Below are 70,873 nucleotides of genomic sequence, written 5' to 3'. Positions count from 1 at the left end.
AGAGTTTCCGTTGAAGAAGAAATGAAACACCTTGGCTTCTCACTGTTGCGATTTAGAAGAGAGTAAGAGAATGGAGATAACAGAGAGGTGGAGAGAGAAACCGAGGATGGAGAGAAAGTGAGGGCCAAAGAAGAGGGAGAGACAGAATCCGAAGGTGAGACCCAGAGAAGAAACAAGGAGGGAGGTGGAGATGGAGAGAGGAAAGATGGAGGAAAGCATCAGGGAGAGGGGGAAAGAGAGTGAAGGAAAAGAGAGAGGGAGAGGCACTGGGGGAAGTCCCAGAGCAGTTGAGCTGCTGCCTGGGAAAGTTTGGGGAAGGGTCTAGCAAGAGACATGTGGCTGCTAAAGCACCTGGATGCTGTAAGCAAATGGGCAGAGGCCAGGAAGGGGATAGACTCACCCTCCCGTCCTCTCTCATCCATCCAGGGCTGGGTGGCCAGGTCAGTGCTCTCGGCCCCCCTGACTCCTCTGAAGCTTGCAAATCTTGCTGTGTGCCAGGCCCGGTCTGGCCCTGCCAGGGACACCTATCCCATCCTACAGCCAAGCTTGGCTTCGGGAAGGGTATCAAGGAAAGGGGGTTTCCAAGAGCTATGGAGGGCTGGCCAAGCTCACCAGAGACAACCTGAGGGAAGAAAGCAGGCAGGGAAAAGGATGTGCAACTGCAAGGATGAAGGAGATGGGGCAGGCAGACAGACGGACAGACTGACAAGCAGGCAGACCCCATATGAAGAAGATTCCAAAGTTCCTCTGTGTCATCCATGCCCTGTGCCTCCATCCAGAGGGTTGAGGAAAAGCCGCCCCTGCCTTCGGCCTCCCTCTCGTCTCCTCTCAAACCTGAAGCTGTCAGCTTGAGAAAACCCAGTGGCTCCGCCTAAACCCTCTCAGGTTTTTTCCCCCCTTATAAGAATCATTAGGACGTTAAGAGCCCCAGGCCAAAAGGGATGCTGCTGGGGAGCTGGGAGCAGCGCAGCCTGCATGCGCTTCTCCAGCTGGAGAGTTAGAAGCTGGACAGACCACCTCCAGCCCTCTCCCAGCGGCAGCGGCAGCCCAAGCTCCTCCCCAGCACACGGACACGCTCCGAACCCCACTCCAGCTGCCGGCGACTGTGCCTTTAAATTGCTGCTTTCGGAGGGTGCATCCAGGGGGAGGTGGGAGGGAGGGAAACATCTTCCTACCAGTCTCCCTCCTCCTTCCCCTCCAAGACTCTCCAGGGTTTGGAGAGTGATTGCTGCCCAAAGAGAATCTCCTTCAGCTCCCTGGCAGGCGGGCTGAGGCCCTCCGGAACCCCAGGCGAGCCAGAGCAGGAGCCCGAAGGGTTATCTGTGTCAGGATCATTTCCAGGGGGCCAGTTCTGGCCCCTGACTGGTAACGACAGGGCAGAGGAGAAGAGAGCAGAAGAAGAAAGAGAGCGCACAACTCCTAGCCCAGCCCCACGGGCTCCTTGTGAACAGACCAAGTTGGAGGAAGGCTCTGTACTTTCTGCAGCGTTCCCCCTGCTGGGCTATCCCTCTCACCTTGGCAGCCAGACTGAGAAAGGGCTCCAGGGTCCCTGCGGAATGACAACTCTCGTTCCTGCAACCTTCTCCTTCCTTCTCCTCTGGACCCTGCCAGGGCAGGTCCTCCTCAGGTGAGCTGCGTTGGGGTGAGAAGGAAGTGCATGCAAACCCTGGCTGGGGGCAGCAGGGGCTTCTGGAACAGTTTCCTCTAAGTTTACAAAAAGCCCACAGTCTGGAGGGCTCCAGGGAAGGACACGCCCTCCCTTAACGGGGCCCCAGGAGCCTTTCACGAGGCATGCTGAAGCCCCAGAGCTGGTGGGAAGCCTTCTGCATGGGGGAGAGCTTCCTGGGCCTCGGTAGGGGCTAGGTAGCCGAGTCCCAGAATGGAGGCCATCTGTCCTGCCATCCTGTCCTGTCTTCCTACCAGCATGGTCACACACTGCTCAGATTCCTAAAAATGACACCAACATCTGTCAGCTGCCCACCAAAGAGGCTTCAGGTAGCAGGGGTTTGCCCTGAACCATATCAGAATGAAGCTGGGCTGAGCAAACCTTGGCCCTCTGCAGTCACCCAGCCTGTGCACACATGGCAGCTTCCTGTCCCGAAGGGGCACTCAGTAGCTGTCATTTCCTGGGTTTCTGAGGGCAAGACAAGCTTTGGGCTCCCTGTAAATGTCCCCCTCCCCGTTCCCACTTTCTCATGAGACCAGGAGCCAGTCGAGGCGGACCGGGTGAGTTGAGGAGGAAAGATGACTGTGGCTTGGGCTGACCTGGTCCTAAGAAGAGTGCCTCCCAAGGTGGAGGGGCCGAGTGCCACTGCAATAGACCTCCTCCTCTTACCTCAAGGAGTACACCAGGACTGCTTGTCTCTGAGGCGCCTCCCACCTCACAGCTTGCAGACACCCTGGCTGGGAGGAAGGTAGGGATGCAATATGTGTGGGGCAGCAAACTCCCTAAGAGTGAAAAGTAGCCCAAAGTAGAATGGCAGCTCAGCTGGAGTTGGTAGGAGGACGCAGGCAGGAGGGGGAATGCGGGGGGTGGGGGCACTCATTGGCCCTCCTGGAGGGGAGACTGCCTCAAGGCCCAAGCTTTGGTGGCAGCATTCCCACTTGAGCAACTAGGGCAAGACAGGACCTTAGGAAGTCTTGAGTCCGACTCCTTCACTGTATCTATGGAAACTGAGTCCTAGAGATGGGGGGTGACCTGTCCAAAGTCACTCGGGCACCCAGTAGCAGAATCAGAGTTCTCTCCCACCCCACCCCCAGGGCCATGCATGAGCCAGATTTTTCAGCTCCAGAACCTCCTGGGTCCTGCCAGAATTTGGGACTTTCCAGGAATGAAAGGGAGGAAAAAGTGGCTGCACACAGTGACTCTGCTCTCAGGCCCATAGACAAGGCAGCCCCAGAAAAGAAGGTCTATGACAGGAGTTGGGGCCCAAGACAGCTGAGCCCACAGCCTGTCACAGGGTCCTGGGGCTGGAACAACCGGGAGAGGTGACCTGAGAGTGGGGTTGAACATGGTGGCAAGGGTCTAGCTGCCCCATGAACAGGGCCATGTGGCTTCCCAGCAGGCACGTGGCAGGCAGCCAGGAGCAGCACCTGGCCAGCAAGGACACCCTGTGGTGAGGCCACAGACTTCTGCTGGTCAGCACCACTACCAGCCTCCTCGGATTTTCAGAACCTGCTTAAGCCACCTGCTCTGGCAGCCCCTGCTTGGGGCCACAGTGGCCTCTGTTCCCAAGGTAAGGGCTTCCTCCTGTTCAGAGGATTCAAGGAGGCAGGATTCTAGGAGGTCAGGATGTGGCTTCCACCCACCTTCCCTCCACTCTGATTCCTTGGTAGCCTACCCTGGGCTGCTTGCGTCATGGCGCTGTGGTAGATGGACTTAGTTTTGAAGTCAGTGGCTCTGGGTTAGAATCTTGACTTTGCCATTTACTAGCCGTATGATCACGAATAAGTTGCTTTCCTTGCTGATCTTCAGTCTCCTCATCTATATAAGAGGGATAATAATAACCCTTATCTGGGAGGACCGATATGAGAACTAAACGAGATAAGGTAAGTAAAGTGTGTAGCATGGTGCCTCAGCTACTATTATTTAATGACTCATAGTGCATAGGATCTATATGGCCTAGCATGGTACATAGATGTACCGGTAAACAGGGACCTGTTGGCTCAAAGAGGGCTGGACCCAGAAGGACAGCAGTCACCCTGCTTCCCAGCCCCAGAGTTTGGTAACAGCAGTGGCAGTGGGGGAGCTAGCTCTAGTGGCTAGCACACTGGCGATGGCAGGATGGAGTAGGAGGACCGGGCCCAGCCAGCAGTCCAGCCTGCGCCCAGCCTTGAGCCCTATGCCGCCCTTCAAGGCTGAGCTCCTGGTCCCAAGTCTAGTTGTTGGCTGGTAAGCAGATAAGCAAGCATGTGGAAGGGGTTTTGCTGCTCTTAGAAGGAAACTTGTCAGGGGAGAAGAGGCCAGCCTCTAGATTAGGCCAAAGCACACTGGTCGCTTCCTCAAAATCAAGCTGCTAGAGGGAAAAGATGGAAGTTGACCTTCTCAGCATGGCCATCCTACTTGGGAGTCCTTCTCATGCTCCTAGAGCCCTGCTTCTTCACCTGTTTTGTTGCCAAAGCGAGTTTACAATCCTGCTACTGCCCCAACAGTGAACTGAGGTCCTGCTCAAAACATAGTTTCCTGCTGGAGCAAACACCAGAAGCCAAGGCTCCCTCTCTAGAAGCTGGGTCCCCAGCTCCTGAGCAGTTCTGCATGAAGGCCAAGCAACTGAAACCAACTCTCAGAGATGCAGATTGTCCTTGAGTCCTTCCCATCCTTGGTTAAGCCAAAACATTGAAACAGCCACATTATTTGCAGGGAGTTGTCATTCTTCTTTGAGTGCTTTTAAAGCACCTTCAGAAAGAGAATACTGGATGAGGCCTCAGCCCCTTGGGTTTTAGCCCTGATCCTGTCACTCACCAGCCTTGAGACTTTGGGAAGGTCACTCCTCTTTTGGATTGTTTGTTTATTAGATTTCACATATCAGTGAGATCACACGGTATTTGTCTGTCTTTGTCTGACTTATTGCACGTAGCATAATGCCCTCAAGATCCATGTCATTGCAAATGCCAGGATTTCCTTCTTTTCCTGGCTGAATAGTATTCCAATGTGTATATGTATGTGTGTGTATCTGTATCTATATTATATCTCACATTTTCTTTATCCATTTATCCATTGAAGGACACTTAGATTGTTTTCTTATCTTGGCTATTGTAAATAATGTTGCAATAAGCATGGGGGTGCATATATCTTTTCAAATTAGTGTTTTAATTTTCCTTGGATATATTCCCAGAAGTGGAATTGCTGGATTATATGGTAGTTCTAGTTTTATTTTTTTGAGGAAACTCCATACTATTTTCTAGAGTGGCTGTTCCAATTTATAATCCCACAAGTCACTTTTCTCATCTGTCTTTGCCCCCATCACGCTGAGAATTTTGAGGGTAAAAAAGATCTCATATATGTGAAAGCACATTTTTAGGACTAACAACTGAGCTGCAGTGTTGGCTTATGGCTGTTTCTGTTTTCCTAGTTTTGCAAATGGGTACCCAGAGATCCATCTTCTCCTATCTTCCTGCCTGATGGGGAGACCAGCCAGAGGTGTGTGGGGACAGGAAAGGAGAGGGTCTGTGATAAATGTAGAATACAACTGGCTTCAGACTTCTTTATCTCTCCTGTCCAGGGTGGCCTTGGCAATAGAGGAAGTCAAATCTGGGACCAAGGGGTCCCAGCCCATGTCCCCCTCTGATTTCCTGGATAAGCTTATGGGGCGAACATCTGGGTATGATGCTAGGATTCGACCCAATTTTAAAGGTAAGAAGCATTCATCCTACAAAAACCCTTTCTTCCCCACTCCTTTTGGGAAGTTAGCTTTGGCAATTTGGGAATTGCCTACCCCATTGACAGGAGGCTGGAGGTACAAGGCTAACTCTTACAGTTCAGAAGGAGCTTCCCCTCCCTATTGCTTATGGGTCTATGTAGCTGGCACTGCCTTCTAGCAGTGCCCTGGCCTCAAGCTCAGGGAGGAAGTCCTGGAAACTGCGCCCAGCCTCCTGGAATTCCCTGCCAATATGGTTGTATTTTGCCACCCCTAGGCCCACCTGTGAACGTGACTTGCAACATCTTCATCAACAGTTTTGGCTCTGTCACTGAGACTACTATGGTAAGGAGTCTCCCTGTTCCCTGCTTCCATTCTAGTATGAATGAGAGAAGCCCACCAGATATTGAGCCTTTCCTCCCTCTGCTGTCCTCTCCCTGTCTTGTGGTCATGGCTAAAGCCATAGGGTGTCTGAAGTTGGTCACTGGGAGATATCTTTCCCCAGCCTGGGTTTCAGTGGCCAAAGGCAGACTAGCCTAAGGAACAAATGGTCAAGCATGGGAGGTAGCTTGATACAGAGCACAGACTTTGGAACCAGACAAACCTGTGTTCAAATCCTGACTCTACCATCTAATAGCTACATGACAGGTTATTTAAATATCTCCTTGTTTCCATTTCCACATCTATAAAGTGGGAATCATAACAGTACCCTCCTCACAGTGTTGGTGTGAGATTTAAATGAGACGATGCATATAAAGAAAGCACTTAGCAGAGCGCCCAGCTAATAGTAAGTGGTTAATAAATGTTTTTTCCCTTCCCATCTTTGCCATATCAGCCCAAAGCAGGCTCCTTCTCCAGTGGAAAATGCCCAATGCCCCTGAGATGTGCTCCCAGCATTTCCTCCTCATGGCCCTCCTGCCCATGTAAGCTTGCTGGGCCCCTGGAATAGCATTGCCTCTGATGGGCCCATCTGTGCACCCTCTCAGGACTATCGGGTGAATGTCTTCTTGCGGCAACAGTGGAATGACCCGCGCCTAGCTTACCGAGAATATCCTGATGACTCTTTGGACCTTGATCCCTCTATGCTGGATTCTATCTGGAAGCCAGACCTGTTCTTTGCCAATGAGAAAGGGGCCAACTTCCATGAGGTGACCACAGACAACAAGTTACTGCGCATCTTCAAGAACGGGAATGTGCTCTACAGCATCAGGTGCACCTGGTGAACAGCCAGGAGACTTTGGGTCAAGGGGAAGAAGCCAGAATGGAGGCTGAGGGGTGGGAAGAGGGTCCTCTGTGCTGTTCCAGGGCCCAGTAAGTTGATGTCACTTCTTTCTACTGTCCCTGCCAGGCTGACCCTCATTTTGTCCTGCCCAATGGACCTCAAGAAATTCCCCATGGACATCCAGACATGCACCATGCAGCTGGAGAGCTGTAAGTGTCTTTAGAGAGTCACAGAACAAGGCCTGGAATACCAGGTAGTTAACCCCCTCCCATGATATTCCAAATGAGAAAAAGGCAACCCAGAGTGGGGACTTACCCAAGCACACACAATCAGTTGTTGGCACAGATGAGACTAAGAGCCAGGACTCACTAACACCCAACCCAGTGTTTTTCCTTCCTCACACTATTTACTGGTTTGGCTCTTCCACAGGGCTGGGGAATGGGAAGGCACCAGCTTTACATACAAATGTGCTTGTGTTGGTTTTGGTGGGGGGAGCATTTGAAGAACACCTCCTCTGCCCAAAGATATTCCTCTCACAGAGCCTGAGGTAATTCTACCTTTACTCCACCTGAGTTAAGACATTCAAGATACCTATAAAAATGCCAGAGTTGGCAGAGGGAGTACTCTTGAACGCTGATTCTGCATGAACACAGATAACTTTTGTAGAGAAGTGGGAGAAGACCGTTCTAGCATAGGACAGTGCCCAGGGTGGCAAGGTCAGCCAAGGGCTAACTATCTGTGAGCAACTTGGCATGTTCAGATATTAACTCTCAATCTGCCCCAGTTCAGAGCCCTGGCTAGGAGTTTGCGGTGTGTACATTGTCCCATGTATGACTGACAGGGTATAAATAGCTCTTTTCTCCCTGGGGTGAGGTGGCAGAAGCCCTAGCTCTGAGGTTGGCTCAGCTCAAGACATGTGGCCAGTACACATGCTTATTCCCCTGGGTTTCCATGTGGCCAGTACACATGCTTATTCCTCTGTGACAGGGGTGCCAGCTTATAGGGGCTACCCCAATTGCAGAAAAGTCAAAGGACAACAAGGCTGGACCATCACCTATGTGTACTCCTTTGCCATCTCCTGGGCAAGGTGAGACTGTGAGATCAATACACACCAAGTTAATCCTCAGAGAAGAAGGTTTGTCAGGCTGTTTCCAGCATATAATAACGGTGATGGATAGAATGTGTCCTATGTGGTCAGCTCTTTAGAGTTCATAAACCACTTTCACATCCAGGTTCTTATTACCCCCTCACAACAACTCTGAAAAGTAGGTGGAGCATTTTACAGAAAGGGAAATTACTTGCCCAAAGTCACATAGCTACTTTGAGTCAAGGTCTTACATTGGACACCTGTGAGCCTCAGTGATTCTTCTCCCATTTGTACTTGACATGTGTGAATATGGTCATATATATGGCAGGAGTTTTCACAAACTGCTAACTATCTGTGAGCAACTTGTCATGTTCAGATGTTAACTCTCAATCTGCCCCAGTTCAGAGCCCTGGCTAGGAGTTTGTTGTGTGTACATTGTCCCATGCATGACTGGCAGAGTATAAATAGCTCTTTTCTCCCTGGGGTGAGGTGGCAGAAGCCCTAGCTCTGAGGCTGGCTCAACTCAAGACATGTGGCCAGTACACATGTTTACTCCCCTGGGTTTAAGATATGGCAGGAGGTTCCCAGCTGGGTTCCTTGATATCATTCCACCCCTTTTGACCTGCTTTCTAGGTCTGCCAGAATAATTTCTCTCTGTGCCTTTCTAAAGCTTGAGAACTAGGTAGAAGAGGAGTTTGGAATCTTTCTGATTTACCTAGTGAGGATGGGTCCATGAGACAATTGACCAAGTACCCTCTTCAGAAAGGTTTCCCTTTCCAAGATGAACACGAAGCTCCTAAAACCCAGGCCTTACCTCCTCATCTGTTCTTTCCTGCTAGTTCTAACTCTCTCCCTACCCTCACCCAGCACCACACTCTGCAGCCCTCTGCCATCTCTGTCACTTTTAGTTGGCTACACCATGAATGACCTCGTGTTTGAGTGGCTGGAAGATGCTCCTGCTGTCCAAGTGGCTGAGGGGCTGACTCTGCCCCAGTTTATCTTGCGAGATGAGAAGGATCTAGGCTACTGTACCAAGCACTACAACACAGGTAAAAACCAGGATCTTTACTGACTGAGAGTCACAGAAGGACCTCCAGATGGGAGGGAAGGGGGCAAGGCAGCCAGCTTTTATTGAAAGTCCAATCTGTACCAGATGTGCTGTTTCATATGCCTTATCTCATTATGGTAAGAAATCATCAGCCCCATTTTAAACCATTTGTCCAAGTCACACACCTAGAAAATGGCTGACTTAGAATTCAAATCCAGATCTAACTCCAAAGCCCATATTTTTGTCCCTGTCACATGCTGCAGAGGAGATGTGCCTGTGCCAGTGAGTGGCAGGAGTGTCCCACCTGTTCTGGGGCCAACTTTGTGTGGAAGGTGGGGAATCTACATCTGGGAGCAGCCAATGACTGCGCTGAACCAGAAAGCACTAGACTTTAGGGAACTGGCAGGCTTACCATCCACACCTCATCCCACAGCCACCACTGCCCAACTCTTGAACTGACTTATTTTCCCAGGTGTAAAATGTGGGCCCGGAAGTGGAGAAAGGTTGCTTTTCCAGCCTGAGCATCTGCTCCCTGCAGCTTCCCTAAGAGCTACTTGTTCCTTAGTTCCCCTGGCAATTTAGATACAAAGTGCTATGACCCTGATATAGAGGCCAGAGGCTAAAGAGGAGAGATCCTGGATACCTCCTATGGTGGGTTGACATGCTTTGGGTGCCACCCTGTGAATATGTGTGTTTGTGTATGTAGGGTGTGCAAAATAGGGAGAGGAACAAGCCATTGAATTTAGAAAACGCTAGTGGGAGTGGAAATTGGTAGAACCTTTACTGGGGAGAAAACTGGCAATTTGTATATAGGTCAGTGGTTTTCAAACTCTGGTGTGCATTATATTTCCCTGGAGAGCCTGTTAAAATGTTGATTCCTGGACACTGCCTCTCAGAGATTCTGATTATGTGCACTTGGAGTGATGCCCAGAAATCTGCATTTGAACAAGCATCCTGAGGATTCAGTTGCAGATGGTCCAGGGGGCATACTCTGAGAAACTGTAAAAGCTAAAATTTTTTTCCCCTACATGTTGATCCAGGAATCCCACTCCTTGGAATTTATTATAAGGAAATATTCCAAATATCACTGGGTCAGTGCTTATACTAGCAAAAACTTGGCACTCTTCTAGATATCCACCAATAGGACAGAGGTTAAATAAATTACACAGTGTGTCTGTTTGGTGGAATATTATCCAGATGTTAAAAAGGATGCCTGCAAGTTGCTTATATCAACATGGAAAGTACAAGTGGAAAAGGCTAAGATTCAAAGTTGTATACACAGGATCATTATATTGTGGTAAAAGAAACAAACCAAAAGCATGTGTTTAAAAATCCTGGGAAGAAATAGCACTAAATGTTTCTTTCTTTTTTTTTTTTTTTAAAGATTTTATTTATTTATTTGACAGAGAGAGACACAGTGAGAGCAGGAACACAAGCAGGGGGAGTGGAAGAGGGAGAAGCAGGCCTCCCGCCGAGCAGGGAGCCCGATGTGGGACTCGATCCCAGGACCCTGGGATCATGACCTGAGCCGAAGGCAGACGCTTAACGACTGAGCCACCCAGGCGCCCCAGCACTAAATGTTTCTAACGTAGAGTGATACAATGGATAAAACCAAGAACTTTCGAGTCAGAGCTGAGTTTGAATTATGGCTCCACTATCTACTAGTTGGGTGCCCTTGAGAAACATCTAAGTTAATCTCTTTGAGCCTCAGTATCCCTATGTAAAATGGGAAATAATAATTTTACCTGCCCCAAATAGTTGCTATGGAATTTAAATGAGATAAACTATATAAAGTCAGGGCACTTAGTAGGGGCTTGATAAATGTGAGCTTACAAATATTACTGAGCTTATAAATATTATTATTTTTCTCTACTTCTCACTTTTTTCCTGTACTAAACAAGTGTTAATTTTGCAATTAAAATAAAACCACCACTACCAAAAATAGATATAGATAGATAGATAGAAAGATGATAGATAGATAGATAGATAGATGATAGATAGATAGATAGAAAATGAGGGAAGGAAGGAAGCAAAGAAAATATGGATACCTAGCAAAGTTATGTCATAACAAGAAGCCTGGGGTGAGGTGGACTCAGGGAACGGTAGGAGATCACAGCATCACACAGTATGTCAAAGCCATAATCAATCATTGATGAAATTACTAGCCTTGAGGAATCAGGTCTGATAAGAGCAAGCCTAGTCCAGAATAAAATAGCAATATACACATCCTCTGCTTTTTGCTTTGGTTATCCTATACCTCTGCCATGCAGAGAAGCTCTGAGCTAGGTTTTCTTAGCCTGAGGGCATGGGAAGCTGGGCAAAATGAAGATGGCTGGCAGAGTAGACAGAGCACAGGTACATGTGCTTTGGACCAATGTACTTTTTGTTGGTGGGATAGAATGCTGCTGCCTGATGTTCTCTGGGTACCCACTGCCCACTGTCCAGAGCTGGTCTCTGTTGGACACTGTTTCCAGATATTTCCTATCCAGCTCTTATCACTTGCTTGAGACACAGGCAATGTTTATTTCAGTGAATCATTGTTGCTAGAGAGCTTCTGGGGTACCAGCAAGCTCAAGCAAGGCTGCTGAGATTTGGGCAGAGTCTAAACTCATTGCTTTGTTAATAATGATGATAGTGCCAACTACCTATAGCTCAACTCCCCAGATACATTATTTAATTTAATTCCTACATGATGGAATTGATATTGTTGTTACTCCATTTTACAGACAAGGAAACTGAAGCTCAAATAGCTTGGGTGTTTTGCCTGAGGTCACACAGCTAGTGAATGGAAGGTTCGGGATTCAAACCCAGGCAGTCTGGCTCTGGAACCCTTCTGTTCTTAATCCTCTTGCCGTGTGGTCAAGTGGAAGGCTCTCTGCTGGAAACTAGTGCTTAGAGCAAGAGGTCAAGTCTGATGGCTGCTCTGAGAACTTCCTCAGAACATGCATCTGGTGCTCCGTGGGGCCATCTTGAAAAGCTCATTTATTTGCCCAGTTGATGTGCCCATAGGGATGCCCTAGTCCTGCCCCTCAGGCTCAGCTCCAGGCTGGGGACCTGAGGCCTGATACATCACCTCTTTCCTTGCAGGGAAATTCACCTGCATTGAGGTAAAGTTTCACCTGGAGCGGCAGATGGGCTACTATCTGATTCAGATGTACATCCCCAGCCTACTCATCGTCATCCTGTCCTGGGTCTCCTTCTGGATCAACATGGATGCTGCCCCTGCCCGTGTGGGCCTAGGCATCACCACTGTGCTCACCATGACCACTCAGAGCTCTGGCTCCCGGGCCTCTTTGCCTAAGGTGAAGAAAGATGCAAGGGAACTTGCTTGCCATAGAGCTCCCCATTTCCCTTTCATCCCCTGTTCTCTTCTGCTCACTATTTGCCTTAGATTTAAGGTAGACGAGAGCCATTGAGCAAGAACAGGTGGCCAGAGTTTTCTCTTCCCCTACAACATACGGCTAATGATATTGCTAAAGATGTGGAAGCTGGGGTTGTGGGTATTGTCTGGCTAGGAAATGAGTAGAGACAGTGCCTGACTTACTCTGAATTTCATCAGGAAATACTAGCATGTCCAAAATCAAAAGACCCTTAGCAAGTAGAGAGTCCCACTCCCTCATGGTACAGATGAGGTAAATACAGCCCAGAGAGATAGAACGACCTTTTCAAGGTCATGCCCCATAAGAAAAAAATATATATATAAGGATTTTAAACCAACATCTGTCTCTTACTATGTCAGAAGCTGGACATGATTACAAAGACCTCTAGAGATAATGTCCATTCTTTTAGGGTGGGGAAATTTTGAGGTAGCAAATAGCAGTTAAAGTCAGTGGACTCTGAACATCTGTGGCCACAGAGAGATTTGTGCTTATGAGACTGGGCCCAGGTTCTTCCTGCTTTGTGCCTTCATGTAGGAAATTTAGAGGTCACGTCAATGTCCTTACACTCAGCAAGGCTCTGAGAAATCAGGGAGTAAGCTTATTCATTCATTCAATAAATATTTATTGAGCATGTACTATGTACCAGGCACTGTTCTAGGCCATGGAGAAATAATGGGAAGCAAAAGCAACATAGTTCCTTGTGGATCTTACTGTGAACATATGCCCTCTCATTTTGATTTGATGGGAACCAGGTCCTGTGATCTCCCATCTCCCAGTGCTTATTCCTAAGAAGATATTTACAGGGGACTTAAACAGGGGGTAATCTGGGCATCCATGGTGAATTTACAAATTTGCCATGGGGGTGGTGTAGTGGTTAAGAGTAGGAGATTGGAGTCAAGCAGATTTTGGTTTAAGTCCCAGCCTCAACATTTACCAATGGCAATCTTAAGTAAATTCCTTAACGTCTCAGTCTTTTTACCTGTGACATGGGAATAAGAATATTATCTCTTCCATAGGGTTATTGCAAGAAATAAATAAGATATTGTATTAACACAGACAGCAGTGTTTAGCACCTAATAACCACTCAATAAATGTTCGTTATTGTTATAATTGTTAGGTGTTTGGGTGAAAAGAATGGAGTGGTGGACCTAGGGCTAGAGCAGCCAGTGAAGTTCCCAATTATTTTTGAGTTGCTGGGAAAATTTTGAGGTAATCCGAAGCCTCTAGTAATAAACGATGACAAAGCTCAAATTAGGATCAGGTGTCTCAGGGGAAGTAGTCAGAAAGTATTTCTTATAAATGTGTTTCCTAAATGGACAGGGTTATTGAAGAGGCTCTGAAAGACAGACGGGGCTTAGGCAAGGGACCAAAGGACCAGGAGGGGCTGTGATGGCCGTGGTGCTGTGGTAGTAGCCTTGTAGGAAGACTAGAGGCAGAAAAGTAGTTCAGATCTTAGAAATGTGTCCTAGTTTATTGCAGCTGCCACGCAAGAAGGAGATTCTTCTCTAACCCGGGGAGGTTGCAATTAGTGCCTTATTCTTGCCAAGAGAACTTCCTTTTCCAGTCCCCTCCTGTGAACAAGCACAGTCTGTCTGCTCCTAGGACTCACTTAGTTTCCTCATTCGGAAAAAAATGGACTTTGTTGGAGGGTTGTTTGTTTGCAGTATTTGGTGCCTTCTCATCAGATTTTGATGACCTTTTTGTGGCCTCATTGGCCAGTAAGCAAAATATGTAGGCATTCACCCCAAACTAAATAGACTCGTTGGCCAGCCCACAAAGCAAGGGACTGAGTAAGTCAGGGAGCTTCTGCTCCCTTGAGTTTGTACATTAGATTTAGTGGGAGCCCTAAGGAAAGAGATGGGACAAATTCAGAGGCTTCTGAAAGGCACAGCAATTTCACTCCCCATACAACTCCATTATTGACACACTCATTACTAATAAGATTTTATTTCTACTGCTTAAGGTGTCCTTTTCTTTTGATGGTCCAAAGCCCTTTGTGGACCTCCCTTGTCATTACCTCATTATAGATTTTCATAGCACTTACTCGACACAGTGAGACTGGGAGATGAATGAAATAGGTTGCCCTCTTAATAGGTGGCAAAGTGGAAACACCAAGGGATACTTAATCAGGGGTGCCTAGCAACCCACCACTACCACCTTAGCGGAACTGCCTTAAAGGAGATAGAGCAGGTTTTCTCATCCTTAGCACTATTGCCATTTTAGACCTTATAATTGTTGTGTGTATGTGTGTGTGTGTGTGTGTGTGTGTGTGTGTGTGTGTCAGGGGGGAGTCCTGTGCATTATAGGATGTTTAGCATTGTCCCTGGCCTCCACCCACTAGATGCCAGTAGTAACCCTTCCCAAAATTGTGCAACCAAAGATGTTTCCAAACATTGCCAAATGCCACTCAGGTGAGGAGGCGGGGTAGGGGGGCATCGCAGGTTAAGAACCACTAAGGTGGAAGTGTTATCCAGTGAGACCTGCTCCTTACCTGGAGCCTGGAGCACCCTCACTGCCCAACATAGCTGGTGAAAGAGGTTGTCTGTCATGAAACCTACTTCTACTGGGGAGCCCTATGAGGTGGGCTCAGCAGCCCAAAACTATATAGGGAGTCCATCTGGCTGAGGAGGTGAAAGGACTTCATAAATCTAAGTTCTGTACCCCTCCCAGCCCCATCCAGCTGAAGCCCCATTCTAGGAGAGGTAGGTGTTCAATCTTCATGAGGGAAATGGGAGAGAAAAGTATTTAAAGGCTTCCAAGGCAGGTAGTGGGAGGAGAGCCCTAAGAACCAGATAGGTAGATGCTAACAGTGCCTTGAAATTAGAGAAGTGTCCATAGCCGGGGGTTGGATGGCACTCCCTTGGGCCACTGAGTTCAATTCTTCAGCAGGGCCTCTCATAAAGATCAGCAGGAAAAGCCACAGTCAAGAGAATAATGGGGGTGGAGGAGGGAAAGGAAGGAATTCCTAGTCTGATACTGAGACTGCAGCCTAGGTGAATGGCAGTGCCACTAAATTGAAAGCCCAGAACCCCCAAATCCTAGTACCACCTCCTCACTGGGTAATCTCGGCTAAGACTTTTCCTCTGTAGGCTTCAAGTGTCCTCACATGTTTCACATGGGAATAACAAACCCTGCCCAATTTCCATCAGAGCTGTGAGGACCCTAGGAGATAACAGAAGGCAAACAAACGCAGTGTTCATGTTCGTTGCTGTTTATTGAAAGAAGAGAATCAGAAGAAGAAAAGAATGAAAAGAATAATAAGAAGCAGAAGCAGGAACAGAAGTATGAAAAGAACAAAGAAAGAAAGGAAAAGAAGTATAGGGAGGAAAGGCAGATAGAAGTGGAGGGTGGAGAGTGCAGAGAGGTGAAGGATGATGGGTAGCCCAATCTCTTTGACATGGGCCTTCAGGCAACGGGACATATCGTGGAAAGCTTCTTTGAACACCAGAAGAAATTCAGGATAAAACTGAAGAATAGCAGGCAGTTGGTATGGGCTGGCGAACCACTGGATGGGCCATGGAAGGGCTCCAAGAAGGTTGATTGCTCTGTTGGTGGATGTTGCAGGTGTCCTACGTGAAGGCAATCGACATCTGGATGGCTGTGTGCCTGCTCTTCGTGTTCGCTGCACTACTGGAGTACGCTGCTGTCAATTTTGTCTCTCGTCAGCATAAGGAATTCATACGACTTCGAAGAAGGCAGAGGCGCCAACGCATGGTAAATATAACTAGGAAGGGGCCCACTTCCTTTCTCCTTTGGACTCCTTCCTCCCTACTACTCCTCCCACAAACCAAGACTCCATATAGGGCTACAAGGACTAAAAAGGCAATCAGGAACCCTGGATTCTAGTCCTAGGTTGGTCATAGATAAACTAAGTACTTTAACCTCTTCGATTCCATTTCTTTATCTGTCCAATGGGACATTAATCCCTGTAGGGCAGTCTGGTAAAGTGATTAAGAGCATGGACAAACAGAGGCCCTGGCTGGCTCAGTCAGAAGAGTACTCGACTCTTGATCTCGGGGTCATGAGTTTGACCCCATGTTGGGTGTAGAGATTACTTAAAAATAAATAAATAGGGGCGCCTGGGTGGCTCAGTCGGTTAAGCGACTGCCTTCGGCTCAGGTCATGATCCTGGAGTCCCGGGATCGAGTCCCATGTGGGGCTCTCTGCTCGGCGGGGAGTCTGCTTCTCCCTCTGACCCTCCCCCCTCTCATTCTTTCTCTCTCTATCATTCTCTCTCTCTCAAAAATAAATAAAATTAAAAAAATAAATAAATAAATAAATAAATAAATAAATAAATAAATAAACTTTTAAAAAGAGAGAGAGCATGGGCACAGTGCCTGGCACATAGTAAGCACTGAAAAAAAGGTTAGCTCACGTTAGAGCCTTATCAAGTTAGTCAATATGAGATTATTTTGAGAATTAGTAATGGTTGTTCCTGGCTCTCCCCTTACCCAGGAGGAAGATACCCCAGGTTGCCATACATTGATTGGTGGTTAAGAATTCAAGAGTCAGGCACGGGGAACTTTCTAGGAGAGCATTATAAAAGGGTCCCTATAGTTAAGCTGGAATTGGAAAACCACTACTTGCCTCTTCTGGCTGTTGGATTTCTTCGCCTTGTTCTTCACTGGGCACGTCAGAGTTGTTGGGTGTATCAGAGTTGTTGGGTGTGAGTTGTTGTTCTCCCTCACTCTTGTTTGTTAACCCCATTTCTTCTACAGTAGAATGATCACCTGGGGAAATAGAGAGCTTGATGCCCTGAACAACAGGCAGTTCGCCCCTCCCCATTACCCAGACAATGCGTGCTAGGTATGTTGTCATGACAACAGAGGTGCCTGGGCCACTCACCTAGAAGCAAGTGCCCAATTATAAGCAAAGTCAAAAGCCTTTGCTGAGCTACATACTGGCCCCTTAATCATCAGACACAGTTCTGGTCTACCTTGAGCTCTGACTCCTTGTTTTCTGCCCAACCTGGAGGCTGTCAAGCCAGAGGAGATGCACTATGACTTCTGGGAGGTAGAGAAAATGATGATCTGACCCTGCTGGCTCCAGCCTACTGGGACCACTCTAGCACTAAGACTTTTCTCTCTTCCTAACACAAACCTCCCACCTCAGCTGCTCCTGGGGTGCCCCGACCATATGTCCACACTAAAAATATCTCTAAAACTACCTCTGGGAACTCATGTCCCTGGCTAAGATGCCTTTCTGGTGAGAGCAGGGCTCCTGTCTCATCTATTGGTTTGTCGGAATATATCAATTCTTGCCCGGACCTTAGTCAGGCTCTGTGAAACACGCCCTCTAGTGGATTGATCCACAATGGCATCTCCTTGAGTAGGACTCCTTCAAGAGCCTATTAAATAAAGGCTTTCTTATCCCATGCTGAGGGTTACAAAAAATATACACAGACTTGACAGAAGGGAAAGAAAAGAGAATGCTCCCTTTTCTAAGCTAACTCTCCACCCCCTCTTTAGCTGTGTTAAACCTGCCTGCAGGTACCAAAATCTTATCTTGATAGGGGTTTTGATCTTGATGCCTTCTCAATGCCTACCTTGAAAAAGAAGAGCAGGCTTCCAACCAGTCTCCAGTGTCCCTTTGCCAGCTAAATTGCCTGTGTGGGTGTTCCAGCAACAGCAGGCTGCTGCAGTTACTGTAGAGCTACTCCAGGTTGACACTAGTCTCACCCCCTCCCCGCACCTCTCCAACCCCCAACTGCCTACAGCTCATCCCCTCCTGGTCATATATAAATAAGCTGATCCTGATATCATAATGGAGTCTGTCATAAGCAGTGCTCAATTATTACAAAGTTGTAACAGCGGCCTAGGCCCTGCTTAGGCTCTTGGATCCTGCCAAAAAGTGGGCTGGGCTTATTATTAATGTAAATACAACCTGAAAATCAAAACCTGTGCCATTAGCCCATGTCCCTTTTCGAGTTTCTTTAAAGCCATTTCCATCCCGGTGGAACTGGAGCAGGAGTCCTGGAGGTCACTGAGCAAGCTGGAAAAGTTGATGCAGAGTTCATCTATTTCTAGAACCTCTCTCTGGGCCCTGCCATTCCAGCTAGAAAAGCAAGTCTTTTGTCTGAGAAGAGCCCTCTTAGGGAAGGGGAGAACATCCATATGATTTTCAGGGAGCCTTTAGCCAAGAGCAAATTAGGAGTATTTTAGGAGCCAGCCAGCTATTCACCCAGCTCCAGGTTTAATCATGTTCTTCTCTAATCTCTCCTCAACCACCCATCTCCACTGCATGGTGGTTTCCCTCCATGTCACTGTCTAAAGTAGTTTAATTTCTTTTCCATATATATCTGCTTTGTCTTCCCAGCTAGCCTATATGCTTCACAGGGAGGGGTCTCTCTTTTTTTTATAACCTCAGCAGGCCTTTGCACCAGGCTCTGAACATAGCAGCCATGTTACCTACTCCACCAATCTTTGCAGGCTCATTGGCGAAGGCTCTCTTTCAAGCTGGACAGAGAGGAAGCCTTGCCATTATCAACAGAATAACTTGAGAAATGGAAGAAATTTCAAAATACTGCCGAGTCCTCTCAGGGGTTTGGTCCCAGAACCCTGCTTGCCTCTCTCCATCCCCCCAGCACCCCCCATTCTTCAATCTGTTCTTTTCATTCACTTCAATACATATCACTGAATACCTATCACCCTTTCCCATCTCCACACCTTACCTCCCACACTGTGCATTCCTTCCCCAACTTGGCTTTGGACTATCTTTACTCTCTAGTTCCCCAGCCCTCCTCCCTATAGATAGCTGCAACAAAAATATTCTATTTCAACAGCCATGGAAGCCACAAAGTGGTGTTTAAGTCTCCATTGTCTCTCCCCAATAAACACACACACACACACACACACCTCAGAATTTGGCTTAAATAGATAATACTCATATCCAGAACCCCCACCCTTGGATTTCAGGCCACTTGTCTTTGCTCTCCCAACTGCAAATGGTACAATATGTTAAAATAAAAAAAAGCCAAGGGCAGCTTACTCTAGTGGTCACATTTTTTCTCCCATGTGAGATAGCTTTTTTTCAGCCTGGGAAATATTTCCAAATAATTCCCTTTAGATTTACTATGATTGGAGAAAAGGAAAAGTAATAATTCTATAGAAACAGAAACAGCAATTGGATTCAACTTTCTCTTTCAGAGCCTTTTGCAAACAAATATATTCCACACTTTTATCCTCTAGCTGAGGGCCTGAGGAGATCAGAATGAGCAGTGGGGAACTGGGGGTGTGAGGGACCCTGAAATGGAAAACAAAAGAGGAAATCATTTTATGTACTCCCTCATTTTTCTTTTTTTAAAGATTTTATTTATTTATTTGACAGAGAGAGAAAACACAAGCAGGGGGAATGGCAGAGGGAAAGGGAGAAGCAGGCTCCCCACTGAGCAGGGAGTCCGACAGGGCTCCATCCCAGGACCCTGAGATCATGACCTGAGCTGAAGGCAGACGCTTAACCGACTGAGCCACCCAGGTGCCCCTAATCCCTCATTTTTCAATTACTTGGAAGATATCTTGTTTACCTCTGGTTCTTCATTTCTAAAATGGGTCCAGCACAAACTATGTAGGAAAAGTGTGAAAATGAACTAGAAAAAACCAGGTGAGGTGAGCCAAGGCCTCTGGTGACAGATTATGGAAGTAATTTTGAGCAGAGAGCTAAGGCTACCCCAACCACAACTCAGGGTCAAAGCACAGCCACAGTAGTGAATTGTCTCTGATCTACACACATACAACTGTCTCCACAGAGATTGGCAAAATTAAAGATCGGGTAGCAAAGCTCTCTGGTTGGCTGACTTAGATTCTTTCCTATGCCAAAAGTGCCACTTTTTCTAGAGGCTAACGGGCATCAGGCCATTGTGCAGGGGTGGGGCAAGGAGTGATCGTTTTTCCTGCCAAGCACTTTGTAACTGAGTAAGACTCTCTTCTGAGTAGACTCTTCAGTTTGAGACCCTGAAAGGATGCTGGCTTCATGAGAACAAAGCCATTCCCTGTCCTATATTCTGAAGCATGTGGCTCATCAGTCCATTCATTCATTCAACTGATATCTACTGGGTGCCTACTAGATGCCAGGCACTGTGCTGGGGACATGGCAGTGAACAAGACCAATGCCCTTTCCCAGGTTTGTCCTATGAGCCCATAGGAAGCAGAGAAAGAGATGGGATCTGTTGGTGAATCTGTGGCCTGAGCTTGCCTGCCCCCTGATGCTTAGTGACAGGCTCAACCTTCTAGCGATGTAATAATCAAGGGCTACTGGGACCCACCAACATCAATATCTCACCTACGAAGTCACTTTTCAGTGTGTTACCATCGTTGCAGAGGTCCCATTATAAAGACCCTATGATGTCCTTCTAACTGCACAATGTGTGTAAAACCTACTTTATCCACATTTTATGTGTATCTATGGCATATCTATTCAATATACATGTACCATTCTGTTTTAGCGCTGAATATCCTGAGTCTCAGGAAGCACTCAGTCCTGGGCAAACCAAGAAGGTAGTTGGTATCATCCCACAAGGCGGCATTTCACTTCAGGTGATTTCTTAGCTAGCTGAAGCTTTTACTACTGTAAACATCAACACTTTCAAAAATTGTAACCATCTTTGAATGAAGTATTTTTAGGTTCTGGTATATATTTACCTGTCCTATGTCTAATTTCCAGGCTGTGAACCATCACTTCTGATGGCAATGTGTGCTTTAGAAGTAGACAAAATTAGGCGTGTCTGGTTTGTATATAAACTAAGAGTAAATAGGCTCTGAGTGGGGGCCTGAAGGCTCTCATATGAGTAAAGCTCTCTCTACTGATCACTCAGGGGCTTTGATCCTTTTTTTCCTCTCTTTATTTCTATGTCTCCCGTTCCCTCTATTTCTATCTCTGTCTCTGTCTTTCTGTCCTTACTTCCTGGCTCTCCAACTGTTATAGCTACTTAAGGTTGTCAGCTGACTATTGGATAAATGAACTTTGTGTAATCTGCTACATTTCTTAATGCTGATATAAAATTTACTTCCCCAGTGTGAATGTGTTCATTATAATGCATATATTGTACATAAATGCAATGTGTATTGGGTAATAAATGTTACCTTAGATGTACTGATCCCTTTGTCAAAATCTGCTAATTTGCAGAGAAGCACATGTATTTGCAGTAGATTAATCAGCTTTACCCTAATTTGGATGACCCACTAGGTTATTTAAAACTTCTGTAATTTTCAGCTTTGAGTTGAGATAAACAATTTTTTAAAAGATACTGTATACAAGGAGAATTAATTCTGCAGCTTTTGAAAGTCATTAAAGTCAAGTTCACCAAGTCTAAGTAACTAAGCTGTGCATTCTAAAGGTTTTATTGTTCTGTTTACTCTGTTGGTTACCAGTCAGAGATAACTTGAATTGAGATATCTTTCTGACAGTGGGTTGGCATTTAACTGGGTTTTAGATGGCTGTAAATGATGTTATGCATTTTAAAAAGGCAGCCCGGGGCTTATCTGCAAATGAAATCATAATATATACTATATGTACCATGTATAGCTGCTTAGCATACATCTATCGAATGAATAGTTTTGTGGCCATAAAAAAGCATGCAGTGGGCCTGTGTACCTAACCACCAGTCTGCATAGCATCACCTATGAGATATATGTGTGTGGCCTGGTCTCTATCCTTAGATAGAGCTATAACCTCAAATTCTGTCTTTTCTTCCATTTAATTTCAGGAGGAAGATATCATCCAAGAAAATCGCTTCTATTTCCATGGCTATGGCCTGGGCCACTGCCTGCAGGCAAGGGATGGAGGTCCATTGGAAGGTTCTGGCATTTATACCCCCCAACCTCCAGCCCCTCTTCTAAGGGAAGGAGAAACCATGCGGAAACTCTACGTGGACCAAGCCAAGAGGATTGACACCATCTCCCGGGCTGTCTTCCCTTTCACTTTCCTCATCTTCAACATCTTCTACTGGGTTGTCTATAAAGTGCTACGGTCAGAAGATATTCACCAGGCACTGTGAATAGGGTGAGGGCTAGGGAGTCCAGATGTTGGCTTCCTGCTTCCTCCTGGGTGGGCCTTCTCCCTCCATTAGATTCCATCAGGGGCTTGGACAATTCATTTCTGATCTCCCACTCAGAACCTCAGTGGCCAGTCCCAAAGCTATGTGGGTCTACACTGCATGGTGCCAATGGTGGCTGTACTTAGAAAGATGGCTCCTCTGCTCTAATCTGGTTTTTCTCCATGCTATCCCATTTCTCATGAGAGTAAGGTTTGGCCATGTTCCTGGGGCAAGGATGACCTTCTTCCCTTGCTGGAGCCTCTCTGTTTTCCAATTCTCCAGTGGAGAATATTCAGATCATTGCTACTATATTCTGCCATTTGTTATCTTAACCTGCACCATTCTTTGCCCTGCCACCGCCACCCAGAGCCTGGCTTTACTCTGCTCTCTGTCACTACTACCACAGGCTCAAATAGGGAGTCTTTCCCATCCACAAGTGCTGCCCTGTATGACCCAGTCAGTTTTCCTTGACTGTGGGAGGAAGGCAAGGTGACAGGTTCCCCACCTCTCAGCAAGGTTGGAACAGTCATGAGCTGCACTGAGGTAGGGCATTGCTATATGACTCAACAGAGAGGTCTTCAGATCTCATAGGATACTCAACACTGTCAGAATGGGGGCAGGAATCTTGGACTCTCAAAAAAGCCACCCTTCCACATCCATCTGAACTTCCAGGTCTCAGAAATATTTGTTTTTTTCCCTACCTAATATGGTGACAAAGTGTGTTTGGCTGCTGGGGAGTGTAAAAAGAGAAAAATGCTTACTCTTTAAGAAACTTCTCAACAATGCTATAAAACTTTCAAGAAAAGTGAGATCCAAGGTAGTAGGACCCAGGAGGAGTAAAATATAGAAACTATCCTCGGAGAATCTTTTGTTGGCTGGGCTTTCATTTGTTTTTTCTTTTTCTCCAAAGTCTCTTTATTTCCCAGGGCCCCTCATTTTTAACTTGCTCTGTAACCTTCTTTTAGTGAGCAAATAATAGTGCCATTCAACCTTGTCCAGGATAAAGTGGGCTTCAAGCTTCCCAGAAAGGAACTAGGCATATAGAGGACCCCTATCCTGGACAAACATTGGCTTGACCAACCTCAGGGTAGTAGTTGTAGAAGTTAAAGAGCCATAAGTTGGAGTTATTTCTTTACCCTTCTCTTGTTTCCCTTCTCATTCCACAGTGAAGAAGGGTGGCAGTCAGTTGAAGCTACCAGAAATGTCAGAATAGAGAGGGTGTGGAAGAGCCCATTTCAGGCCTAAAATACCACTGGGACATGGGGAAGCATGGGTCTGGTATGCTGAATCCTTTGAAGTGACCCAACTATGAAGAACTGAAAAAGGGAATATTAAAGTACAGGGCTAACAGCTGGAAGACAGGTGATCAAATTATCTCTTAAATATCTTGTCCTTTTCTCTGGACCTAGAATCATTAACTATGTGAGTTCAATCTCTCTCCCTCCCTCTCTCCCTCTCTCCCTCTGCTTCATTCCTCCCTCCCATTTCCTCCCTCTCATCCTCAAAATTGTGTTCTAAGTTGAAAGTAAATAAATCCAATGACCAAAGCAAATCCTGTAGTCAAAGCAAGCATTCACCTTTCTTTCCCCTTTGTCCTATTGAGCTTGTCTGCTCTTTCCTATTCACTAGATACTCCTCTTGTCTGTCTCTTGGCTTTGAGGAGAGAATTCTGGGCTGACCAGGGTAGCTGGACCAGGAGTTAACCTTACTGATGATATTAATTATAACTCTGGTGCCAATGAGATTCAAAACTAAAGGACTGGCTTAAGGGAGGAGATTAAATTAAGAGGGCAGAGAGTCCCTGTTTTCCCATTTCTGCCCAGGTAGTGCCAATCAATGAGAGGCTACAAGCAATACCCCTTTGAAAGGAGCAGAGAGTATCTCTTTGATACTCTCCATGGCAGGGCTGGAGTGTCAGGCTGCTGCAGCCCGAAGGCGGGGGTAGTGGGGGGTGGACTATGGAGATGAGCTTACTGCACAGAGCTCTACTTGTTATAGATCTTGTCCAGATGGGCCAAACTGCACAAATCTGCCCTGTTGGAAGTCTCAAGAACAATGCCCTGGAGACAGCTACAGCACGGAGCAATAGAGCCTGCCCAACTGGGACTCAGATCAGGGCATCAGCTGGTGCTGGGAGCCAAAGAAGCCAAAGTACCAACCAACATAATAGCCCAAAGGAGTCCACAAAGCTACTCAGAGGCAATGCCAGGTGGAAGGTACTGTCCCTTCCCATCAGAGCCCCCAAGGGGAGAAGGGAGACACATGGCATCAGAATCAGGTGCAAATGGCTTTCATTTTCCTCCCCCTTCCCACACATGCACCGGGGGAGATGGGAAAGCTGGGTCCCACTGGAAACATCTGACACCTAGCAATCCATTCAATCATGACATTCTTGAACTTGGACCCTTTTCACCACAGTGAGTTGGCAGGAGGTGATAGAAGAGACTCACCTGAAGGTCACTTCCATTTACCCTCACAGTACTTACCCCTCCAGAGACCTGGAGGAACTACTGGAACCTACTTTCTGACTGAGTCACATATAAAAGTGATTTTAAGTTTTAAAACAACATTTTTTTCTTTTTTCTTTTTTTTAAGTAGGCTTCCCACCTAACATGGGGCCTGAACTCATGACCCTGAGTTCAAAAATCATGCTCCACTGACTGAGCCAGCCAGGCACCCCAAAACAGCATATTTTCTAAAGGGGAAAAAAACTTCCTACATAAATAAAGTGTTTTGGGTGTTTTCACTAATTCATTGTTAATCTCTAATGTCAGTTAAATATTTTATGCATATATTTTTTCAGAGAAGAGACTTTATTCAGTTGTTATTATGGCTATCTGCACCTCCATCTTCCCTTCAGTTTGCTCTACCCTTTGGAAAACCAGTGTTTTGTCTTTCTCTTTCCCTCAATCCACTAGCAAGGCCTCTTGCTCTCCCAGAATTCACAGTCAAATCAAAAAGAGCTTTTCACGTGGAAGAAAGGTAGTGAATACAATTTATTCCTTTTACTTTCTCCCATAAGCCTTTCCCCCCATCTATCACCAAAGAACTGATACTCTTCTAGTTGAAATATTAAGTTGACTCTTGAAATTATATTCTCTTTTCACTGAGCCATGCAAATATCCCAACTTTGTCCAGAACCTATCACCTCCTGGGAATCTTTATATGTGTCCCCACTTTTCTTTCTTCAAACTCAACTTACTATTATCAACATTGTAATTATTATTATCTTATTTCTGGCTATCAAAATCTTAAATTCAAATCCACTATGTTGCGATTAAAGATCTTCCTAGGCTCCACTGCTGATGAAAGACAAATCAGCCAACCAGGGGAACTATCAAGGGATTAGGAACCCAGGTAGTATTATCACTTGCTGAATGGAAGAAATGTAGAATAAGGTCTTTGACAGCAGGGACTGCATTTTATACAGCTTTTTAGTTCACACAGCTCCTGATACATAGCATGCTCAATATGTATATATAGAATGAAAACATGACTTCTCACGCGGTTTATTAGAGACCACATTTCTATTCATTCCCTTTCCATTAACCTATTGATTACAGAAAAAATAGACCTGGAAGGGGACTTATCAAAACAGAGAGAATTCACACACACATGTGCATGCACACACACCCAAGCTGGTCCTTGGATATAACAGAACCAAAGTTAAGAAAACATCAAAACCTGGTAAATTGCATTGTTGAATAAAGAATGATAATGATCTGATTAAACATTAATACTATTCCAAATATGAAGACTAGTGTCAAGCTATGTTTCAAAAACCAACCAACAAATGAAAACTCTGGCAGTGACAAGTGAGTACGGAAGTGGGGATTTGGGCAGTACAACAATATGCCTCTCCTGATCCACATGCTGTTCCCACCAGAGAGCCAGTCATCCCTAAAGGGATGTTCTTCCCAGCCCTACACTGCTTGCTCTATTATACTTCACATCTAGGATAACATTTACAGTCTATAGACTTGGGCTAGTGGCATCAGAACAGCTTGTTAGCAAATCTTAGGCCAGGAGGAGGAAAGACACCTGAGCCAGGAGCTTTCTCATTCAGAGTATTCTCTGCACGGAAGGACAGAAGTATGGCTGCCGAAAAGGCCACCTGAAAAAGTCACATGAGAACTCAGCTGTTGCCACTCTGCCCAAGTAGTTGTGGTTTTTTTCAGTCTCTGCTTTCAGCATGAGGCTTTCTACAAATGCCCAGCCTGCATTATACTGTGTGGTACATTACAAGGAAGTACTTACTCTCACTATCAATTCCCTGGAATAAGGGCAATTCTTAGGACCACTTAAATTCAAGGAACATTTTGCCTTACAGATCTGGATCTAGAAAAATATGCACATATTCTCTATTTTAATAGCTTCCATTCATGACAGTGAAGTGATTAAAACCATGGTTTTGGTACCAGACAGAGCCTGGATTTGCAATACAGGTCCAATCCTCACTAGATACAGGGCTCTTGAGCAAATGACTTCACCTCCCTCAGCCTCAGTTTCCTCTTCTAGAAGGTCATTTGAAGGCTCTGAAAGATCCAGCACACAGTAACTATGTGGCCTTGAGCAAATCATTGAACATTCTGTTAATCAATGTCCACATCTGTTAAATGAAGGTGATTAATAGTATCTGCCTCATAGGGATGTTGTGGGAATAAAAATGAGATAACTCAGGCGAAGTGTTTAACTCAGTGCTTGGCACATAGTAAGCACTTAATAAAGATTAGCTATTATATGAGCAGGCCACATCATCATAGTTTCTCTTTTATACCTGTCAAATTCCTAGCATATGGACCAGATTGGAACTTCAGATTTCCATTTTGTGTGTCTCATTTTGCTGAGTCCACACTCACAAAAAGGGTCAAGTTAAAATCACCTCTCTTTTATATTTTCAATCTCTACTGTCACTGGGTTCTTCCTGCTAGCATATAACAGGCTTACAAATTATGTAACCATGACAAATTGCTTAATCTCTTTCTGAGCCTTAGCTTTTTCAAAGAGAGAGAAGAAGGAAGAGGAGGTGGAAGAAAAGAAGAAGGAGCAAAGGGGGAGAAAAGTAGGGATGAGAGGGGACGGGAGGGGAGGGGAGGGAGGGAAGAGAAAGAGGGAAAATCTCTCCCATTTAAAATGAAAAATAGGGGGGTGTCTGGCTGGCTCAGTCAGTTAAGCATCCAATTCTTGATTTTGACTCTGGTCCTGTTCTCAGGGTCAAGGGATTCAGCCCTGACTTGGGCTCCCCACTCAGCGAGAGTCTGCTTGAGATTCTCTCTCTCCCTCTGCCCTTCCCCCTGCTCTCTCTCTCTAAAAATAAATAAAAATAAAAAATCTTTTAAAAATATAATGAAATTAGAAATCGGGGCACCTGGGTGGCTCAGTCAGTTAAGCATCCGACTTTTTAAAAAATTTAATTATTTGAGGTGTGGGGGGTGGTGCACAACAGGGCAGAGGGAGAGATAAACACAAGCAGACTCTGTGTTGAGTTCAGAGCCCGACACAGGGCTCGATCTCACAACCCTGAGATCATGACCTGAGCCAAAACCAGGTGCCCCAAGCGTCTGACTCTCCATCTCAGCTCAGGTCTTGATCTCAATGTTCTGAGTTCAAGCCCCATGTTGGGCTCCACACTGGGCATGGCTCAGTCAGTAGAGCATCCAACTCTTGATTTCAGGGTTGTGGATTTGAACCTCACATTGGGTGTAGAGATTACTTAAAAACAAAATCTTTTTAAAAAATGAAAAATAAAATCAAAACCACCCTGAATTTTCCTATATCCATTGATCTATTGCTCTCTTTCCATTCATCACCAAGTTTCTTAAAAGGGTTATCCTTATTAGATGTTTCCACATGCTCATGACTACCATTTACTCCCTAACACACTGTAATCTATCCTCTGCTTCCTCCCCTTAACTCCCTCTGAAAATGCTTTTCCCACGTTCTTCACTCTGCCTTCTTAATTGCTCTGTCAAGTCAATACTTCTCTGTCCTAATGTTTCATGACTTCCTGTAAGATTTGTCAGAGCTGTCACGGCTTCTTTGAAATTCTCTTCTTCCTTGGCTTTCATTCTCCAGTTTCTTCTCTTGCTCCTCTGGCCATTGCTTCTTGGTGTTCCTTATTCTCCAGGATTTTATCTTTGACTTTCACCTCTCCTTGTTGCCCACTTACTGCTTGGCTGTTCTCAACTATTTCCATGGCTGTGATAACCTGTATGCAAATGATTCTTGAATTTCTGCCTTCAGTTCAGACTCTCCACCAATCTAGTCCTATTTTCCAATTCTCTATTTAATCTTTCTACTGGATATCCCACAAATACTTCAAATTCAACATGTCTACAGCCAAACAATTCACAATTTCCTTCAAACTTCCTCCTCGACTCCCTCTGCCAATTCTTCCAATCTTGATCAGTGGGACTACCCAGTCACCTAAGCCAGAAACCTGGGAGTTATCCTTGACAACCCCCTCTTCCATAGCCCTCAGATCAAATCAATCACCAAGTCCTGTTGAGTCTACCTTTCAAATATTTTGAAGTCTGTCCCTCCTTCTCTATTCTCCTGACTCATCTTGGTTCAACTCTTGATTCCAATATTACTTTGTATCCTTCACACTATTGCCAACTTGACCTTTCTAAAACATAAATCTATTTATGACACTTCCTTACTTTGAATCCATCAATAGCTCCCTATTGTCCTCAGGAAAAAAGTCCACATTCCTTAAATTGACCTCCAAGAGATTTTTTTGCTCTGGCCCCTGCCAGTTCCTCCAGCCTCTTCTCTCATCAATCCCCTTGCTCCCTAAATGCACCCTGCATTTGGCCATGCCAGTTCACCCACAATTATTTGAACTCAGTAATTCATCCTGTTTAATGTTCTGTGCCTTTGCTGTTCCCTAGGCTTTTAAATGCCCTCCTATGACCTCTTCCACCTGAGATCCCTACTCATCCATCAAGACTAACCAGATATCACATTTTCTGTGAAGCATCTCAAACCCTTGTCACCTCCACACCCAGACAAATTTGGGTTCTCCAATAACACTCTGTACATAGCTCTTTATTTATACTTGTAAGATTATATATTACTTGTCTGTTTCCCTCACACATATATATGAGTTTGAGGTCAAGGATTATCATGTATTTATTTTTGAATTGCCCACACCAAGCTCACAGCATGAAATGAATTAGTGTTTGCTAGATAATTTCTTTTAAGTAGTGAGCACTGTGGTTCTTCAAAAAAATTTTTTTCAAGCACCCAATTGCAGCATCAGTTCTCACCAACTATACTTACTTTGCACGGGTTGTCATGAGGGACTATACTATCAAGGTAACAAGCATGCTTGTAGTCTTTTTCTTTTCAAAGAAGTTAGGTGGTATGTCATTCTCAAAGTAAACCTTTGAGGTAAAATAACCATGTATCCATGCAAGAGATGAAGAAATGAGGCTCAGAGAGGCCAAGTGACTTACCCAAGTCTCACGATGAGTTAGTGACAGTGGCAAAACCAAAACACAGGTTTCCCATTTTTCAGTTCAATGCCCCATTTACTGGGCAAGGGATTTTCAAAGTCAGCTTCACGAAACCTTAGAACAGGCAGTCCCGGGGCACCTGGGTGGCTCAGTCAGTTAAGTGGCTGCCTTCGGCTCAGGTCATGATTTCAGGGTCCTGGGATCAAGCCCCCCATCGGGCTCTCTGTTCAGCAGGGAGTCTATTCTCCCTCTCACTCTCCCTCTGTGCTCTCTCTCTCAAAGAAATAAATAAAATCTTAAAAAAAAAAAAAAAGAACAGGCAGTCCCTCTTCTCCTCCCGCCACACACTATACACACATTTTAGTCAGACTAACTTTACTTTCGGCTGATATATTTAGTTCACCATAATATTTTGTTTGGGGTAGGGATAGGGGAAGCAAGAAGAGAGGTTACTCCTGCTTATAAAAATATGAGAAACAAAACTACGTCATCTACAACTTTCAGAGGTGATTCATTTAACAGGTCAAGAGGTGTTAGAACTGTGTTATTTGAATAATAGTATATAGGAAGACTTATTTTTTTGAGAATAGTCCAAAACGAAAGACAGTCATGACAAAGGAATCTAGCAATTGGGCATCTTTCTGATTCTATGCTGTCCTTCAAATTATCAACCCACAGAAGTCCTGAATCTTTATTAGCCTCCCTCCCCTTTCACTTACTGATAATGTTTTGCTGACTGATCATAGTCTTATCAGTCTTCAATTTAGCATTAATCCTAACTACTTCAGGCAGTGAGAATCATTATTATAAAGACAGCCCTGACCATCAGAAGGGCAAGAATGCTTGGGAACTTTGGTCACAGCAGCACATTTGCTATCTTGACTGCATTTACCACTATTCCCACACAGAGAAACAAACAATTGGCTCTTTTAGAAAACTAATCTCTCATGGGATTCCCCATAATGCATCTGGGTCAATGGATCACAATGTCTTGGAATCCCAGAACCTGGCACAACAGAGCTTGAAGGGCCTTCTCAGATCATTTAGTCTGGTCTGCTTACCAGACAACATGGGGACACTGAGGGCCCCCAGGCCCTAGGTGTAATTCCTTTTTTTTTCAACTTAATTAAGTTATAAAGGGAAAGAATGGAATAGAAAGTGAAGGACCGAAGAGTATCATATCATATCAGCTTCAGAGGCACATTTCTGAGACTGCTGTGACACATAGACTACAGACGATTTAAAGGCCAAAGGTAGGGCGCCTGGGTGGCTCAGTTGGTTAAGCGACTGCCTTCGGCTCAGGTCATGATCCTGGAGTCCCTGGATCGAGTCCCGCATCGGGCTCCCTGCTCGGCAGGGAGTCTGCTTCTCCCTCTGACCCTCCCGACCCTCCCCCCTCTCATGTGCTCTCTCTCTCAGTCTCTCTCTCTCAAATAAATAAATAAAATCTTTAAAAAAAAAATAAAAAATAAAGGCCAAAGGTAATCTGTAGCTGAGGAAATGGCCTTTGTGATGACCATTCAATCCTCAATCTCTGCCTTGTTAATCATGGGCTGATACCCATATTAGATATCCACAGTCCCCATAGAAAGAGGATAGCTCAAATCTTGGCACCTGTTAGGATATGACAGGTATAAAATTGTCATGCCAAGGGGTGCCTGGCTGGCTCAGTTGGTAGAGCATGTGACTCTTGATCTTAGGGTTCTAAGTTTGAGCCCCACATTGGGTGTAGATATTACCTAAAAATAAAATTATTTTTAAAAATGGTCATGCCAAGCTCCAAATTCTACAAACTCATTGTCTTCCAGGGTTCCCTTGTGAATTTATTTGTGAATCCCTTAGGCTTATACTTCTTTTAGCCTTTCCCTAGAAGAAACATAACCTGTTATGACCACTTGAGTGGCTTAAGCTTCAGGTTTGTCCTTTAAGGAAGGATACAATATGGTTTCAGAATACATTGTTATCCTTCTATGAAATATACTCTACTGATTTCTTCCTGCCCATCTCTTAGGATTTCAAATTCCAGATGTATGAACCCTCTTTACCCAAGGCCACCTAACAGAGAAGAGCAATGAATTATGGACATTTATCTCATTTATGTCTATCTGCTACTTCCGTATTCTCTCCCCCTGATAGCCTGGTGATGGATTCATATTCAGGGTAAAGGATTTAAGGGAGAAAGAGAGAGTCAAAACCAATGAATGTATTTTCAAAATGTTACTAATACCATTTTTTGATATTATCCCTCAACCAAGAGATAATCAGTTAGGACTACAACTACAAAACAGTTTCCATTTCTTCCCTTTACTCTTCCTTGGAGCAGGGCAGAGGTGCACTGCCTTTCCGACATCCCCATTTGCTATCTTCCTAACCATTTGGGAAATGAATCTAAGATGAAAAGCAGCCATCCCCTGGCATTCATATCTACCCCAGGGTGAGGATGGGTACTTTCTGATTATCTTTGGAAGGTTTCTTGGAGCCATATTTTTGTTTCAGATCCCCTCAGGGGACAGAACAACTCTTCAATTTTTATGGGAAAATCTAATTCTTTTTCCTGTCATTCCTTGAGTTCCTCCACTCTGGTTCACTCAAGGGGTACACCTTGGAGACCTGTTTGCTTTATTAGGCCCAGCCTCATAAGGTTAAGGAATGGCTATTCCCTGGATGCCCTTACAGACGTTCTCCACCCTGCCATTTAGTCTCCTCATGGAAGGGTAAAAGTCTAGTGTGGGTCGGCATAAGCATCCATTCTCTGAGTCTGACTCCTGGTTTTACAGAGGATCTAACCTGGAGATTCAGGCTCTTAATGCCCTGAAAAGTCTCCCTAATTGAGCCCAGGTAAGGCAAAATCCCTCACTAGAAATTTGAAGCTATGAAATGAGTGATCAGTATGAAGAGTGCACTCACTCAGTTGTGAACTCCATTAAGGTAGGAATATCTTCTTCTTCTGTAACTAAGAGCACAGTGCTTAAAACAATGGAGGTGGACAATAAATATCAGCTGAATGAACAAACGCAAGTGTTAAAGTAAGTGCTTTTGGTTCTAGTGCCAAATCTCTCTGGTTGGAATAATCAATGAGTAAGTTTTCTTGTGTTTTTGGAGGAGTAAGTGGTATCAGGAACAGGTATGAGAGAATATGAGTCACAAGATAATCGGGAGGCTAGGGCTTGGGGTAAGCTGAGGTTGGAGCTCTTTGGGTTTTGTTTGAATAGCTTTTTGTTGTTTTTAAAAGTCAGTGTTATGTAATTATTTCCTCATTCCATAATCAAAAACTTTTAAAGTGTTCTCTTTGCCCCTAGATGTAAGAACAATCTCTTCAGGCTGGCTTTCACCTACCAATATTGCCTCATCTCCCTTGGATTCATTCATAAATTTTTGTGGACCACCTACCACAATATGCCAGGCATTGTACTAAATATAGGGCAACACACAATGAAGAAGAAACATAGCCCTGGCCTCAGAGGGCTTATATTCTGGTGGGGGAGACTAAATTATTAGAGAATAATAAAATGGAGAAAATGTGGAAGTATTATGGAAATATTTAAGAGAGGGACTTGACCTAGTTGTGGTTGAAATTTGGGGAAGGGATGTCCTGGAAGGCTTCCCTGAGACAGAGACATTTAAGATATGACCTAAAGGGAAAGTAAGAGGGATGGAAGCAGGAAGGACACAAAGGGAGGCAAAGGAGAATGAAAGGGTCGAGGAAGAGAGTTTTAAAGAAGGAAGTGTTGTAACAGATTTGCATTTTGCAAAGAACATTCTGAGTGCAGTGTGGGAAAAAAATTGTAGGGAGACAAGAGTAAGTCATTAGTTGGAAATAGTCATAGCTTAAAAAGTGGAAAGTAGTGGGTGCTAGGGGAACATAAAGCAAGGGTACTTAACCTGGAGATCAAGGAAATCTTCCTGAAGATGTGACATTTCAAGTACCCAAAGTCTGGGTTAGCTATGGTGATGAGTTCGGGAGTGAGGAGTTGAAGAAAGTCTCTGACACAATAACCTTTTGCTTTAGCCAAAGCAGTCCTCATTTTTGTAATGCTCTGGCCCCAGCCTGGAATGCCAACTTCCTTTTCCTTCTAGGCAAATCACGTCTATCATTCTAAGGCCATCTCAAATCCCACCTTCTCTGATCATGCCCAGATATGGCTTCTCTTGCTTCTAAACTCCTATCCCATGTTTGTCACTTAGCATTTAAAGATACACTATTTAGTATTTTTACTTAACTTTTCACATATCCCCAAACTCCCTGTAAGATCCTTGAATTTATGAACTGTCTTCTATTACTTTGGCATCATCCTGGGTACCTAGCCCAGTGATGGGTACATTAAGTTACTCTTATTAAATGAATGAATGGCTGGCTCAGTCGGTGGAGCATGCAACTCTTGATCTCAGGGTCATGAATTCAAGCCCCATATTGGGTGTGGAGCCTACTGGAAAAAAAAAGAATGAATGAATGAATGAATGAATGAGTGAGTGAATGAGGCACTGTAGTCCCCGCAGGGCTCCTTTAGTAACTCACTATTATCTGTGAAGCTGACATCGAAAGGAGTCTGCTTTCTCTGAAAGATTTCTGTTACTTGCATCCAAAGACCTAAGATTTGAAATCGACAGCTCCTTCCCACTGGTCACTGCTTCTCACCCCCTTCCAATCCCGCCCCCCTCTCACCACCACCACCACCTTCTATTGTTTCTTCTGTCTTCTGGTTGTCAGCCAGGATGAGAAAATGGTCTAGCTGTCCTCAGAGACTTACGCCAGCCTGGACGGCTCTGCAGTGCCATGAAGGGCCAGGACTTTTGTTTACAGCTGGGACCATGGTGAGGTGGTGAGCACAGCTGACAGCCCCACTCTGAAGCAAACATCAATCTTCCTCTGTCCTCCCAGCCAAGTTTCACAGACCAGCTCTATTGAAAGCTGGCGGCACCCGCCTGGGTCTCACTGACGTCCCACCCACAACTCTGGCCTAGGAGCCGCTGGGTGAATCTCGGCTTTGTACCTTTTTAGGAACTGCCCTTGCTCTCTTCTCTGTCCCCAGTTTCTAATCATGTTACCTCAACATTCAGGGCCTTGAAAGAACATGTCCTCCTAGGTCCCCACACCTTAAACAATGCCCCACCTCTCCAACCATGTCTCACTCCCAGCAGTGTACCAATACCCTTCTTTGCTCAGTGGCACAGTAAAAGCACAACAACAAGAACCAAACCACATAGTTTTCAATCTGTACTTTATGGAGCCTACCTTTCCAAGTTCAGCAGACAGGTTCCAGGTCCTTGGGTATGAGTGCATGTATGCATGCGTGCACATATGTGTCTGTGTGTGTGTGTGTGTGTACTCTGGAGTCTTCAAAGAATACCTTTTGAGATTCTAAGTGGGGTCTTCTTTGCCACATATTCTGATCCCTGGGCCCCTCCTTTCTTGGTAGGTTTGCCCTCTCCAGCACTCACCTGGGATGAGAATGAAGCCTTTTTATACCACTAGCTGTCTCTTGCCCCCAAGTTCCCTTTGCCTGTGATTCTCTGCCTGCTGGCTAACACAGCTTCCATCAATTACCTGATGCCTGGTTTTCCATGGTTTTCAAACTCCCCCTACTCCCAAATGCCCAAGGGATATGATACACTTCTTTCACTAATAGTGGCTGATTACAGCAGCTTCTTCAGGGGTCTGGTGGAGAGGGACTACAGGCCAAAGGAGATTCTCCTTCTTGAAGATCTTATCAGAATGTCTGATGCACAGGCCTTTTCAATTTAAAATCTCCCCTCCCCAGATTTTTACATGGCACATCACTACCAATGGGGTGTACATTCCACCCCACCCCTAGGTTAATTAGTACTCTTCTAAAGAAGAAACCTATGTGTGTTCTCCTCCTCCTGAATGATGGAGCACTTTTTTGTTGTTGTTTTTAAATGTTTTATTATGGAAGACTTCAAAAAATACACAGAAGTAGAAATAATAGTATAACGAACCCCCATGTACACATCATAAAGCTTCAACAATTTGAAGATGCAGCACTTTAAGTACTACTGGTTTGTCCTCCTTAATAATATGGCAGCTGAAGTTTTCAAAAGACATAGCTTTCTTCATTCCCAATAAAATGGGGACTGTGGGTGCAGGTTATAAGCATAAACAAGTTATCTCTGGAAAACTGGCTCAAGGCATCCTCTTGAGGCAATGATCAGATTGTAGGAGTCAACATACACTGGTGATAATCAGTCCTCATCTCTGTTGGTTGATGTGTAACACGGATAACTTAACATGATGATTCCAAGTAAAGCCTGTGGTTCACAAAACCACAAATTTCAGTATATTGCATGCTAAACTACTGACTCAGGAAGGGGAAACCAAGGCATTATGTTTAGGGTCACCCAAGGACTACATTGTTAGATTTAGGGTCTCAGTCATTTGAAGTAACCTCTTTCTACTAAATGGATGGGTCAGTTGAAGCAGGGGTGGGTTGATTGTAGGAGGAGACAAGAGCTAGAAGAGAATACCTTAAAAGGATAAAACTTTCCCATGACTATTTCCATCCTTTGCCCTGTCATAGGCTAGCAAACTAGACTGATGCAGAGTAATTTGCTGAACTGGTTTGTGAAATCCCTATGGAATGAGGCAGGTATAAATAGATAGAAAAACATTATTATTAAAGAAATACCATTTTGCTTAGCCTTGAAATATTAAGTTTTTTTAACTTTTAAATTAACCAAAGTCTTTTAAAAATCATCCAATAAACTAGTAAGAACCAAATGAAAAAATATCAAAATAACCTAAGAATGCAACAATTTCATCTACTATCCAGAAGCCATGAGAGGATACTGGTGACCCTATCTACTCTCTCCAGAAAAGACTGACACTACCTTCCAGACCCAGGAAGGCTCTTAGCCACCAGGTAAGGGCAACAGATACAGTTAGGCAGGGCAGGGTGCCCCCTGCACAAGGGTACCCAATGAGAGGGAACACGCAGAGGCTGAAATTCATTCTTCCACTGCCCTGGTGGGGCACCACCCCTGAGAAAGAGAGATATTTTATCTCCAACACCCCTGAGAAAGAGAGATATTTTTCTCATTGTTTCACTGGAGTGGACACTTCCCTACAATTTGTCTGCCCCCAGGTGGCTCAGGTTTCTAATGAGCACAAAGGCATTGTATGAGCAAATGGGGATCTTGAAAATTAACGGAGAGATCTTGGAGCCATTTGGTGTTCTCTCTGAAGGCTGGGACTGTAAACTCTCTGTCTGGACTTGGGTCTTGAAGCCAAACAAAAAGTAATTTCAGCTATCTTTCCCTTCCAGTTGAAACGGATTGTGAAGACAATGGTTCAGCTATAAATGCAAAAGGAAGAAGAGTAACTTGCATTTTCTGAGGACCCACTAAGAAGCAGGAATCTGCTGAAGCTTTATCCTACTTAGTAAGTGGAAGGGGCAGGAGAGTTTTCACATTGCAGAGGGTAGCACTGCATAATGAAAACAAAACAAAACAAAACATGGGCTTTGGAGTCAGAAAGAAGTCTGAATGCTTGTGAATGCTTGCTCTGCCATTTACTAGTTGGCAACTTGAAGTGAGTATTTAACCTCTCTGGGCTTCAGTGAAGATTCCCTAAGATAATAAATGTAAAGAACTGAGCACAGTGCTGACTGGCACATAGAAGGCATTCAGCTCCTGTCTTTTTCTGCTACTACCCTGACTCCAAACTTAATTCACATTATTCACATCCTCAGCCTTGAGATCTCATTCAACAGAGTAGCACATAAGGATGGGTCCATTAGAGAGAATATTGGAGTGAGAGTTAGGAGATGTAGGTCCTAATGCCAGACATATCCTCTGTTATAGTACATTGGGTAAGTTACTCCCTTCTCCTGACTCCGTCAATAAAACAGGAGAACATACCTAGCCCTAATGCTGAAAGGAAAGAGCAAAGGAAATCACTTTTCTTGGGCACCTGCCATGAATTATACATTATGCTAAGTCCTTTTACATACTTTATATACTCTAAATCAGCACTGTACCATAGAGCTTTCTGGGATGGTGGGGATGTTTTGTATCTGTGGATGTCCAAGATGGTACTAATACTAGCCTTAAGTAGCTATTGAGCCCTTGAAATGTGGTTAGTACAACTGAGGAACTGAATTTTTAATTTTACTTAACTTTAATTCAAATTTAAATACCCACGTGTCTAGTGGCTACTGTTTTGGATACTGCAACTCTAACATTATGAAGCAGGAATATTTGCTCCCACTTAATTTATGGTAAAACTGAGGCTCAGAAAAATTAAATAACATGAAAGTTACATAAACAGTAACTAAACAAGATTCAAAACTGAGCAGTAGAAAGTTTAGCAAGGTAATACTGTCAGATATACAAGGAATTACCCAGACTCCACCACTTACAAGTTGTATGACCAAAGAAAAATAATTATAGTCTCTAGAACTCACTTTCATCATCTATAAAATGATGATAATCATCACCTAATTTACAGGCCTATTGTTGGGATTAATGTGTATAGAGCTATACAGTGTGGCCCATAATAGGCTTTCAACAACTGTGTTTCCTCACCACCTTGATTTCTCTCCCACACTCAGATAAGGTTCAGACATAAACTAAAAAAGAGAAGTGTAGAGTAGAGAGAGCATTTGGGAAATATAAAAGCAAGAAGGAAAACACTCATGAGCTTTACGTGATATCTTATTATAGAACAGATATGTGGGAGGGTATGAAATCATCAAAATATTTCCACTTATTTGGTTTGCTTTCCTGCCCTGTTCTTGGCGTTCCAGTCAATGTTATCCAAAGCAGGGAACAAGGTATCTGTTACATATTTTGAGGCCCAGAAAGACAAGCTATTATAGCTGAAAAACAGAGTACTGTCAGGGGCCTGGGCTTGAGAAGCAGGTAAAGTTCAAATCCTGACTCCCATACTTGTACACACCGAGAAAACAATTGAACACCTCTATACATTAGTTTTTTAATCTTAAAATGGGTCTGATAACATGCAGGATGTTGTATACCTGAAACTAATATAACATTGTATGTCAACTATACATCAATGAGAAAGGACAAAAATTTTTGATAAAATATGCAGGGTGTCTCAATAAACATATCATTTATTACCTCGCTTTACATTCTGTAGCACCCTCTAGTGGAGTGTACAAAAATCAGCATGGCATTTCTGCCTTCCAAAACCGTAACTTCAGTGTACTGGAATCACCAGAAGAGTGTAACACAGATCACCAAACCATAGGATTTCTTATTCATTAGGCTTGAGGCGGGGCCTGAGCATCTGAATTTCTGACAACTTCCCCCAAAGTGATAGTAATGCTAGCGGTGTGTCTCGAAAACACTCTTTGAGAACCACAGCTCCAGATCTCGCCCCTCCCCTCTGTGTGTGCATGAGCACATATGCAGGCACACAAATGTGTATGATTGGCAATTGAAAGATATACTAATTGTTGTTTTTTGAATTTTATTCATACCCATCTAATAAGGATTTTGTGAGGAATAAAAAAATATCCATGTAAAGGATATGACACAGCATCTAAAATATAGAAAGCATGCAAGAAAACGGAGTATCACAGAACATAAACCGTTTGCCCAAGGTCTCACAGCTAATAAGTGGGGAATCAAAATTAGGTCTCTAACTCCAAAGACATAACAAAGTGTAGCCGTACCACTACAAAAAATAGGGTGCAAACACACATATTTAATAAAAATTTCAAGAGAAAAAGATCAGTTTTCCATATCAGGGTCCAAGTTTTTATCTGTCTTTATTGACTAAACAGCCACCTATATTTTCCACTGGGGAGTGTTGTTAGCATTGGAAAAGAAGATGCACAGAAAGGATTCAGATCATCAGCAACAGGGCCTGGGGTCATTCATCAATTCTGACCCCCCAAAAAAGGCAAGGAGAGGGCTGGAGGGGGGAATTTTTTTTTTAAGAAGAAGCAAGGAAAAACATTTGGATCTAGGGCCATAGTCCTCTGCCTGGTTGGGCTATTTTCAAAAGTTGATTTGATTTTTTCCTTAGCAATGAAAGGTATACATGATCCCTATACGTTGTTTGTGGAGTTCAACAAATCAGGAAGAGGGGAAACAAAATCCCATAATTCCAGGGACTAAACAGCCAATCCTTTGCTGGGATTTGGTGGCATCTAGTGGCAGACTCAAGAGGTATAAACCTCACCCAGAGAACTTTCTGGAAAACTAGCTGTGTGCGTACTTGCCTGAAGGACACTGTGCTTGGAGATCAGGACAAAAAGGTAAGAGAGCCTAAGCCCCTACAGAAATTCGGAGTGTGTGTGTGTGTGTGTGTGTGTGTGTGTGTGTGTGTGTGTGTAGAGAGAGAGAGACAAAGAGACTGGAGGGGAAAGCTATCACATTATATTACCGGCAGAAAATTGTGTTTGTGCCAAGAGAATGGCAGGCCACTTTGAGGGGGGGGAGGATACCAGGGAGCAGGAAAGAAGCTGCACCTTGGAATTGCTAACATGGGGATGGGAGAGTTTGGCTCTTAACTATTGGAGGGCTATGGTTTAGAACAGGATTTTGGCAACAGAGAAAAACGTGGGAAGAAAGAGTATTTTTAGGGTCTGAAATTAAATCGCTAGGAGAGGCCAAAATATTTCTGGCAAAGCCTCTTTATTGGTTATGGTCGCCTTGACTTATTTTCCTTTTCATTAGAACAATTTTCAAACTTATACAAAAGTAGAGATCATTCCGTACACAGCGCGCGTGCACGCACACACGCACATACACATGTGCGCGCGCACACACACACACGCCCCCGTCCGGGACACACACCGGCCCCAACGCTGTGTCCCAACGCTAGGGGCGCACGCCTGCGCACACCCACCACCACCGACGCCACGAGGGCTGCCGCGCATACATCGCAACCCCAAGGCTACGCGAGCTCGCCCGCACACAGACAGGCCCCAACACCACGCCCCCACACACCCACCACCCCAACTCACACACACATTAAAACCCCCGCTCCGCTTTTATTTTTCTTTACTCCGACAGTTGCGCAAGAGGTTGGGGGCGTGGCCCCAAATTTGACCTCGCGCTTCCCCACTCGCGGGAACCTTAGCTCATTTCCGCCCATCCTGTTTCCGCAGGCCACGTAGACACTTCCTTTCCCACTGGAAAAAAAAAAACCCATAATGCCTCCCTGCAGGAAAAAAAAAAAAAAAAAAAAAAAAACCTCTGGTCAGGGGAACTCTGGGTCGTGAAAATAGGCCACGTGAACACCCTGCCCTATAGACTTATGACCCAACGGCTGTCGCGCTTTTGGAGGGCGGGCTAAGAACCTAAGAGGGCGAGCGTCATTGGCCAGAGCCCGCACTAAAGGAGAAAGATGATTGGCTTGCTTCAAGCCTTAACCGTGAAGAAGCAGGTTGCTAGCACCCGCCTTTACTGCGGCGAAGTGTCATCGCTGACGTGTTAGGCCTCGTCCAATCATTTGGTTATGGAACATTCTAAAACTTAGGCAAGACGATTGTGATTGGCTGGAGGCTATAAGCCCGCCTCCATGGTGACGTGTCTGCCTATGGATATCAGTTGCCAGAGAAACCTGGCTTTACTATGGCGGTTGGAGGGACGGCAGTGATCACACGTCGGCTGCTGGAAAGAACTGGATTCTCGTTTCAGGTTTCGGGGTGGGGGTGGGGTGAAAGGGTTGACGATTTCTTTTTATCGTCGCATATATTGACAGGATTAACTAATGGTTTCACAGTTGGGCAGAGCTGCATTCAAATTCCTCCTCGCCAACGCCCAGCTTGGGCTGGCTCCTGTTCTTTCAGCGTCTCGGTTTCCATGTTTGTAAAATGGTGATAATAATAGTATCTACCTCAGAGACGTGTACCTCAGAGGCTCGTACTGTGTGTTAGTGCGTATAAGGCACTTAATACCAATCCTGGTTCCGAAAGCTATTCGCTGTTATTGTGGAGTGAAAAACCCGCGTAACAGAATGAGAAAAAAACATAAATTATGTAAAATCGTTCATTATAGTGTTTTTCCTGCCCATCAAATTCTTTCCTATAAGAAATTCGGCCTATAAAAGAGACCCACCAGTCTTTGCCGGTGAAATAATTTACTACTTAAGAATTAGCTCGAAATAGCGGGGATTGGAATTTTCCATATTGAAAAGTTTAAAAGGCGGGGGGTGGGGGAGATGGAGAACGAGAGCGATCAAGAGATGAACCACATGCGATGAGTAGGCCTTGTTTGGATCCTGATTCGAACACACCAACTTAAAAAAAAAAAAAAAAAAGCTGTTTAAGATGCATCGGGAAAATTTGAAGACGGGTTTGATGGTTTTTTAAGGAATTGATGTCGATATTTTAGACGTTATAATGGCATTAATGGTTATGTTTTCAAATTATCTTGTAGAGATAGGAAAATATTTGCGGATTAAGTAATAAAATGTCTGGGAATGACTTAAGATACGTTGATGACTGGGATTTGCTTCACAATAATCTCAGCGGTAGGGGGAAGTGGGGAGGGGTATAGATGAAACAAAACTGGCCCTAAGTTAATAATTGTTTGAGCTGAGTGATGGGGCATATGGGGTTCCTTATATTATTCCGTCTTCCTTGGTATATGTTTGACATTTTCCATAATAAAATGCAGAAAATCAGCTATTCGGTGAGCCTAAAAAAATCGGAGTGGGGGGGAGCAGTGGGTGGGGTTATAGATGAAACAAGATGGCCTTCAGTTGGTAATTGTTGAAGCTGGGTGATTGGGATAGGTTTATAATACTCTTCCTTCTACATTTTTATTCATTTGAGATTATCCTTCATGAAAAGTATAAAAAAGACAGTTACTTCATCAAAAATAAAGATAAATGCACAATACAGTAATTTTGAAAATAAAACCACAAGAAAGGAAAAAGAAACATTTGTACATTATTTATCAGCTGTGGTGTCCTTTGTGTGTGATAAAATGCATTGGTTAATGGAGGGAAAAAAAGGATCTCAATCTTTTTACTTTATGTCCTTTTCTGTCCCCTTCTTTGACCTTCCAGGCCATCATCAGAAGAGCTAAGTTTGCTGTATAGTAAGGATCAGAAGATCTGATCCAGATTGCAGAACCATCCCTGATTACAGAATCTGGGTAAGTGCCTCCCTTCTCCTGGCCTCAATTCTCAAACAAGATAATTCCACATAACCTTCCTAACTGTCCAGGAGTATTTTGAAGATTAATAAGCGGCTATGTGGGAAAGCACTCTAAATTCTAAGAAGGAAAGGATGGGTGCTTCCAGTATAGCAAGTGCCCAAACAACAGAGGACTGTATAATCTTACATTCTTTGATAAAAGATGTTACAATTGATACCCTAGAGTTAGTTCCATATATATGTGTGTATATATATGTATAATTCTTTTTTAAAAAAAATTTGTGGCATCTCATGTACAGCATAATTTAGTGGTTGAAAGCAAATACTGACTTCCTTAATTTGAATTCTGTCTTTGCCACTTACTATGTGATCCTGGGCAAGATACTTATCTCCTTTTGTCCCTAAATTTCCTCATGTGTAAAATAAAGATGATAATAGTTCCTTCTTCATAGGATTTTTGAAGGGATTACGTGTAAAGTACCAGGACAGTGCTTGGCACATATTAAGTGTTTGCTTTAATAATGATTATGGTTCTGTTAGTCCTTGTGGTACATCCTGGTTTACCTACCCACACATACACTCTTAAACTTCTAAAAGCAGTGGATTCTTCTGTTCGGAAATGTAAAAAAATTAATACTGTTGGTTTCTTTCCTGATTTTTCCAGAAGCAGCAGTTACCACTAGAACTGAATTCTGAAATTATGACTTCTGGCTTGTCCTAACAATCTAGAAAGATACTGAGTATATTGATCATATTTATTTACAAGGGAATTTCCAGGAGCTATAATTTTAACTAGGAAATCATAACCATATTCAGTCTGCTAACAGCTTTTGTGTCATTCCTCCTTTGTCTCAGACTCAAAAAATATGTTAAACATAAAGGAAGTGTTCCAAGATCCAGAAGAGAATGGATATAAATGTAACTGGCATGGTATATGTGTATTTAAAGGTTTATTCCAACAAACCATAGGAGATGATGTTCACACTTCATTTGTGACACACCCATACCAAAATGTTAGCCTTTGGAGTCTGCATTCCTAAGTGGCCCATCACTTGCATGAGGGGATGAAGGAAGGTTTTTTCAGTGACTTGAGAGGTTCATTTTCCAATGGAGTCACTATATTTTCCTTCTAATTTTTTTTTTTCTCTTCTGAAAGCTGGGTTGCAGAGGAGGGTGCTGCCCTGGCGGAAAAGATGCAGTAGATGGGTAGGCACAAAACCCCTTTACAGGAGGCCATTTGGAGAATGATTAAGGGCAAAAGGGAGGGAGGGGGGCTGTTAGGCCAGTAGGAGCTCAGAGAAGGCAAGGTCCAGGGTATCCTGAAATGGTGAAAGCCTCAGAGAGGAAAAGGACCTTGACCTGCACCTCCAAGAATGGGCAGAACCTAGGAGGGGGGAGGGAAACCAGTCTGAATGGTATGCCTACAAAATGTATTATACACAGTGACAATTTACTGAAAAGTCCAGCTATGTGTGAGATCTAAGGATAAGAATAGATTAGAAAATCATTGAATATGTGTATTTTAATACAGATTTTGTCATGTAATTGGTATGTGAATATATTATCCTTATAATGAAAAGGTGTAAATATTACAGATAGGCTCAGGTTTCAGTTTCTTCGCACCTCCAGTCTCTTACTCTTTCCAGAGTTAACCACTATTCTCAGTTCTATTTCCTTCTAGATCTCTAAATTATGTACCTGTTTAAAAACATACATGGATATATATATAAAATACGTTTTGTGTTTTCTTTTACATAAATACGGTATCACGCTATAGGTATTGTTTTTGCAACTTGCTGTTTTTATTCAGCGAATTATCTTGGATGTCTTCATGTCCATTCATAGAGTTCTTTTTGATTCCTTTCGCAGTGGCATTGTTTTAACTAGCATGATAATCCATATTATGGATAAACCACATTTTATCTTTCCAAATCACTAGTGATAGACCTCCAGGTTGACTCCAGTGTTTGCTACTTCAAATAATGCATCAAACATCCTTGGAAACCATTTATAAGTGTTATTCTAGGGCAACATTTATGTCTTTATGATAATTAAACCAATGTGATACTGGTGTGAGAACAGATACCACTATGACAGACCAGGTGACCTAGAAATAGTGATAGCCTTTAACAATTGAATAATCAGAAATCATTGGGAAGAGAGTACCTTAAAAGACCCATGTACATCTAGGAATTTAGAATGTTCTATAATAGCATTTCAAATCAGTGGGGAAAGGATGACCACTTTAATAATTAATATTAGGAAAAGTCACATATTTGGAAGAAACTATAGAAATACCAAGAAATATAGGAAATCATTTTTAGAATATTGATTTGGGAGCATTTTCCCTGGATGTGACATAAATGCCAAAGTTCACAAAGGAAAAGGTTGACATACTTGTGTTGATTATACACACACACACACACACACAGACCCAGAGAAGGAAAATGAGTTTGGAAAAAATGTTTCCAACATACCCAAGAATACTTAGGATTTAATTCTTAGAAATCAGTAAAGGAAGCAAACAACCTAGTGTAAAAAAGAACAAAAATATTCACATAAGCAAAACATACACATGAATGTGTGAAAGATGCTCAGTGATATTAACTACATACTAGATAAGCAAAAAATTTTTTTCCAGAAGATGTTTATCCCATGTTGCTGAAGGTGTAGGTGAATGAACTTTAACATTTTTGCTGGGAGTACAAATTAAAGTGGTTCTTTACAAATTGAATTTGCCTCTATCTCATCAAAGTTATAAGTATACCAATCCTTTGAACAGTTCCACTTCTGAGAATAGTCCTGAAATCCCTAATGCTCTAATATATCTGTACACTTATGACTATTACAGCATTTCTGTAAAAATGAAGTATTGGGAACAACCTAAATGTTAATAAGGGACTGGCTAAATTCTGGCACATAGAGATTATAGAGTAATGTGGATATTAAAAAGAATGAGCCTAGGTATGTGTGGACAGAAAGATGCCCATGACAAAATGAGAAAAGGTGTGGGGCAGTATGTCTCACCAAATCAAATACAGAATACACATTTAGTTTTAAAGGTTGTATATTGGTGTGAATATGCACATAGGATTTGAAAGCTTACACAGTCATTCTGGGATTGGGGAGGGGAGGTAAAGGGAGAATTCCCCCATCTTTATGTATTTTGGAATTTATACATATGTAAAGATTACCCGTAAATGGTACCACAGAATTAACTACCTGGGGAAAATAATGCAGATTTTCAGTTTGTAACTTAGAAAATAAATTCTGGATGGATTAAGAAAATATAAAACCTCCATTAAAATGACATCTTTTAACAGTGGAAGGGGAAACTAACATTTCATTATATAAAACTTTAAAATCTTAACATCAGGCACTATAAAAAACACTAGGGGAAATACAACTCTTGGTATATAAAGAGCTCCTATAGATGTTAAAATCACTAAGAATCAACTGAATGGGCACAGGACAAAAGCGTATATTGCCAATAGAGGCTTTTTAAATGTTAAACATCTCTAATAAGAACAACTAAACGTTTTATCAAATTCTGTAAATGAGCCTAGCCACTGCTGACCAGAGTACAAATGATAGTTTTACACACTACTTGTAAGGTTCAAAACTGGTACAGCTTGGGAGGAAGTTTTTTGGCAACGTGTTATTATCTCTTGACCCACTAAATCTGCATCTGGAAATAATAAAAGGAAATGACAAAAATGCTGTAATAGTTTCTGCAGGGTAAATTGAAGAGGAATCACTTGCCATTAAGGGTGTTTAGATTAAGGTATGACCATTGATGAAATACACAGCTCTCAAGATCTACGTATATTATGTTACATGGGAAAAATAACTAGTTGTGATACCACGTTTTTTAAAAGGGAAGGTTAAGATTTGATAACCAGTATAAGCTCACCTCTGTTTAAGCATTTACACAGAAATTTAGAAAACTAGGGCAAACCTACGAATGTGTTTTCTCAGTGTCTGGCCTACCCCTAGAGCTGACCTGTAGAAGACAAGTGGGAAAATACTTGATGACTCGTCCCTAATTTGTGCCTCCATTTTCTTCATGTGTTGAATCACTTCCTCACTTTGAATTGCTATTGTATACCCACCAGGGACCTAAGTGCTGCTCCAAAATATATGCTATATGTGTAACACAAGACCTGTGGCAAATAGATTAATGGTGTGGTTCTATAAGCAAAACTAACACGAGACATTTAAATATTGAACTCTGAAGTAGTAACATCCGCTTCGTGTGGTATTGGAGATGGGAGAGAAACATGGACTAGAGTTGGAGATTTAAGGAGGAAAGAAGACTTATGTGGTATTTAGATGGAGACAAGGGAGAGAGCATGATGGGAGCAAAGAGTAGGTATACTAAGCCAGTAAACAACCGTTATAAAAGCCTGAAACTGAAGACAAGCTGGCAAACTCAAAGTTTAAAATGGCCCCAAATTAAGTAATCTATAGTGCAAACTTCACTGTCACTGATCATGGAGCAGTGTTAAGCTGGGAAGGGAGGTACAAAGTGGAAAGCTATCCAGAAACTTGTGTTACAAGTAGGAGCCAGACATCAAAAGGACAGGTATTCCCTTCTTTTGATGTCTGGTTTCTGACTTCCAGGTAGTAATAGTTGCTTGTTTGATCTGTAGGATACTCAGATGAAAATAAAGGTACTGAGACAACTTCTATAAAGGCTGTTTCCGTGGCTTTATTCACTGGTCACAAACCTTGACTCGTGCAGGTATTTTTCTGTATAATGTCAGATATTTCATGGAGACTTTATAAGAGTGATAGAAGAATTTGTAGAGAATGACAGAACTCACCCAGTTAATTAGAACCAGGTAGAATTCCTTTTTGTAGTTTTCCTATGAATGAATATATGAGATCAATGCCAAGGATGTACAGTAGGTTCAGCTATCATTTTCAAGTTCCTCAGTAAGGAATTGCTGATGACTGTAAGACTTCCAAAATACTTCCTGTCCAGCCTGGCCTCACTTCTGTTATACACAGTCTGGCTGGCACTGAGCCATCTTGATTTCTTTAGTTGGTATTTTAACTATCCCCCTTGTTTAGTGGAAGCTCTGCACTGTATTAACTCTTGAGGTGGGTTTTCTGAATTTTGCCTATATTACTTAACTAAATTCTCTGATACCCTCATATACCATGTCCCCTCTGTGGGGGGCACAATGAATGTTTGTTTAGAAACATCCTTTTTGTAAGCTTCGATAGCTTACAATGTAATGCCATGACACATTGGCCACTGATCCTTCACAGGATGTGTCTGTTTATCCCTCTCAGGCAGGTGTCTGATTCCCACAGGGTCAGTATCCGTATTCACAGATTTTGATGCTCTCTTGAGGGAGAGAGCCCTTTGCCCTTTTATTTTTTACTCAGATCTTTGTGTCCTTTTAGTGAGAGGATCTCATTTGGTTAGTGAAAGCTCTGGCACTCAGGCCTCTCTCCCCAGTAACTGCTTTCTCTGATTCAAGGCTCTGGTTGTCTAGCATTTCTTACCTCTTATTTCCCCCCCTAGGGCTTCCCTGACACCTGCTCACATCGTTTTAAGGGCTAAGGATTGGCTGAGGAGCTTTTTATGTGGGTGAAAGTCATAGTTAGCAGAGAAACCTGGTTTAAGTCTGATCCACCACCATCCCTCATTTTTTCCCAGAGGTTACCCTGATTTTAACAGTATGGTATTGAGTCATCTAGATACTTTTCCTATGCATTTATATGTATCAGTTTAAAACAGGAGTTTGATCACACTCACTCTATGTAAGAACTGTATAGGACTGATAGTTATTTCTCGACCTGTGCTATCTCTTCAGTATCCTATTGTACATATTATGCCTTATGCCTGTTTACCTAATAATGTAGACTCAAGCATCTTTCCATATTCGTTCATGGTTCTCTGCTTAATTCATTTGAATGTTCTTCCAGAGTGTGCATACATAATCTGTATTATGAATATATAGGTGTTTCCAGTTCTTCAATATTAAAAGCACCACTGCAGTGAACATCTTTGTATCCATATTCACATGTATTCCTGCAAGATACTGTGCTGTTTAGCCAAATTGTATTTATAAAGTTTTTAAGAAGAACCTGTGAAGTCAAGGGATAGTTTTGCCTCATTCCATAGATGAGGAAAAAGAGGCTAAGAGAGCTTACATATCTTGCCTAAGTCCTCACAATTCATAAATGGCAGAGCCTAATTGAAGTAGAAGTATGTCTAACAGTGGAGCTCATATATTTTCTCTGATACTACAGTTTCTCTGATATTATATATCATATATAGCTCATGTATTTTCTCTGATATTACAGTCAAAAAAGTACGGGGTTTTTTTCTGTATTATTTCATAAAAGTTCATCTTCATTGCAGATACCTGTTTTCCTTTCTAGGTTGTGTCTCCCACCTCATCCCTCCAGACCATCCCAGGAGATCTAGGAGGTTCCATCTGGGAAAACACTAGGAGTTCTTGGAAGGGAAAGAAGGAAGAGGATTATGTAAGTCAAAAAAATTGCTTCATCTGTCACACTATAAGAATCATAGAACACTATTTTTTCATCTTTATCTCACAGTTCTCTCTGCTGCATTTTATACTGAGTATTATTCCTTGCCCATCTTAAAACTCTCAACTTCTTTGGCTTCCAAAACAACATTCTCCTAATTCTTCTATGGCTGCTCTGACCATTTTTGTTTTGTTCTTGGTCTCTCTGCTCACCCCTTAAATATCATTCTTTTTTGGTTTTTCCAGAATTTCATACTTTGGTGCAGTTTTTCTTCCTCTTCTCTCCATGAATGATTTTGATGGCTTTCATAGCTTCCAGTAGCAGCTGTATGATAATTACTCTCAGATCTCCGTTTCTGGCTTTGACCCTCACCTGAGCTTTAAAGTTAAATGTCTAACTGTATACCTCACACTTCGTAGATCCAGTACTGAACTTCTTTCCTCTCTAATCCACTTCCTCCTTCTTTAGATGCACTCTCATTTGGTGATAATACTAATGACCTAATCACCCATTCTTAAAACCTGGGAATCCTCACTGACTTCTCCCTCACTGATTTATCACCTCCTCCAACAAGCTAATACTGAAAGCGGTGTCATGTACCATTTCTCGTTTGCTCCAAAGTACTCTGTGCTTATAACTGTCATTGTACTAACCTTGTTTTTTTAATTGCCACTTTAGATATTTGAATCCCTAGCACCTAGCATAGTACCTGTCCCAAAACAAATATGCATTAATGTATGATGACTAATTGAATGGATGAATTATTTCTTTCCTATTACTTTATTGCTGATTCTAAACTAACCATTAAAATCAGTGTTTTTATTAATTCATTAATTACCTAGGTTTAAAATTACAGAGCCACCTTTGACTTCTCCCTCTTCATTTACCAAGTTCTGTATTCGGTTTCTCTTGACTCTGTCATCACCCTAGTTCAGGCCTACCTGGACTCCTACAAAAACATTTACTGTTACTCATTTTGCCTCCAGTCAACTAATCTTTCTTATTTCTTTCATCTTGTCATTTCTCCTGTTCAGAGTCTTTAATTTCAATTCTGCTGCCTTCTGCAGTTTTATTCCATTTAATTCATTCTTTTTCTAAAATTATATTCCTGTCTTTTGAGTGGCACCAAAAAACTAACTTATGGGCAAGTCCAATGAGTGATCGGATGGGGGGGTGAGAGTAGTGGTTGGTAGTGACGATCAAAGAGAGGGTGGAAGTAGTAAGTCACTTACAGATGATCCTGAACTAGGATTTGAAATCCAAATTCCCAGAGAATAGTTTCTGTTTTACTTTGGTGGGCCTTTAAGAAGCAGTGTGTGTTAAAGGTCACAATAGGAAACAACCAAGTAAAATCCTTTATATATTACAGTGGTTGGAATAAAAACAGGGTTGAATGAGTTCCAGAAAGCAGGGGTCTCAAACTCGTGGACAACAATCTGCAGAAGAAGACAACTTCAAAAAACCAACTAGAAGCAATATGCAAAGAAGTAAGATGAGAGGGGCCTCCTCAGGAAAGAAGACTGCTGGTCCACAGCAGAAGAATCTGGAACCGGCTCTCCCAGGCAGATGGGGAGGTCGCTCTGCAGAGAACCCCCCTTCGGGATCCGTGAGGAAGACAAGAAAGAACAAGCAGAAGACTCCTGGAAACGGAGATGGTGGCAGTACCAGCGAAGCACCTCAGCCACCTCGGAAGAAAAGGGCCCGGGCAGATCCCACTGTTGAAAGTGAGGAGGCATTTAAGAATAGAATGGAAGTTAAAGTGAAGATTCCTGAAGAATTAAAACCATGGCTTGTTGAGGACTGGGACTTAGTTACCAGGCAGAAGCAGCTGTTTCAACTCCCTGCTAAGAAAAATGTAGATGCCATTCTGGAAGAGTATGCAAATTGTAAGAAGTCGCAGGGAAATGTTGATAATAAGGAATATGCGGTTAATGAAGTTGTGGCAGGAATAAAAGAGTATTTCAATGTGATGTTGGGCACTCAGCTGCTCTACAAATTTGAGAGGCCCCAGTATGCAGAAATCCTCTTGGCTCACCCTGATGCGCCAATGTCCCAGGTTTATGGAGCCCCACACCTACTGAGATTATTTGTGAGAATCGGAGCAATGTTGGCATATACGCCCCTTGATGAGAAGAGCCTTGCATTGTTGTTGGGCTATTTGCATGATTTCCTAAAATATCTGGCAAAGAATGCTGCATCTCTGTTTACTGCCAGTGATTACAAAGTGGCTTCGGCTGAGTACCACCGCAAAGCCCTGTGAGGGTCTACTGACCACTCACTGTTAACGTCTGGTATCTGTAAACACTCTTTTTGTTCTTAGTCTTTTTCTTGTATAATTGATGTTCTTTAAAATTGTTAATGTATAACAGGGCTTATGTTTCAGTTTGTTTTCTGTTTCATTTTAAACAGAAAATGAAAGGAGTACAAGCTCCTTTTCTCATTTCAAAGTTGCTACCAGTGTACGCAGTAATTAGACAAAGAAGAAACATTCAGTAGAACATTTTATTGCCTAGTTGACAACATTGCTTGAATGCTGGTGGTTCTATCCCTTTGACACTACACAATTTTCTAATATGTGTTAATGCTACGTGACAAAATGCCCTGATTCCTAGTGCCAAAGGTTCAACTTAATGTATATACCTGAAAACCCATGCATTTGTGCTCTTTTTTTTTTATGGTGCTTGAAGTAAAACAGCCCATCCTCTGCAAGTCCATCTATGTTGTTCCTTAGGCATTCTATCTTTGCTCAAATTGTTGAAGGATGGTGATTTGTTTCATGGTTTTTGTATTTGAGTCTAATGCACGTTCTAACATGATAGAGGCAATGCATTATTGTGTAGCCACGGTTTTCTGGAGAAGTTGATATTTTAGGAATTGTATTTCAGATCTTAAATAAAATTTGTTTCTAAATTTCAAAGCAAGTATTTTGCAGCGTGCCTTTAATATTACCGAGGCTGACAAGTCAGCAGGCTCAGGAAAGGTCTAGATGGTATCGGAGAGTTCTGACTCCCAGTGAAAGAATTCCTTTTTCTGTTGGGTGTGGCAGCCAGGAGTATGCTGTCATGCCAGTTCCCCTCCCCTGCCCTCTCACTGTGGCTTCTCAAAGTGTGATCACTTTCTAGTGCTGCTTAGAAGAGGCAGTTTTGTTCCTGATGCTCCTTGCCCCTATGTAAGTTGGGCTGGTATAACAGAATATTTAGTGGGTACTCTAACAGTCCCTTACACTTGTGCAGAGCTTTGCTCTTTCCCACAAAAGGAAGCATGGACAGCCACCTTCAGAAATACTTGTAGAAATACCACTATCAGAAATACTTGTAGATTTTGGACCAAGGATGGCCACTTTCCCTGGTTCCAACATTGAGGTCCTGTTCTGTTTTCATAATCCCTTAGACATAACAGTGGGAATCCAGAGTAGGGGATTTGTGGAGGAGGGTTGATGTTGGAGGCCTATAATTATAAATCCATTCTATATGGAAATTTCCCAAACCAGGTTTTGTCCCTTGATAGTGTTTTTTACTTCTTTAGCGTGCAAAAAAAAAAAAAAAAAAAGTATTCCATGTTACTGCAGAAATTTTGGAAAATACAGTAAGAACAAATCTAGAAATAAGAGTCCTGTATAGGGGCACCTGGGTGGCTCAGTCAGTTAAGCATCTGCCTTCAGCTCAGGTCAGCATCCCGGAGTCCTGGGATCAAGCCCGCATGGAGCTCCCTGCTCAGCAGGGGGTCTGCTTCTCCGTCTGCCCTTCACCCTGCTCTCACTCACTCTCAAATAAATAAAATATTTAAAAAAAAAAAAAGTCCTGTATAATCCTACTGGATCAGTCAGGGTCCCAGCAGGAAATAAACAGGACTCAAAATAGATGATTTGAGAAGTTTAATAGAGAAATTTTTTTCCCAAGTTGTCAGCAGAGGAGTAAAATCATGGCGTGTATTAGTTTGCCAGGGCTGCCACATCAAAGTACCACGAACTAGGTGACTTAACAGAAATTTCTTTTCTCATAGTTCTGGAGTCTAGAAATCCCAAATCAAGGTATTGGCAGGGTTGGTTTCTTCTGAGGCCTCTCCTTGGCTTGTAGTTGGCTGCCTTCCTATGACTTCACATGGTCTTTACCTCTGCACCTGTGTCCTAATCGCTTCTTCTAAGGAGGCCTAATGACCCCATTTTAACTTCACTACCTCTGTAAAGATTCCATCTCCAAACGAAGTCCCATTCTGAGGTACTGGGGGGTTAAGATTTCACAATTGAGCCTGTCATATGGTGTTACCTATAGGCAAAGAAAAGTAGAGTAGGAGGGTAGGGAGCAGGGTGAGGGGAAGGAGTGGAAAGGGAGAGTGTGGAGGAGGGGTGGGAGAGGAACGAGGAGGGGAGGAAGTAGGAGCAGTGAGAAGGGGGAGGGAGGAGGGAGTGGTTACTGGTTGGTAGACAGCTATATGGAAAGGGCCACCTGACAGCTGTGATCTTCAGGACGCAGTTAGCTCACAGAGACCTCAGAGAATCTAGGATGGGGGCATAAAAAATACCTGAATTAATTCTTCTGGGCATTACCCTTTAACCAAACTGGAAGCCAAAGGGCATGGAAAACATTTGATGTAATCTACACTGGTAAGCTTGGGGGACACAGAGCAGGGAGGAAAAATGGATCAGAGAGGACAACTAAGAGATTTCTAGCACATGCACACCTGAAATAACCATAGTTCATACTTTGCCATATAGTCTTAGAACTATTATGCCCTCTGAGGGACCTAGGGCCTGGCCAACTAGAAAAGTTCTTAAGGACTCATACATTCAGAGGACAGTTGTGTAATAGTTCATAACACTCAGAAAACACTGTATAAGAGTTTGTTTCCTTCGTTCTTTGAAACTTTGAATAGGAGGCCTAGCAAACAGATGGAGCTTAGCTCACACGCTTGAACATGTTAGAAATACCACATTTTAAAATTGCCTTTAGGGGCACCTGGGTGGCTCAGTTGGTTAAGCGTCCAACTCTTGGTTTTGGCCCAAGTCATGATCTTACGGGTTGTGAGATCAAGCCCTACATCTGTGCTCTGCACTCAGCAGGGAGTCTGCTGGAAGATTCTCACCTTCTGCCCTCCCCCCTGCATGTGCATGCATGTGCACTCGCGCTCTCAAGTAAATAAATCTCTAAAAAAATAAATTGCCTTTAAATGAACATAAATAAGATCCTGACATTCAAATGTAGCACGTTGCTGGGATGCCCACTTAAGTTGTTACTAGGGATTCCCTATCTCCATTAGTTGTACAAACATGCTATGGTCTGATCTAGCATGAGATTCCCACTGTCATCAGATACCTGATCACATTGGTTAGAGATCAGATATTCATTTACTGAATTGGCATGATTTCTTCAGATCCGTTGCTCCTGCCGCTTCTATCCGGGCCTCTGGATTAGGGGAATCTTTGGTAAGACTAGGTGCGCAGCTTTCCTGAGCCCACCATAGTCTTCCTTGGATCCTGATTCGGAAAACTACTCATGTCTCCACTACTGGAAGGACCCACAAACCCTGACCTCTCTTCTCTTGTTGCCTTCAAATGCCCTCCATTCCCATCCAGAGACATCTGGCTTGATGTTATCAAGTAATACAATTCTTTTCAAGACATAAAAGCCACCGGCTTCAAGCAGCTTCTACTTCCAGTTCTGCCACAAATCTCCCTCTCCTGATCTCTGTAAGAAATGAGAGGAGAGAAAAATTTAAGAACCCAACACACATGTTAATATCCCAATGACCGATAATTCAGTCATTTCCAGTTAAGTTCATATGTGGTTTCTTTTTACTTTAGCTGATTTCTTCTTGTTAATTGCTTTATTTTTTTAAAGACAACACCTTAGGAATATTCAGGAGAGGCCTAAAGGACTTTATTAGGACCTAAAACAGGCCATCTCATTGATTAAAAAAAAAGAAACAGAGGGCAATTATAATAAATGTATGCAAACTATTACCAGAATCTCTGTTGATTTAGCAAGCGTCTCTATTTTGAAGCCACACAGGTGTAGTTTCATCTAGCCATCTTGATGACTAAATGGCTTCCTTCTGAAACTGAAGGGTGGATCTGAGAGTTTATTTCTCCCATGAGATTCAGCGCCTAGCTAAAGTGGTGGTTCCATAATAAATAGTTATTATAATTGTTATTTATTGTTTTCATCAATATCATTATCAACATAAATAGGCCCGTTTCCCACCCAGGAGAATGTATGCAGATTGGTACGGAAGCATGTTGTGAAATGACTCTCATGACACCCATCAAACACCTAGAAAGCAAAGAAGGTAGCCATTAAATAGAAGGCTTGTTTTGCCTAAGACAAATTTCTGGCACAGAATAAAAGTTCAAGGATGGTAATTCTCTCTCCTCTCTCCCTTCCCAAAAGGAAAGGGTGAAGACTATATTCCTAAGATCTGTGGTTCTCAACCTGAGGTCTCCAGACTTTTTTTTTTTTTTTTTTTTTTTTTGGTCTCCAGACTTCTAAGGGACTTTAAGGATACCATTAAGAATTGAAACCTCATGAGACGCCTGGGTGGCTCAGTGGGTTAAGCGTCTGCCTTCAGCTCAGGTCATGATCCCAGGGTCCTGAGCCCCCCCACATGGGGCTCCCTGCTCAGTGGGGAGCCTGCTTCTCCCTCTGCCTGCTGCTCCCTCTGCTTGTGCTCAAGCTCGTGCTTGCGCAGTCTCTCCCTCTCTCTGTCAAATAAATAAAAATCTTAAAAAAAGATTCTCTCTCGGGGCGCCTGGGTGGCTCAGTAGTTAAGCGTCTGCCTTCGGTTCAGGTCATGATCCCAGGGTCCTGGGATCGAGCCCCGCATCGGGCTCCCTGCTCCGCGGGAAGCCTGCTTCTCCCTCTCCCACTCCCCCTGCTTGTGTTCCCTCTCTCGCTGTGTCTCTCTCTGTCAAATAAATAAATAAAATCTTTAAAAAAAAAGATTCTCTCTCTCCCCCCGCCCTTCCCCCTGCTCTCTCTCTCTCTCTCTCAAAAAAAAAGGAATTGAAGAGCTCTTTTCTTGACTTTCTTCTTTTTTTCTTAATTCATTAATTCATTATGAAGGTAACACTTAGCTGAGCTTTCTCTAGAATCAAATGAGATAATATATTTAAACGTGCATCATGAGCTATGAATGATAATGGTTAACAGTCTGTATATAGAAATTTCAGCTATTAGTAATTGTGCCTATGTTTTTGTGAAAAAAAATTCAAAATATAAAAGTGTTTAAGGAAGAGGACAGAAGTTGGAGACAGTCTATATTTTGTTAAAAATATAATTAAACAATTTAGAAAAGTCTTTTTTTTTAAGATTTTATTTATTTATTCGATAGAGACACAGCGAGAGAGGGAACACAAGCAGGGGGAGTGGGAGAAGGAGAAGCAGGCCTCCCGCGGAGCAGGGAGCCCGATGCGGGGCTCGATCCCAGGACCCTGGAATCATGACCTGAGCCGAAGGCAGACGCTTAATGACTGAGCCACCCAGGCGCCCCAATTTAGAAAAAGTCTTAGGATAAGCATGAAAAGATTAAAAATAGAATGTGTTTATCAAATTAAAAAATAAAAATAGAATGTGTAAATTCCAAATTTCCAAAGAAAACTCCCTTGGTCCAAGAGAAGGCAGGAAAAGAGAGGAAGGGGAAAATGCAAAGAAAAAAACACGATAAACAAAACACAAAATAGGAAGGCAGAAGTACATCTACATCAATAATAATAAATGCAGATAGATTAAACTCATAGTAAAAGAAAATCTCAGATTGGATTTTTTTTCAAGGCACAGAATGTAGTTTCATGCTTTTTCTCAAAGATGCCCTTAAAATTATCCAGAAAAGTTCAAAATAAAAGGATGGAAGAATATATATTAGGTAAATACTAAGCAAAAGAAAGCTGGTGTAGGAAAATTGATACAAAAACACAGTAGCATGGCACAACACAAACATCATACCAAGCAGAGGTAGTCAATCTACTGAGCAAGAACAACTGTGAGATATAACCAAAATGCAACTTTACTTTTGTCTAATACTTTAAGCTTTGCCCAGGCCCCATGGCTTTGTTGCTCACTCCAAAGAGCCCTACAGTCACTTTAAATAATAAATCTAGCTTCGTTTCAGTGACTAGAACCCCCAGTCCCTAAAAAAAAAGAAGAAGAAGAACCCTCTGAACTCAAAGTTAAACCTCTCCTCCCTCAGCTAGCACCAAATTCAGGTGGACCTCCCACCTTTGGAGTAAGGGATGTGTTGGGTTTCTTCTCTTTCCCCATCCTCCCCAGCTTGCTAATTTTGACTTCAGGCCTGTCTAGGGTTGAAGGGAGGGAGTAAACAGAAAGCTATGGTTGTGTAGTAAGTTGGCTTCATGCTTTCTGGGTCTAGCTGACATTTAAAGCAGACTCTCATGTGAGGCGCCCCCACTGCAACTTTTGTGTCAAAAGCTAAACATTCTATTGCTGTTTCCTCTTCAGCTCTGGGTTTTCCAGCTGTCCATTCCATACAGTTTCTCTGATGGAATCCTTAGCACCCCCAAACAGTTCTCTTCAGCAGGCCCCTCAATACTAAACATTGTACTCCTGCATGACCCACTTTTGATACATGAGAAACATCCATATATCTTTTGCCCCCAACAAATTGGGAGTATAGACATCCTAATATAGTCACCTCTCCTTTGCTCCCACCATCACCACAGTGGCATTCTTTAGCCCATAAGATTTCTCATGCTGGATTCGGATCCCATTTCACTGTGCCTCCAAACTCCAGGAGATACATATCAAGCTTCTTGGGGCCCAGCCGAAAGCCTTGGGATGAAGGAGAAAGCACCCCAACTCTTCCCCCTTGGACACCCACTCCGAAGAAATCCTCCTCACAAAAATTCCTTCTCCATATCTCCTCTCTCTTGACCCTTTTAGTCCTCCTTGTAAGTTTTAGAGCTGCTTCGTTATTTCCTTTGAAAACCTGGCTTTAGACTTTCCTATCTGTTAAATCTTGGTGCAAAAGAGGAAACTTCCAACTTAACATTCCTCATGCATATTTACACCAACCAATCTCCCAGTCCTGGAAGGTTACCATCTAAAGTTTAAAAAAATTTAAATGGTAGGAGTATGGGTTTTGGAGTATAATGAACCTAGGTTAGAATACAGGCTCCACAACTTACTAGATTTAGGGCCTTGGAAAATACACTCCCCGAGTTGTTTCTTCTTCATGTAAGGAAATACTGCTACCTGCCTTACAGGGTTCTTATGGGTTTTTTTTTTTTAAGATTTTATTTATTTATTTGAGAGGGGTGGGGAAGGAACACGAGCTGCGGGCGGAGGCAGAGGGAGAGGGAGAAGCAGGCTCCCCACTGAGCAGGGAGCCTGACACGGGGCTCGATCCCAGGACCCCGGGATCATGACCTGAGCTGAAGGCAGACACTCAACCGACTGAGCCACCCAGGCGTCCCTCTTATAGGGTTTTAAGAGACTCAAACCAAAACGCCAAACACTGCATCTGGCCCTTAGTGGGCACTCAAGCAAATGTTAGGTTCCTTCCCATCTTGCCTTTTCCCTTTCTTGAAAAACATAGCTTTGACACTCTCTACCATAAAGAACATTTGTAAATGTAACAAGGGGAGATACAGGTATGCTCTTCAGTGCCATTTCTGTATTCCAGAGTAAGCTGTCTAATGGATACAGTATAGGAAAAGGGACGATATGATCATACCATTCTCATTTTGGGAGTTACCCATCTAATGCAGTTGAAGGTAGGGGACACAATCATGTCATTGAACTGGTTCATGTGTTTTCCTGAACCTGAATTTTAACTTCTAGGTTGAAAATCAATAAAGCATACATACTTCGAGCTCCAGAACTTTAGATTGAGAGTTCAGTGCCAAACTCATCAATAGCTACAGGACCTGGTAATACCCTTCCCCTCTTCTGCCTTAATCAATCAAAGATGTAAAACAGCTGATGTTATTTAATATGTGTGAGACACTAAGTGGTCTGTATAATAAATCACGTAAACCTCACAACAACCCTAAGAGAAAGTAATGTGATTATACTCTTTTAAGAAAAGGGGCACAGAAGCCAAGGACACAGAGCTAAAAGTGGTAGACCTGGGACTCAAGCACAGTTAGTTAAGCTCTTTATTATACTAGCCTGCCTCTTGGAAAAATAGTACAACTATTGAGAAATGTGAAACTTGAAATCTCATCTGTGAAAGGACCCTGACCCTGTCACCAGTTCAGGCCCTCCTGGAAGCAAATACCAAGACAAGAGTTGACATACAAGAGATTTATTGGGGGAAACACCTATGAAAGATACAAGGAGAAGGAGCAGGAGATGGGGAGAGCCTTTAGACTGTCAGGTCTATCTCACACCTGTGAAAAGAGAAGTAAGGAGGGAGGATTAGGCAGAAAGAGTCCCAGACTGTAGTGCAATAAGGAGAAAGTCTGTACCAGGCCAATGGAGAGTATAAGCAAAGATCAAAGGAATCGTCCAATGAGCAGAAATGGCCCAGCTCTAGCTGCGCAACTGTGCTCCGTGATAGTGTGGGAGCAGTCTGGGGAAAGTGTGGCCTTAGCATAAATGTCAGGGGAGCTCCAAAGGTTCTTTGGAGGAAACAGCTGTGTGTCTCCATGGCTACCACAGACCTGGTGACTTTTTCCTGGCAGTCATCCACATACCTTCTACTGATTGGAGCCTAAATTTTTGCAAGGAACCTGAAGACAATCCCTTCTATACGAAGCCACCAGAGGGGCTCCCACTCTCAAGCACTGTCACCTAAAAGCCTGGGTATCCTGGTTAGCAGAGGGCTCTATCCAGGGTCTGGGAGCCTCAGTGCTTTCTGCTCTGGAGTTGGCTAGGCAAGTCACTTCTTAGACATGTGATGGGGATACCAGCCTTCTGTGTGAGCAGGGAAGTGGTGAGAACCCCAGAGCACCAGGTTCTGGAGGCTGCTGACCACCCACCATTAATGCCTCCAAAAGCATCTTCACACCAATTTACAATTGGATGATGGCCCTGGCCCCCAAGTCATGGGCAGGGCCTGCAATGCATAGGGATGTTCACACAGGAGGTGAAAACCCTTTTCTCCTAAGCTGTTGGACCACATGCCTTCGCAAGTTCCCTTTACCCGGAGTCTTCTCTGACTCCGGGCCTGGGCTGACACAGACATCAGAGGCACTGCACGCACACAGCAATGTTCAGGGCAGAATCACCGACACAGGCTGGGGCACATTGAGGCCCCTTTGGGGAGTCTGCGCAAGGAGGGTCGAAGAGGGATGGGTGACGTCTTGTCTGAGGTCTAACCCCATTTGTGGAAAAGCTAATTCACTAGACTCAGAAGAAGAGCCAGCTCCTTCTGCTTCAGCCCCAGGTTACCTGGTCAGACCCAGGTCAGACATCTACCTACTCAAAGACCGTCCCAACCAATGCTTCCAGTTAGGAATCCTTGGGACTTTATCTCCTCCCCTTCAAAAAGTTCCCCAAAAAAGAAGGGGGAAAGGGGGGAAAGGCCAAGTGCTCTGACCTGCAATGGGGACCGCTGTTGCCCTCCAGATAAGTGTGGCCAGGACAATTTGGCCACCAGCCTCAGAGGGTTTGGTGCCTGCTGCAGGCTGGAGCAGAGAAACCAAAATCAGACCCACACTGGAGAGACAAGTGTGACTTGGGTGAGCCTTTCCACCTCCTACCTGAGCACCGCCCCTCTGAGCACCAGCGGGGTGGATTCTTCCTGTCTTGTCAGACTGGCACAGTGAGCCTCTGGAAACTTCTCTCGCTCCAACTGGAATCCAGCCCGACCAGCATCCATCAGGCTGCCATTGCCATGGCCTTGAAGAATGGTCTGGAAATGTGAAGATCTCCCAAAATGGCATCACAGTGAAAATCAAAAGCCAAGGGCACATTCATTCTTGCTTTGCTTCACAGAAAATGTTCTGTTATCACACGTGTCACTTTTTCTTTACAATTTGTAATTTTTTGTTTCAGTGCTTTGGAAAAAGCATTTGCCTTTGAATTCTTATGAATATTTTCTTTTAGTTTCTTTTTCTCACTTTATAGTTTTTATTCCCTCTGGGCACACAGAAAACCATACTTCCTATCCCCAGAGCACCCCCAGCCTCTTGCTGTTGGATAAGGCCACACGACTAACTTGAGCTAGTCAGCCCTGTGCAGCAGTGATTTCTATTACTTCTAGACTATTATTTTAAGGAGGAGTGAGAGATCTCCATGACACTCTCCACATGCCAATGACTAGCGATATTCCAGGTAGTGGAGCTTCTGTCAGCTGGGATCCCTAACAGACTATGGGAAGCAGAGCCCTCTCACTCCTGACCTTCACCAACATATGTTGGGCATTTATTGTGTGCTAGACGTAAACCTTTGCTGCGTTAAGCCACAGGGGTTTGGGGGGTGGTTACCCCAGCATAAGCTTAGCTTAACCTGACAAACACAGCAATGGCTCTCAAAATTTAGAGTGCAATAGTCACTTGTGAAACTTGTTAAAATGCCTATTGTGTCACAAAAATATACTGGGGGACAGATTTATGGCTTAGTGATGATTACTCTTTTAGCTGATTTAATAGATCCTTTAAAACTGTATACATTTTCATTTTTAACCTTATAATAGTATTTGTTACCCAGGTAATAGATACTCTCTTTGGAAAAACAGAAGACACAAGCAACAAGGAAAAATTAACATAAAAATACAGACTTCTGCCACACAGAGATATTGCTAACCTTCTGATGTTATTGTGTCAGGAATTTTCTTGTGAAAAAAGACCATCTTTTCCCTACAGGATAGGAATGGAAAAAAGAATCCATACTGCTCCTTTCGAGAGAGCTCTATCAACTCTCCTAACAACCCCCACCCCGCGCGAGCGCGCGCACGGGCACACACAGACACACACGCGCGCGCGCGGCAGGACACACACACGCGCGCGCAGGAGTGTACACCTCAGGGCCGGAGCGTAGGGAATGCCGTCCCAGAAAGGATTGTCCGCCCGCCCCCACCCGCGGGGGCATCCCGGTATCAGCCACGCTTGCGCCCATCTGCTGGTATCCGGGGTGCTTACCTCGCTTTCTCCATCTTTCGCTCCACACGTCCACATCCTCCGCACTAGGAAGCTGACACCCACGCAGGGTTCCCGCCCACCTCCCCAGCATTCCCCATTGCCCACCATTTTCTGAATCTAAATGGCTAGAGGGCGTGGCTGTGGTGTGAGAAGTGCAGAACAGGACCTGCGGGGGGTCCTTTTACCCTCCCTTTTCCTTTCCAGTGACTTGCAGGTGCCTCCCACCTTCACACTGACTTGCGGGGAACCCAGGCGTGTTCCTTCTCCTCTTTTTTACCTGGGCCAGAGACCAGCCTGCTTTCAATGCAATAGGGAGCTGGTACCCAATCCTGACCGCCCGTTCCCTCCCCAGCTCCCTCACCCAAGCCCACATTTTTTGCCCCCAAATGAACCCGCGCAGGGGCAGAAAATGGGTAGAGGCAGTGCAATCCTGACTCGCTTTGGTGTTCGCCCTCGCCTTTGGATATCCTCTGCCCTTTCAAACCTCCTTAGATCCAGGGCAGGCAGTAGTCTCCTGTTCTGTGTGGGGTACAGAAGCGCACCCGCCTGCCTCCAACGTAATAGGGAGACGGTGCTCAGGCGGGAAAGAGGACTCAGACTACAGTGACTTAAATTCACGTCTGCTTTTTGCCCAACGAAGCCAGTGTTATCAGTGAGCTCAGGTCCCCCCAATTAACCCTCCTTACAGCACTGCAGCAGAAGCCTGGTCGCCCCTCCCCAGCCGGTCTCCTCCCTCTCCCACACAATTTGACTTAGTCTTTTCAGTCTTTGCCAGAAACATGAAAAGTGTATCATTGCCCTGGAATTTATACTTGCCTTTCTCAGATTATCAGGGAGGATCAACCCGTTGGGGTTAATCGACCATGTCTCCTTTTTTTCTCTCCTGCTCCCTACACTGTCCACCTCCCCTCCCCCAAGACCCAGAGATCTGCCATATCCCTTGCAGTCCTGCCCAGGCACTTAAATGGGATTGAGGAAATGAGGCTCCATGTGAGACTGAGAGATTTATACTAGATTTTTAAAAAAATATTTGTCAGTTCTGTTCTATACGATTATTACCATTACTGATAATAGTAATATCCACCTACATCCAGTTTGTCATTAGAAAATAGAAAAGAGGGGCGCCTGGGTGACTCAGTTGGTTAAGCGACTGCCTTCGGCTCAGGTCATGATCCCGGAGTCCCATGATCCAGTCCCGCATGGGGCTCCCTGCTCAGCGGGGAGTCTGCTTCTCCCTCTTCCCCTCCCCCCTCTCATGCTCGCTCTCTCGTTCTCTCTCAAATAAATAAAATCTTTTAAAAAAAAAACTACTTTAAAAAAATAAAAGAAAGAAAGAAGAAAGAAAGGAAGAAAAAAAGAAAGAAAAAGAAAGAAAATAGGAAAGAGCTATTTATTGTCATTTGGGAAGCAGGTGGTAGATTCAAGGGGGGGGTGGTAAACAAATAATCCAGCCACCTGTTTTCCCTGCTCAATAACAACACAAATATCGATCCTTTAGGCAGCCACTTATTTGGAAGTTTGAAAGGTACAGAGCAGCTGGAGGCTCCCCTTGTGGGGGAGGGGCGGTTTTCCATGAAGTCAGCCTCTGAGGTCATATAATCTCATAATACCAAGGACACCTTGGAATTTCAGATTTTAAAAGCTGGTCACAATGTTCTGGTCTTCAAAATTATTATTAATTCAACCTCCACAGTTGATCTATTTCCCACTTCCCTACCACATTCACATCCCTGTTAATCCTTTCCAATTGCAACCAAAAATTTTCTACTACTTAACACCCCAGGGATAGATCTAGGTTGTGGGGCCTGAAACTTACAATTTGGGGGACCCTCTTTAAGAAAAGAAGCATTAAAAAGGTATGTGTGATGCAGGCAATTAGGTACCAAAGTTAATATTTATTTATAATGAGCAAAGAAATGACAAAATTTGGACAGCTGACATATGTGAAACATCCCAATTTCCATAGAAATGTTGACACAAAATGAACAAACTTTTTAGAATTTCTAAAAGTAAGAAAGACTTTTATTCAAGCCCAAGGTGGGACGGCTGCCTGGGAAACATGCTGTTTGCAGGAAAGAAAGTGTTCAGGAGAATGAATAGTTTTTACAGGGTTATATACTTTTTACATCTTAGAAAAACTCAAAAGACTATAGCATATTGGCAGGAATCATGAGTTTTATTGTAAAGAAATGCAGGGTGTGGGAGCAATGATCAATATCTCAAGGACAAGATGGTTTTCCTTTAGGCTACTCTTTCACAAAGCAGGTGTACAATGCATGCGTAGTGGGCCATAAATCAGGCTTTTGGTTTAAACAAAGTTCATATATAGTCATGTTGACTTAGAAATCTAAAATGACTTCCCTTGTTTATCAGGCCTTTATAGAGAGTTTTTCTCTCATCCCAAATAACATTTTTATTAACTGCCTGGTACACCTCTGACCTTTTCTCCTACAATTTTTTTGGCTACAAATCCCTTGATCCTCTCTTCATATGACATCTTTGTTATATCATTTTTCCTAGAGAAAATGTTAAGATAATTCAATCTTTCCTTTGCATGGAAATTAAATTATTATGATTATGTGATTATAATCAGTTTATTACGATTATTGATAGACGTTTCAACTTTACTACTCATTACTGGTGAAGGCAAATTTTTAGTATTGTCAAATTTGAATAAATTGCTGTCAACCTCTCTCAAGTTTCTTTCTTATGTGGGCTTAAGATTTATTTTAAACTTTCTTGTGCACATTCTTATCTTAAATATTCTTAATAATGATGCAGTGTCATGCCAGTGTCCTGAAGGGGAACAGAATTTGCCACCCCAAAATGTGTCTCTTTGGCATATTTGGCATAAGGATTATTTTAGGCTGATTATTCTTTAAAAAACAGCATCCAGGGGCGCCTGGGTGGCTCAGATGGTTGAGTGTCTGCCTTCTGCTCAGGTCCTCGGGTCGTGATCCTAGGGTCCTGGGATCAAGCCCCACATCGGGCTCCTGGCTCAGCGGGGAGCCTGCTTCTCCCTCTCCCTCTGCCTCTCCCCCTGCTCACGCTCTCTCTCTGTATCTCTGTGTCTCAAATGAATAAACATAATCTTTAAAAAATGAAATAAAATAAAAATAAAAAACAGCATCCACAGGAAAAGCTCTGAAAACTGAATAGAACTTACCCTTTTGAAAGAGGCATTTACATCTATAAGGGAAACCTCAATTTGTAAGGGTGTCTCCCTTCTCTGTATACCAGGAAAAAAAGGATGACTAATTCTCTAAGAACTCTTGGGGTACTTGGCTGCCTAAGTTGGTGGAGCATGACACTTGATCTAGGGATCATGAATTTGAGCCCCATGTAGGGTGTAGAGATTACTTAAAAAAAAAAAAATCTCTAGGAACTCTTATCAATGGGGAAGGCAAAGACCTAAATCTGCCTAACAACCTTACCCTAGTTTACTGTGCTTTGCCTGGTAACTTCCCTTAACTGACTCCCCCACTCCCAACATCTTCCTTTGTCCTTAGCTGGAATTGGTATTTAAGGTGGTGACTTGGGCCATTTTGGGGAGTTACTCAGTTTTTCTGGGCTTCTCCCATGTATACAGGAGATATACATGTTATTAAACTTATTTGATTTTCTTCTGTTAATCATTTATTACAGGAACCGGGGTTGGGGGCGGTTCTCAGCCAAGAACCCAGAAGGGTAGAGAGAAAATTATTTTTCTTCCCCTACCCCCTTCAAGGCCATCCAGCTGGACTAAGAATTACATTTACATGAGACAGATTAACAGGGGGAAAATAAAAGCTTTATTATGTGCACACAGAGGCCCAGGAATGAAATTGAGACCTAAAGAAATGACCAAAGCGGCTACTTTTTATACTTTTTAGACAAAAAGACTAAATAAATCTGTGAGGAATTGATAGGACAGAGAAAACTTAACTTTGGGAGCTTTAAGAATTTGGGCTGGGGTAGTAAATTAGTAAAAAGTAACAAGAGTTGTTTCTACAGCCTTCTCAGCCCTGAATTCCCTATCTCTGGTGATAAGGATGTTTCTTTACCCCCTGGGACAGGGAGGGGACCTTTCCCATGGGAGGCTTATTTTCTGTTATCAGGAGGACAGAGGAGGGTCTGAGCGTCCTTCTTGCACAAGCTGTTTCTTAAGTAACTTTTATTTAAAATAATCATATGCCAGGGGTGCCTGGCTGGCTCAGTCAGTAGAGCATGTGACTCTTAATCTTGAGGACTTTTTTAAAAAAATATTTTATTTATTTATTTGTGAGAGGGAGAGAGAGAGAGAGATTGAGAGAGAGAGAGAGAGAGAGAGAGAGAGAGAAGGAGCGGGGGAGGGGCAGAGGCAGAGGAAGAAGCAGACTCCCTGATGAGCAGGGAGCCAATGTGGGGCTCGATCCCAGGACCCCGGGATAATGACCTGAGCTGAAGGCAGACACTCAAGCGACTGAGCCACCTAGGCGCCCCTTGATCTTGAGGTCTTGAGTTCAAGCCCCATGTTGGGAGTAGAGTGTCCTTTTTTAAAAAAAGGAAATAGATAAATCAGTCAATCAATCAATCATATGCCAAAATGGCACATTTTAGGGCAGCCTGCCCTTGGCCCCTACAATGGTATCTTAGTCGATGTCAGTATTTCATGCCAAATCACCCAGAAATTAATATGAACCTGTATAGATATGATTGGGCAAAGCCACAAACACGGTTGGTGTAAGAAAGACAGAAATCCATTTTTGATAAATCATATTGTACATACAGGACAGCAATGGAAGTCAAGACTAAAAAAATATCTTGGGATCAGCTAATGAAGTCGGAAATAGTGTCAAATGCTGGTACATGGCTGGTGTTAAACAATCATGCCTTTAATTTGAGTTATAAGATTTGTTCATGGGGGCGCCTGGGTGGCTCAGTTGGTTAAGCGACTGCCTTCAGCTCATGTCATGATCCCGGAGTCCCGTGATCGAGTCCCACATTGGGCTCCCTGCTCAGCGGGGAGTCTGCTTCTCCCTCTGACCCTCCCCCCTCTCATGGTCTCTCTCTCTCTCCCTCTCATTCTCTCTCTCTCTCAAATAGATAAATAAAAATCTTAAAAAAAAAAAGATTTGTTCATGGTTCACTAAGCGTATGAAATGCATTAAGAAGGCAGCATTAGGCTCATTAGCCTTAGACTCACACCAACCCTGGTTTGAATCCTAGAGTTTCTACTCACCACCTTGTGCAGCCTTACTAGTAATTACTTAATTATACCTAGAAGGGACTGAGAAACACATGGATCAATTATCCAATTAAACCTAAACTAAATGTAATTCCAAATCACTTCCTCTTAGCTTGATGTAAAACATGCCTGCATCTATCTCACCACCAAAAATGCGACAGGAAGTAGGAGTGGAAGAAGACAGTAGTCTTAAATTGCAGTCAACATTCTTGCTCCAACTAACTTTACAAAAATATATGAGACATAGCATGGCCCCTATATTAGTTTTCTATTGCCATGTAACAAAATACCATACTTAGCTGTTTAAATTAACACCTATTTATTTGGCTCACAGTTTGGTAAGTCAGAAGTCCAGATGTGTTATAACAGGGTTTTCTGCTCGGGATCTCTTAAGGCTGAAATCAAGGTGTCAGCCAGGCTGCATTCTCATATGGAGCTTAGAGCCCTTTTTCAAGCTTACATGATTGCGGCAGAATTCATTTTCTTGTGGTTGTAGGATTAATAAGATCATACTTTGCTCCTAGCCAGTAGCTGGAGTCATTCTCAGCTTAGATGTCACATTCCTTGCCACATGGCCCCTCTATCTTCAAAGCCAAAAGTGGAAGAGCCCCCTCGTGTTGAATCGCTTTCATGCTTCAAATCTCTCTGACATGAGGATGGGCCATCTCTTTAAGGGCTCATCTGATTAGGTCAGGCTCACTTAGTGACTGCCCTTTGATTAACTCAATGATTTGAGACTCTGATAGCATCTGAAAAATCTCTTTTGCCGTGTAATGTAACGTAATCACAGGTGTGATACCTCATATTCACAGGTTCCATCTAAAATCAAGAGGAGGGAATTAGGGAATTATGAAAGTGTGAAGGTCACTGAGGGGACCATCTTAGAATTTTGCTAACTATAACCCTTCCCAGAGGCCTTATATGGTGCCCATATGAATCCAGGGGCCATGAAACGTAGGTGTCATTAGCTTCAAGGTGAATTCACCTCTGCATTACCTCTACCCATTCTGAGTTTTTCACTTCACCTATACAATCGTATCCTGCTAACGGGACCCCTAAGCCTCACAACCATACACAATCGTGAATTAGTTACTGCTTATAGTTCTAACAGAAGTTATAAACTAAATTGACCAACACCGATTTTGCATTTAGCTAGACTGGGGATGGTAGAGCCTTATATCTTGGGCATGCAATGAAAAGCAGTCATGATTTCTTATATATCCACCAGAGTATGTTAGGTTGAGGCTAGATAGGGTGGGAGAGACACAAAGGCCAACCACAAAGAAATGGTCCTTGTTCTCTAGAGACCTTAGGGAACCTCATACTTTGCCTGCTATGTGCCCCACATGAGGATGGTTGCTTTGAATAGGCTAGTGGGTTATTCCACACATGGCCTCCCAGCAGTCTGTGAGGTAGGGATTATTAGCAAGTCTCCAAATAAGAATTTGGAGAGAACAATGTCCAGTGTGGATTGGAGTTATGAGAGAAAAATTCAAAGGAGCAGTAAATGACCAAATCAATCTTCATGTTGCCATTCTCAAGTGCTCTGGATGGTAACCCCACAATCCATTGAATAATCTTAGATTCTATATCTTGACATTTAGGGCTCTTCAGGATACAACCTGATTCACATATTCTCAGCTTTGCCAACCATTTTTCCTCTGCTCCAGCCAAAAGACCCCTAATCAGTGTGTGACCCAAACATGCTTTATACTTACCCACTCTGTGCTCTTGCTGTACCATTATCCTAAAATGAGAAATTCCCTCAGACTTGATAGTATAAAGGAATAGGAATAGGCAATATAAAGGAAAATACATCTCATAAAGAAATTGTTCTTTGGGATATTTCAGGAACATACAAGTAGGGGCCCCTGGGTGGCTCAGTCGGTTAGGCATCTGGCTTTGGCTCAGGTCAGGATCCCAGGGTCCTGGGATCGAGCCCCGCATTGGGCTCCCTGCTCAGCGGGGAGTCTGCTTCTACCTCTGCCTCTCATTCGTGCTCTCTCTCTCTCTCAAATAAATAAAATCTTTTTTTAAAAAAGAACATACAAGTAGACCACAGGTCTGAGAGACATGAGAAGCCAGCCCTATGACAGCAAAGGCTTCCCGCCACCATTGCTTCTGGAGAAAACCAGCTAGTTTAGTTCAACCTAGAGAAAAAGGGATTCTTTCAGAGCACTATAGACCCATTGCTTGGTTTGTAGTCTATGTCTGATTTCATCACTTATCATGGTACATACATGATCTCCTTCACTTTGAACACTTTTGATCCTTTCTTCCATCCTTTCTCATGCTTCCCCTTTTGCTATAAGTTCCTCAATTTGTTTCCATGCACTTTTTTTTTTAAAGATTTTATTTATTTGACAGAGAGAGAGCGAGAGCAGGAGCACAAGCAGGGGGAGTGGGAGAGGGACAAGCAGGCTTCCCACCTAGCAGGGAGCCCGATGTGGGGCTCGATCCCAGGACCCTGGGATCATGACCTGAGCCGAAGGCAGAGACACTTAACAACTGAGCCACCCAGGTGCCCCTTCGGTGCACTTTTTGAATAAACATTCTAGAACTTTTCTTCTGCCAAACTGAGTATAGTTGGAAATATTCTCCTCCCAATGAAGTAGATCTTCACCAGCCTTGCTCACACACAAAAAAAAAAAAAGCAAAGAAAGAAAAAGAAAAAGAAAAAAGCCCTTAAGTGCACAGCATTGAAAACTCCTTCTCTGAAAAGCAAACACAGAAGAGAGGCATTTCCAGTGCAATCTTAGAGAGAATGTCAAAGCTTACCACCTGGGGCACCTGGGTGGCCCAGTCAGTTAAGCATCTGACTCTTGGTTTGGGCTCAGGGTCGTGAGATCAAGCCCTGTGTCAGGTAGGCTTAAGATTCCTTCCCCCTTCCTCTGCCCCTCCACCATCCTCTCTCTCTTGAATAAATAAATACATCTTAAAAAAAAAAAAAAAGCTTACAGCCTGGACATTAGGCCTTGGTGAAGTGGCTCACTGAGTAGCAGATGTGTTACCTTGTAGGTTAGTCCAAAATTTTTTCCGAGAGCTGACAGGATTAGGAGTTTAAAAAGCAGTGCTCCCACAGTTCTGGACTCCTCTGACTTGGTGAGCATTTCATGTTACAGGGGCTGCCAAGACCACCGACCTTTGGCCATACCATAGTGACATACAAGGCACAGATTGGGTTGCTGCATTCAGTCACATGCACTATCATCTCTTTTATATCCTTTGCATTGTATATTTGCTACTTTAATAGTGACCAAACTCATACCACTTTGAACCAAATCCAAATCGTCATTCTTGCACATCTCTGAATTTAGACTAGATTAAAAATTTATTTATTTTTTAAAAAAGATTTTATTTATTTATTTGAGAGAGAGAGCATGAGCAAAGAAGAGGGGCAGAGGGAAAAGGAGACTCCCCTCTGAGCAGGGAGCCCGATGCAG

The 70,873-nt window shown here is 43.5% G+C and overlaps 3 protein-coding genes across 5 annotated transcripts; 2 read left to right on the top strand and 1 right to left on the bottom strand.

Annotated features, from left to right (window-relative positions):
* The first annotated feature begins 1,556 nt into the window (after positions 1-1,556).
* On the top strand, positions 1,557-22,085 carry LOC116628543 (glycine receptor subunit alpha-4). The gene is made up of 9 exons (XM_032398930.1): positions 1,557-1,627; positions 5,223-5,353; positions 5,635-5,702; positions 6,344-6,567; positions 6,706-6,788; positions 8,575-8,715; positions 11,802-12,016; positions 15,659-15,808; positions 21,795-22,085. Exons 1-9 carry the CDS (start codon positions 1,557-1,559, stop codon positions 22,083-22,085), a joined length of 1,374 nt encoding a protein of 457 aa, XP_032254821.1.
* A 17,636-nt stretch (positions 22,086-39,721) lies between these two features.
* On the top strand, positions 39,722-52,109 carry MORF4L2 (mortality factor 4 like 2). Of its 2 annotated transcripts, none has more exons than XM_032398925.1 (4): positions 39,722-39,825; positions 42,588-42,676; positions 49,078-49,182; positions 50,558-52,109. In XM_032398925.1, exon 4 carries the CDS (start codon positions 50,582-50,584, stop codon positions 51,446-51,448), a length of 867 nt encoding a protein of 288 aa, XP_032254816.1. In that variant the 5' UTR covers positions 39,722-39,825; positions 42,588-42,676; positions 49,078-49,182; positions 50,558-50,581; the 3' UTR covers positions 51,449-52,109. The 2 variants fall into 2 exon arrangements, with proteins under 2 accessions (XP_032254816.1, XP_032254815.1); XM_032398924.1 differs by lacking the exon at positions 39,722-39,825 and adding an exon at positions 41,015-41,212.
* A 2,299-nt stretch (positions 52,110-54,408) lies between these two features.
* LOC116628538 lies at positions 54,409-62,644 on the bottom strand. Of its 2 annotated transcripts, none has more exons than XM_032398927.1 (3): positions 62,225-62,644; positions 60,845-60,996; positions 54,409-54,872 (listed from the first exon to the last, which is right to left on the bottom strand). In XM_032398927.1, exons 1-3 carry the CDS (start codon positions 62,330-62,332, stop codon positions 54,800-54,802), a joined length of 333 nt encoding a protein of 110 aa, XP_032254818.1. In that variant the 5' UTR covers positions 62,333-62,644; the 3' UTR covers positions 54,409-54,799. The 2 variants fall into 2 exon arrangements, with proteins under 2 accessions (XP_032254818.1, XP_032254819.1); XM_032398928.1 differs by lacking the exon at positions 54,409-54,872 and adding an exon at positions 59,451-59,530.
* Between the last annotated feature and the right edge of the window lie 8,229 nt (positions 62,645-70,873).

This window comes from Phoca vitulina, unplaced genomic scaffold (assembly GCF_004348235.1).
Source record: "Phoca vitulina isolate PV1807 unplaced genomic scaffold, GSC_HSeal_1.0 scaffold122, whole genome shotgun sequence".
NCBI lineage: Eukaryota > Metazoa > Chordata > Mammalia > Carnivora > Phocidae > Phoca > Phoca vitulina.
The sequence above is the reverse complement of the archived record's forward strand: the minus strand, read 5'-3'. Positions and strand labels throughout refer to the sequence as shown.

Excerpts from the sequence above, each read along its gene's own strand:
- LOC116628538 (XM_032398927.1), bottom strand. The coding sequence starts at position 62,332 with ATGGTGGGCAATGGGGAATGCTGGGGAGGTGGGCGGGAACCCTGCGTG. Across the intron at positions 60,997-62,224 it reads CGAAAGATGGAGAAAGCGAG|ACCATTCTTCAAGGCCATGG; the intron begins GTAAGCACCCCG and ends TCACATTTCCAG. Across the intron at positions 54,873-60,844 it reads CTCAGAGGGGCGGTGCTCAG|AGATCAGGAGAGGGAGATTT; the intron begins GTAGGAGGTGGA and ends CATTTCTTACAG.
- LOC116628543 (XM_032398930.1), top strand. The coding sequence starts at position 1,557 with ATGACAACTCTCGTTCCTGCAACCTTCTCCTTCCTTCTCCTCTGGACC. Across the intron at positions 5,354-5,634 it reads GATTCGACCCAATTTTAAAG|GCCCACCTGTGAACGTGACT; the intron begins GTAAGAAGCATT and ends TGCCACCCCTAG. Across the intron at positions 15,809-21,794 it reads GGCAGAGGCGCCAACGCATG|GAGGAAGATATCATCCAAGA; the intron begins GTAAATATAACT and ends ATTTAATTTCAG.
- MORF4L2 (XM_032398925.1), top strand. The coding sequence starts at position 50,582 with ATGAGTTCCAGAAAGCAGGGGTCTCAAACTCGTGGACAACAATCTGCA.